The sequence below is a fragment of the Setaria italica genome, chromosome VII (assembly GCF_000263155.2).
Source record: "Setaria italica strain Yugu1 chromosome VII, Setaria_italica_v2.0, whole genome shotgun sequence".
In the NCBI taxonomy this organism is placed as follows: Eukaryota; Viridiplantae; Streptophyta; class Magnoliopsida; order Poales; family Poaceae; genus Setaria; species Setaria italica.
Window position 1 is genome coordinate 24,078,377 of NC_028456.1, and position 66,077 is coordinate 24,144,453.

General features: G+C 47.2%; 5 protein-coding genes, 1 long non-coding RNA gene and 1 pseudogene across 8 annotated transcripts; 6 read left to right on the plus strand and 1 right to left on the minus strand.

The window, feature by feature from the left end:
* Positions 1-11,719: 11,719 nt before the first annotated feature.
* On the plus strand, positions 11,720-15,965 carry LOC101780746 (hydroxycinnamoyltransferase 1). The gene is made up of 3 exons (XM_004976066.3): positions 11,720-11,959; positions 12,106-12,525; positions 14,708-15,965. Exons 2-3 carry the CDS (start codon positions 12,106-12,108, stop codon positions 15,605-15,607), a joined length of 1,320 nt encoding a protein of 439 aa, XP_004976123.1. The 5' UTR covers positions 11,720-11,959; the 3' UTR covers positions 15,608-15,965.
* Positions 15,966-16,977: 1,012 nt separating this feature from the next.
* On the minus strand, positions 16,978-17,901 carry LOC111257883. The gene is made up of 2 exons (XR_002678482.1): positions 17,503-17,901; positions 16,978-17,361 (listed from the first exon to the last, which is right to left on the minus strand). It is a non-coding gene; the product is annotated as an uncharacterized LOC111257883 (long non-coding RNA).
* Positions 17,902-19,186: 1,285 nt separating this feature from the next.
* LOC101766591 lies at positions 19,187-24,876 on the plus strand (annotated as a pseudogene).
* Positions 24,877-27,540: 2,664 nt separating this feature from the next.
* LOC101781545 (probable protein phosphatase 2C 42) lies at positions 27,541-32,793 on the plus strand. Its single transcript, XM_004976068.3, has 11 exons — positions 27,541-27,589; positions 29,424-29,550; positions 29,675-29,744; positions 29,951-30,056; positions 30,249-30,375; positions 30,456-30,578; positions 30,693-30,837; positions 30,925-31,001; positions 31,087-31,139; positions 31,712-31,766; positions 32,018-32,793. Exons 2-11 carry the CDS (start codon positions 29,440-29,442, stop codon positions 32,555-32,557), a joined length of 1,407 nt encoding a protein of 468 aa, XP_004976125.1. The 5' UTR covers positions 27,541-27,589; positions 29,424-29,439; the 3' UTR covers positions 32,558-32,793.
* A 1,375-nt stretch (positions 32,794-34,168) lies between these two features.
* Positions 34,169-36,203, plus strand: LOC101781149 (60S ribosomal protein L23A). 2 transcript variants are annotated; one of them, XM_004976067.4, is made up of 4 exons: positions 34,169-34,254; positions 34,954-34,993; positions 35,411-35,771; positions 35,860-36,203. In XM_004976067.4, the coding sequence occupies exons 2-4, from the start codon at positions 34,981-34,983 to the stop codon at positions 35,942-35,944; spliced, it is 459 nt and encodes a 152-aa protein (XP_004976124.1). In that variant the 5' UTR covers positions 34,169-34,254; positions 34,954-34,980; the 3' UTR covers positions 35,945-36,203. The 2 variants fall into 2 exon arrangements, with proteins under 2 accessions (XP_004976124.1, XP_012702637.1); XM_012847183.3 differs by having other exon boundaries at positions 34,187-34,249.
* Positions 36,204-37,671: 1,468 nt separating this feature from the next.
* LOC101781953 (magnesium transporter MRS2-C) lies at positions 37,672-41,249 on the plus strand. Of its 2 annotated transcripts, XM_004976069.2 has the most exons (5): positions 37,672-38,337; positions 39,046-39,174; positions 39,262-39,603; positions 39,688-39,735; positions 40,872-41,249. In XM_004976069.2, exons 1-5 carry the CDS (start codon positions 37,783-37,785, stop codon positions 41,100-41,102), a joined length of 1,305 nt encoding a protein of 434 aa, XP_004976126.1. In that variant the 5' UTR covers positions 37,672-37,782; the 3' UTR covers positions 41,103-41,249. The 2 variants fall into 2 exon arrangements, with proteins under 2 accessions (XP_004976126.1, XP_004976127.1); XM_004976070.2 differs by lacking the exon at positions 39,688-39,735.
* A 1,637-nt stretch (positions 41,250-42,886) lies between these two features.
* Positions 42,887-46,498, plus strand: LOC101782624 (probable GMP synthase [glutamine-hydrolyzing]). Its single transcript, XM_004976071.4, has 5 exons — positions 42,887-44,127; positions 45,098-45,155; positions 45,237-45,320; positions 45,413-45,554; positions 45,847-46,498. Exons 1-5 carry the CDS (start codon positions 43,644-43,646, stop codon positions 46,246-46,248), a joined length of 1,170 nt encoding a protein of 389 aa, XP_004976128.1. The 5' UTR covers positions 42,887-43,643; the 3' UTR covers positions 46,249-46,498.
* The last annotated feature ends 19,579 nt before the right edge of the window (positions 46,499-66,077 follow it).

Below are 66,077 nucleotides of genomic sequence, written 5' to 3' on the forward strand. Positions count from 1 at the left end.
GTGTTTTTTTGGCACTCGGCAAAGCTTTGCTAAATGCCCGACAAAAAACACTCGGCAAAGTTTGTTTGCCGAGAGATTTTTTACCATGTGCGGTGTGCCAAGTGTTTGCCGAGTGTTTTTAGGGTTTCGCACAGTGCCTGGGGCACTCGGCAAACATCCTGATTCCCGTAGTGGTGCACCACTGGTCCAATTCCTCCTCGAACATTTGCACTCACCAAAAAAAGCCGCAAACTTAACCCTTGTGGCTTGTGAGAGGCCACAAGCACTACCACGATGCTCTTGTACTGCATCGCATTGTCCATGGTTGCCGTTGGGCTTGCGGTATCAGAGGGGAACCCCAAATTCATATCATGTACTCTCTCATTTTTTCCATTTTATATTGTGTGTTCTATGATCTGATCATTATTTCTCCTACAAAATATCATCATGTGCTAAAGAACCAACATCATATGTAAATATTTGTGTGATTCTACTGATACAATTTTATACAGCAAACATGCATACAAATTGATAAATTATTGGTTAAAACTTACAATGTTTAACTTTCTCAAATTCTATGCACCCTCCTTTTCATCTATGTATTATGTGCATCTTGGTATTAATACATATTTTCCAGCTAACATATATTGTGTTAAAAAAAACCTTGTGCATCCTTTTTTCCCGAGATATCGTAGCATTGGAGATTTGTAAAAATGGTTTGGCATTCTTATACACTACTGGAAAACTAACCTTCTATTCAAGTTCTTTTGTCTAGGTTAACTTTAGATCTGAGACTAAAGTGCCTTAGTCCTGGATCAAAAAATGAGGCACTGAAGGCCGCCGGAGGAGGGCTTTAGTCCCGGTTGTAAAGACCAACCCGGACTAAAGTCCCCCCTTTAGTCTCGGTTATAACGGTTAAAAAATCTGGCATCGACGCCTACCAACCGGGACAAAAGGGGAGCTTTAATCCCAGTTCGAATTACCAACCGGGACAAAAGGGGCGCGGCCCCCTCTCTCTCCACCTTCCTTATCTTCTTCCTTCTAGGCAATGCTCTCCTCCTCTCCACCTTATCTTCTTCGGGGGTGTTTGGGAGGAGGAAGCTAAACTTTAGCCCTGTCACATCGGATGTTCGGATACTAATTAGGAGGACTAAACATAGGCTAATTACAAAACTAATTGCAGAACCCTTAGGCTAAATCGCGAGAAGAATCTATTAAGCCTAATTAATCCATCATTAGTGAATGGTTATTGTAGCACCACATTGTCAAATCATGGACTAATTAGGCTTAATAGATTCGTCTCGCGATTTAGCTTAGGGGTGGTGTAATTAGTTTTGTAATTAGTCTAGGTCTAATACTCCTAATTAATATCCAAACATTCGATGTGATGGGAGCTAAAATTTAGCCCCCTGCTCCCAAACACCCCCTTCCTTTCCTCATCCTCTCCTCCCTCTATGCGCCGCCGTCGCCCCCTCCCCCTCTGCTGCCCCTCCCCTTCCCCCTCTGCTCGCTCCTCACTGGTAGTGAGGAGTGGCAGCAAGGTGAGGGCAGGACGGTGGCGCGGCCGGGCAACGGGTGGCCGAGCGGCAGCGAGCGCGGACGAAGGCAGGCGGCGTGTGCGGCGCGGGGCGCGGGCGAAGGTGGGCGAGGGCAAAGCGGCAGCGGGCGGAGCAGAGGCGGGTGAGGGCGGGTGGGCAGCGCGGGTGGCTTTTTTTATTTCTTTGAAACTTTTTAGTTCCGGTTGGTAAGGGGGTCTTTAGTCTTGGGTGGATGACGCGGGACTGAAGGGCACCCCTTTTGTCTCGAATAGTTAGTCCCGGTTGGATTTTCGGAATTTATGGTTCTATCCAACCGGGACTGAAGGGTCGTTTTTCAGCAGTGACAGCTAACCTATATGTCCTTTTTTTTTTCCCGGTGCTCCAATTTCAACACAACGGAAAACCCATCGCGCAAGCTGGTACAAGGTAATTAAACGATACACGATGCTCTAATCAAACCAAGCTTAACGGGCGTGGTGGCGCGTGATCCTGACCGGCGTGCTCTGTGTTTGGTCGGCGTGCGTAGACGTCTGGTGCAGCGGACAGCCCCGTGCGGTTCGAGCACGCGCGCGGCATCGGCTCGGTGATCAGGAGCTGCAGGGGCGTGCCGTCGGCGGAGCGGTGCTGCGGGGCGTGCCGTCGGCGGAGCGGTGCTGCGGGGCGTTCAAGGCCTTCGCGTGCCCCTACAGCGACCTCCTCAACGACAACGCCGAGAACGGGTGCGCCAGCGACATGTTCTTCGAGATCAACGTACGCGGCAGGCTGCACCCGAGCCTCTTCTCCCAGCTGTGCGTCGAGGGTCCGCTGGCGCTCCAGTGCTGATCGCCGGCGCGCGTGCGTGTGCGCCGGCCACCTGCATGTATCTAAGCTAATTTTGCCTAGATGCCCGGCAGCTCTCGCTCCAGAGGCATTGATTTGCATGTATGCGGTTTCTGTATCGGAGTCGATGAGTCCGAATACGTAGCACGCGTGTGTTGTTCTTTGCCAATTCAAATGTGTGCCTTTGTGATTGGGGTCAGCTTGTGATGCTGGATTAATTCCTACCAGTGTCAGATACAGTACGTCTTATACTACTAGGAGTATATAGCTCCGTGTAACGTCGAAGCTCACGCGTGGCAGAACGAACACACCAACTTGACAGAAGAGATGCTAACCACAGTCGTGTGGCCGCCCGCAAGGTTACAAACTTGCAACTGCAACTCCACGCCTCGGCCAAGTCTGCGAACCACAGGATGCATGAGAGACTATGAGAGGAAACAAAAGCTAACAAAGGTACAAAAAGGCGGTCCAATTTCTCTGTCACGGCAATACCGCTACCAAGAAGATGTAGATGTTGCAGCTTGAGATGGCGCCGCGCATGATGCCATGCGCACGGGCCAAACGGTTCCTGAACTACTGCAGAGGAGGCTCATCATCTCGGCCACGCCCTTCTCCCGGCGGCGTACACCGATGCTGCCGCTGCCCTGGCCGACTGGTCGTCGTCTCACGCCGGCAGTTTAAGTGCCGTTTGACCCCGCAGCCTGCAAGTAGCGAGCAAGGCAGCGAGCCCGCGGCGCATGACGTCATCCCTGTCACACTCACACCAGTTGGTAAGCATGCAGCTCGTCCCAGCCTGGTCACCTCGTCCGTTTCCGTCTCTCGAGAGCGTACAAAGAACTTAGAGAAGTCGCCCGTCACGTACGCGCGCGAGCGCGTACAATTCCTGCTCCTCGGCTTGAAATGTCGCCGCCGTTGCGGCCCCGGGGCCGTCGGGTGACGCTGAGCTCGTTGAAACCCGCCCGAGACGCGCGGGCGATCGACAGGCACAGGCTTGACTATACTAAAAATGGGCGGACCGTGCAGCGCAGATGCCGTCACCGGCACAGTGTTAACACTTGAATTTGGCCGTGCGAATTGTGGACTATTCGTCTATTTCAAGCAGCAATAGTGAATGGGTGGTGTAAGGGAATAAAATGTCCATACTTGGTAAACGAGTCAACCACCACCAAAATGCAGTTGGCATGACCAGAAGTTGGTAACCCTTCTGTACAAAATCTAAGGAGATGATCTGCCAGGCCTCAGATGGAACAGGTAATGGTTGCAATTTACCAGGAAGTTTTGCTCTATCTGGTTTGGCCTTTTGACAAATGATGCAGGACTGAACAAATTGAAAAACTGCAGATTTCATACCTCTCCATGCAAATAATTTCTTCATTCTCATATATGTAACTGGAGCACCTGAATGACCTCCCAATGGACTAGAATGGCAAGTAGATATCAGTTTTTGCTGCAAGGTTGTGTTGTTGCCAATCCATAGTCTAGAATTGTATCTGAGCAGTCCATTGCACAAGGTGTAATAAGGCACAGCTTGAGGATCTATAGATAACTTGGCCACTCTCATCTTGTTGATAACCTTCAACCACCAATGAACTAGTTTTCTGGACAGTGCATCTGCCACCCGATTCTCAGTACCCTTTTTATACACCACCTTATATTGGAGATCGAGAAGCTTGGTAAAAACCTTCTGCTGCCAGGGAGTATGCAGTCTCTGCTCTGTCAGTTGGATCAGGCTTCGCTGATCAGTATAAATGATAAATTCAGCATATTGTAAGTACGACCTCCACTGTTGCACAGCCATAAGAATTGCCAAATACTCCTTCTCATATGTGGATAAACCTCTTGATTTAGGTCCCAAGCCCTTGCTAATAAATGCCAAAGGATGATTGTCCTGCAACAGCACTGCACCTACACCACATGCACTGGCATCAGTCTCAATGCAGAACACCTTGGAGAAGTCTGGAAGAGCTAATAATGGAGCTTGAGTCAATGCTGACTTAAGTGCTTGGAAGGACTTCTCATGATCACTGGTCCAAATGAACAATGTGTGTTTCTTCAGTAAATCTATCAATGGCTTACTGATGACCCCAAAATGTCTCACGAGTTTTCTGTAATAGCTTGCCAACCTAAGGAAACTCCTTAATTCTTTGGCTGTAGTAGGGGACGGCCAGCAATAGCCACTACCTTTTGAGGATCAGTTGCCACACCTTGCTCACTTATAGTATGGCCCAAGTAACTGATTTGTCTTTGAGCAAAAGAACACTTGGTCAATTTGATTTTCTACTGGTCTTTAGCCAACAGCACAAATACCAACCTGATGTGGATAATATGCTCCTCAAATGTCCTGCTGTATATAAGGATGTCGTCAAAAAAGACTAAGACAAATTTCCATAAATATGGTGCTAGTGTGGTATTCATTGCTGACTGAAAGGTACCAGGAGCTCTCGTCAGACCGAATGCCATCACTCTAAACTCAGAGTGGCCACAATAAGTTTGAAATGTTATATTCCTCCCTGGCTTCAATCTAATTTGATGAAATCCAGCTCTCAAGTCTAGTTTAGAAAACCAACTAGCAAGGGATAGTTCATCCAAAAACTCATCAATTACTGGACCAGATATTTGCCCTTGATTGTGATAGCATTCAGATACCTATAGTCCACACAAAGCCTCCATGTATTGTCCTTCTTCTTAACCAGCAGCACAGAAGATGAAAATGGACTAGAACAGGGTTGGATTAAACATGCTTTCAACATTTCTGCAATTTGTTTCTCAATTTCATCTTTAAGAGCTGGAGCATATCTGTAAGGTTGAATATTGACAGGAGCAGCACCATCTACTGGACGTATAGAGTGGTCACAAGATCTGGGAGGGGGCATGTCCACAGGTACCTCGAAAAGCGTATCAAATTCTTCAATGAGCTGTTGAATAGGTTCAGGTAGGGAGACCTCCACTATATCACCCACAGTGACTTCAACTTAACATACTTCAATAATTATCTCTTTAGGCAGTTCAGGACACACACCATACAGTAGGACAGTAGACCCTTGATATGGTATGGCTAGCCATCTGTTCTTCCAGTGAACTTTCATTGGACTATAGGTCTCCAACCAATCTAACCCCAGAATCATATCATATGATGACATAGGAATAGCCTTCAAGTCTGATTGGAATTCATACCCATTAATAGACCACAAAGCCTGTGAGAGCTGAGAAGAATACTGAATAATTCCACCATTGGCTACTTATACAGACAGGGGAGAAGCAATAGCAGACATGCCTTGTAACTTCAGAGCCAACTGGGAGCTAATGAATGTATGAGAGCTGCCAGAGTCCACCAATATCCTGATTTGTTGTCCTTGAATGGAACCCAACATACACATAGTTCTGGGAGCAGATGTGCCAGACACAGCAGCGACAGATAATGTAAGAAATAACTGTTCAGCAGGTTGGGCTTTGGGGTCCTCACCGGCGACATCATCAGACTGCATGTGGTATATTTCCAACACTTCTTGCATAGCATGGAGCTGAATCTTCTCTGCACAAGCATGGTTCCTAGACCATGGCTCTGCACATCTTTGACAAAGGTCTTGGGCATGGCGGTGTGCCTTTAGAGCTGCCCAGCGATCTCTGTACCACGACAATCAGAAGGCTGAACCATAGGATGCTTGTTCAACCTTGGAGTAGAAGGTAGCTGTACTGAAGAAGGCCCATCATTCTTATGAGGCAGAGTATAGTCAGCCTTTCCTTCACAGGAACGGACATCTCTTCCTGCAATTGAGCGAGAACAAAAGCAGTATCCAGGGAGGAAGGTTGCTAAATAAGAACAACAGCATGTAGATCCTCTCTAAGCCCATCAATGAATCTCATGGTATAATGCAGAGGATCTGGTTTGCTTTCATAAGCAGCCAACAAATTAACTAACCCAGCAAAATGGTCAACATAATCTTCCGTACTACTAGTTTGTGCTTGATGTGAAACAACTGTCTAACTAAGAGCTCATGCTGATTCCTACCAAATCGGTCTATCACCATAGCCGAAAAAGTAGACCAAGTATAGGTTTTAAGCTTTTCCTCTATTGACTGTAACCAGCGTGCAGAAGCAGTGTCAAAATGCATAGATGCTGCCATGATCCAACGGAAGGGTTCAACATTATAGAGCTCAAAGTCAGCTTCATAGTGACTCAACCAGAGTTTGGGATTCTCGCCTTCAAACTTAGGAAAGTTTAATTTAGGTAAACGTCCTGTCCTAGACCCTCCAGATTCCCCATAATTAGCAGATCTCCAACGATTTCCAGAGCTAGGCAAAGGAGGAACCGACAATTTAGGTTAGGGAGGGATGGGGAGGCGTAAGTGCAACTCCAAGAGTACTCCAAAAAATTCTTCCCCAAAACTATGTATTGGGGTTCTTTCAAAAAAAATTCCCCCAAAAACATATCAATCCACAGCAGATCGCTAATAAATAGCTCCCAATATTTTAAAACAGGCCACGTCATCGTATTGGACCCAACGGAAGGGACGCGTGAGCGTGCGGGAATCAGGATTGGGGGGAGGAATGCCAACGCTAAAATATACGCGGTGGTAGGCTGTTTTTTAGCGTTGCTGAAAAATTGGGGAAGGTTTGGGTGGACTGTTGGAGTTCGTTTTTTCTCCTTTTTCCCTAAAAAAAGTATTGGGGTAAGATTAGCAGTCTCTTGGAGCTGCTACGCACCCTTGACCGGGGGATGAACTACGATCGTAACAGACCCGAAGCTATCCTCCGGTGGAAGTTGTCGACGTGGTGCCCATGGTGCATGTCGGCTTCGCTCGGAGAAGATGGGCGCTCAGCAGCCGGGGGAGTAGTCGCCAGAAGGGGATGCCGTCCGCTCCCGGTGCTTGGAGAGCTTGCGTACCTCGAGATGGACGTCGTCGACTGTGCCATCCACCTTCGGCTTCCCGTCTTCAAAGGACACGGCGACGCGCTATAGCGCGTCGACCCGCGCGTCTTGCAACACCTTGAGGTTAGTGAATTTGCGCTCCCACTTCTTGTCGGACTCGAAGAAGTGCGAATCCCACTTGTTCTCCGATTCAGTGAAGCGTGTCTCCCACTTCGCTTCTAGATCGTCGAATCACTAGGTAAGGGTGTCGATGATGATTTTCGTCTCAGGGTTCATGGCTCCGTGGCAGCATTGGAATCTTGTATATTGGTCATGGGGAGGGATTGGATCCAGATCGATAGGTTCCCACAAATTGCCTAAGTGTGGATTGGAATCACGGGCTACTCAATTCGCACAAAGCGTACGAACTTAGGAATAACCCACCGGATCCGTTTGCTCAGGACAATCAATGGAGTTATGAACCAATTCGATCTGAATTCGCCCAAGGATCGACGAGCTCTGATACTAATTTGTTAGCAGCGGACTAGACACGGATACAGGAATTGGAGAAGGGTAGCAATTAGATTGGATCGGGAAGGAGAAAGAGATACAGGCAGAGGACAGCTTGGAATACAAGTTGATTCAGTCCATACACGATCCTCATCTCTCCTCTCCCATCTGCCTAATATAGCAGTAGCAACATTACATGGGCTCTGCCTCTTCTGTGCATGCAAGCACATTGACCCATTCTGGCCCAACGACCCTCGAGCTGTACTCGTTCGCGGCACATCCAACTGTCCCGACGAAGGTACTCCTGAGGAAGAGCTGCTAACATGTTAACACTTGAATCTGGCCGTGCGAATTGTGGACTATTCGTCTATTCCAAGCAGTTACGTTCGTGTATTGGGGTTTAGTTTCCTCCCAACTCCTAACTTTGACACTATGTAAAAAGAAGATTCCCCATCACATCAAACTTGCGGTACATGCATGGAGTACTAAATGTAGATAAAATTAAAAACTAATTGCACAGTTTTGTTGTACTTTGCGAGATGAATCTTTTGAGCCTAATTAGTCAATATTTGGACAATAATTCACAAATACAAACGAAACGCTACAGTTGCGCATTTATGGCAAAGTACCAATTTTGCCACTCCCAAATTGGGAAGTAAACAAGGCCCTAGATAGAGTCCACTATGCGCGCGCTTGACAGAGCAAGAAGGGTTGTGGCCCGTCCCCGTCGGTCACCGGTGACGTTCGTGTGACTGCACATCATGGACTAGTTTTTCCGACTCAGAGGTGTTTGGATGCGAGGTACTAAACTTTAGGAGGGGTCACATCGGATGTTCGGATGCTAATTAGGAGAATTAAACATGAGCTAATTATAAAACTAACTGCATAACCCCTATACTAATTCGCGAGATGAATCTATTAAGCCTAATTAATCCATCATTAGCAAATGGTTACTGTAGCACCACATTGTCAAATTATGGACTAATTAGGCTTAATAGATTCGTCTCACGAATTAGACTCCATCTGTGTAATTAGTTTTGTAATTAGACTATATTTAATACTCCTAATTAGTATCCAAACATTCGATGTGACAGGTACCTGTATCCAAACAGGCCCTCAGACAGCAAGAGTCGGGAACTGCATGCGCCTCCAGGCTCCGGTACGTGTGCCATCTGAAGTTCTGAAGGTGTGTTTGGTTGCATGTATCACATGATGCATGCATGGATAATCCTGGATGAGGTGGTTTAACCAATTTGCTTGTACCATATGATTCACTCTAATTAGTAAAATAATGTATTAAGTGGGATGACCTCATCCTGGATGAGTTGGTCCAATTCACCCAACCAAACAAAAGGATCATTATTATTTTGAATTATTTCATACATGAATTAAGGTAGTGTTTGGTTGGCTCAAATGTAACGTAATCTGATTACTGAAGGTAACGAATCCCATTACATATGTTTGGTTGCGGTGGTTTGTAATCAATTGACACTGTAATCGAATCCCTTACCTAAATAATATATATACAAGCTTGTTACCTTTCCTCCCCCACCGTAATCAGATATAGCACCCACACAGTAATCTGATTACGTTACCAAAGTGCAACCAAACAAAGAGGGCAATCACCTATTCCACCTCCAAATACACTGTAATCTGATTCCCTTTACGTTTACATTACCTTAGCACGAACCAAACACTATCTAAATGATACAACCAACCAAACACACCCTAAGTTCCCACCAGTTGATAATTCAATCGACGCCGTTTCCACAAGCAAGAATTCGATGCTTCAGTCCCGTCGTAAAAAAGTGTCATCGTGTCATATGGCAGTTAACTTTTCTGTAAACTCTACATAGAAATGTCAGCACGAAGGAAGCTCTATATCCCATCCGTTGGGTTTATTCGACAGTGAGCCAGGATTTAACTAGCAACTAGTACTCCGTACATATGATCTGCCAGAGTATGCTCTACTACACATGAAACATGATCGACTGCCTGCTACTAGTAGTCACGTTGCCGGGCCGGATTATGCACATGCACTCCACGGCGTCGAACGTGACCGCCACCAGGTGGCCGATCGTGACTCCCATCAATGCTCGCGGGGCATCCATCCCATCCAGGCTGTTTGGTTCGCCGTGGACGGACGCGCACGCAGTCTAAATGGGGGCGCAGCGTCGTCGTCTTCTCCGTGCCCGTGTGGCCGTGTGTACGCGCGCGCGCGCCCGTAGCCCCGTACGTGCTATCTGTCCACCACGTCGAGGCTACGCCAAAACAAGAAGCAACCGTATCGACCCGCCCTCTACAGCTGTCAGCTGTCACCGTGGGAGCAACAATTATTCGTCATGGTAGGCAAATTCAGATCAGAGTATAATAGCTGTTGGCTAATTGACCCGCCACTCCTCCGTCGTGTCTGTATTGTTTACTCATTCGCCACATGGGATTTCATAAAAAGTACTAGGCCAATGCTGACACGGAGGACGTGAGGAACAGGAACGCCGGATCAGAATGCAGCAACGATCAGACAAAAGGGAGAAACAGATTGCTTGGACGGAGAACTGGAGAAGGCAAAGCACGGACATTCTAGTTGAACTGTTGAAGCCAGTATTATACTGATGAAACCAGTTCTCTTTCATGGACTGGCTCTCTTTTTCTAAAGTTCCTTTGCTATGGGACAAGGGATCCACACTTGTCAGTGTTAATCACACCATGATCACGGTGAGTTGGTGACCTTGCCATCTTTAGCTGGACTTACACCTCCAGAACCTCACAAAGTGCGATCTGATTTTTATTCGACAGCTCCAAAGGGGGGAAAAAAAAGGAGATATGTGCCTTGTAACATAACATCTTTGTTGCGTAAGGTTGATAGGCAAGTTTAACAACAATTCTGGGGCGGCATCGCTTCTATCACGGGGGTAGGTAAATGAAGCTTCAGATTGTTCACTCCAGCTCTGTGTGCGTGCGTGTGTGTGACCGTGGGTGAGAGTGAAACGGTCAAACAAGGCCTTGGCCGTGTTTAGTTGGGGAATTTGGGAGGTGCCAAATTACTGTTACAGCACTGTAGCACACTGTAGCGTTTCGTTTGTATTTGTGAATTATTGTCCAAATATTGACTAATTAGGCTTAAAAGATTCGTCTCGCAAAGTACAACAAAACTGTGCAATTAGTTTTTAATTTCATCTACATTTAGTACTCCATGCATGTACCGCAAGTTTGATGTGATAGGGAATCTTCTTTTTGCATAGTGTCAAAGTTGGGAGTTGGGAGTAACTAAACATGGCCCTTGTTTCCCAATTTGGAAGTGGCAAAATTAACATTTTGTCATAAATGCACAACTGTAGCATTTCGTTTGTATTTGTGAATTATTGTCCAAACATTGACTAATTAGGCTCAAAAGATTCGTCTCGCAAAGTACAACAAAACTGTGCAATTAGTTTTTGATTTCGTCTACATTTAGTACCCCATGCATATACCGCAAGTTTGATGTGAGGAAATCTTCTTTTTACATAGCGTCAAAGAACTAAACAAGGCAAGTGTTCTCCTTCAGCCCTTCGATGATTAGGCTGTATACCAGCCGAGGTGAGGTACACATACAAACCTCAGTCCGATTAGTTTTCTTCTTCTTCATTCACCGGCCACGCACCGAAAGATGTCACTTGGATGAAATGAGATTAACCTGCTCTGTGGCTGAATGATTGCCGCCGAGAGAAAACGATGGTGGCGCAGCAGCGGCGGTCAAATGCAGCAACCACCACAAGTCACTGCCAGCGGGTGGCTGATGCTCGTGCAGGATTAACTTAACTAACACTGTTCTGCCAAAAAAAAAGATAATCTGCCAACGATAATCTGATGCACGGGTAACTGTGCAGAAGCCCCCAGAGTCCAGGAACAGGTGGGCTGGACCACGTCCACCCACACCTCCACTCCACGGTCCTTCTCCCTCCCTATAGCCTCCCGTCCCCGTCCCACCAACCGCCCACCCCACTAGTCGTCACACCACCTCCTCCGAAGCAACGCACAGCGCCGAATAGGACGAGGGGGAAGGGGAATATGGAAGAAGCAGAAGGCAAACCGAGCAAGTCAGAGGATCACCCCGCCTCCCCGGCTCCGAGATCTCCGCCTATAAAAGCCGCCCCACCCCCCACTCGCTCACCAGCTGCTCTCCACCAAGAGCTGCTGCTACCACCAAACCGTCGCTGGATTCGTCCAGAGCTTTGCCCGTTTCGGCGACCCCAGATCCGATCCACGGCGCCGCGTCTCCGCCGAGGTTGGTCGCCGTCCGGCTTCCTCTCTAACTCCTCAGTAGTATTTTTAGCTGCGATTGTTCGAATTCTGTTGTTGTTGTTGGGGGGGGGGGGGGGGGATTTGAGGTGGGTGCTTACGGAGCTGTTCGGCGGGATGGATGGAATGCAGATGGCGATCACGGTGAGGCGGTCGACGATGGTGCGCCCGGCGCGGGAGACGCCGCGGCAGCGGCTGTGGAATTCCAACCTCGACCTCGTCGTGCCGCGCTTCCACACGCCCAGCGTCTACTTCTACCGCCGCGGCGGCGGCCCCGAGGCGGAGGGATTCTTCGACGGCGAGCGGATGCGGCGCGCGCTGGCGGAGGCGCTCGTGCCGTTCTACCCGATGGCGGGGCGACTCGCGCGGGACGAGGACGGGAGGGTCGAGATCGACTGCAACGGCGAAGGGGTGCTTTTCGTCGAGGCTGACGCGCCCAACGCCGCCATCGACGACTACGGCGACTTCGCCCCTACCATGGAGCTCAAGCGCCTCATCCCGGCGGTCGATTACACCGACGACATCTCGGCCTTCCCGCTCCTCGTGCTCCAGGTGAGTTCAGTTACCAGTATCCAGTATCCTCACCTGGAAGTAGCGTACCATAGTGCCATACAAGCTCTGCACGGCATTTAATTTGGCTTACCTGTGTACATGATTGGATAGCTGGGTCCCTTTTTTGTCTGTTGATTTAATCCTCTGGGAATTCATATTGTGCACGCGGCACGCCTGTACCACTTTCCTAGTTTCATGCATGTTGTTGCTGTCTTGTTATTTTTAGTGGGGCCTCTGTTTTGGCTGGATTAGTATCCGTAGTCTGAAGCTTCGGTTAGAAATGCTTGGTGTCATCATCCGATTGTGCATCGGAATAAACTCTTGCTTCACCTTGACTGGCTCGAAAGCCAATTGTTAACAAATTGGTTTGTCATCAAGTGACTGTATTTTGTAAAATTTCCCCATCATTGCTGTACATCTTGTACTGTCTAAAATGATTGTCTGCATTCATTTTGTTGTTGCATCAATTCATTGCACACAATAACGGTCAAGCTTTTCAGTCATGAGAACATAGCCTTGCCAAATGTGGTAATTTCTCAGTAGAAGGGCACTTTACTAATTAGGCTTCATGCAATGTGTTAATCATATACCTTGTGCTTGTCCACTTCTCAAACTTTCCTGACCTTTAACCATTTTTAATCTGGAATTGCTTCCTTAACCAATAATCGACAACTACTTAACTAGCATGTGCAGAACCTTTCTGTTGACTTCAATATTTACCACTTCAATACTTCGACTATTCAATGCTTTTGTGCAGATAATATAGTATACTTTACATTAGTACTAGTTGATGTTGTTGGCTGACATCCAACTTTTCCAAAATAAAGGTTTTGAGTTCGCCCAGGACTCTGCTTATCTCACTAGAGCTAAAACCTTGTATTGTTCTTATACAATATGTTGGATCTTGTTGTATAATTTTATTATATTGAATACCTAATGCTGCCTTGCACAAATTAAGGTTTGTGGAAGTTATTCTACTACTAGCTTGTTGAGATGGATACAGAATAACATGTTAAACTGGAAGCATTAGTATGAGATATTACCAGTGGGAAGGGAGGAAGCTGTAAATGGGCATGTGTTTTTTGTACCATGTCTCACACCTGAAGCTAGCACAGCAGAGTTTATCTTTTTACATCAGCTTCTTGCCAAACTGTCATAAGGGGTCACCCTATGTTAGGTGAGCAGTATTACACCCTGGGGCAGGCAAGCTATATGCAGATACACAGTTGCAACTATATTATGTAATTGGCAATAGAAGAGTTCACAAATACAGTCAGATCACTCTGGAATTGCTTGCCAGACTTCATCATTTATAAATTTATAACCCATCATTAGTGTGAATCAGATATTTACAAATTCAAACCCATGCCACTGTGCAATGAGCTATTTCATGCACATGATGTTTTCATATTAGAGTGCTCTGCCATCTCGTGCTGCTGTTCCAGTTTTGGTGTTTTGAGTTGCATTGGTTGTCAGGTGACTCTTGTTTTTAGTGACCTCTCTGGATAGCTGATTCTCATGGACAAACTCGTACCAGCTCTATGCTTCTGGTTCACCAGTTGCTTGTTTTGATGCAAAATCCACAAATTATTGCCTTCACCAGACCTCAAGATGTATTTGGTCTTCTTTAGGCTCAGTGGGACAGTAAGCCGATGGATAAATTTACCTGTCTTGGAAATCACATGTGTGCCCATAACATTCTTTTCTAAATGCATTCATAAATACAAATCAATACTTATCCGGCTGCATTAGATATTTAGGTATCCCTATGCCTCGACTTCATGAAGTATGTTGGAGTTGAGATTGGTAGTGCTTGACAGTTTAGATTCATGTGCTTATGGCTACGATAAGAGTTTGTAAGCCATCCATTGTTTCAATTCTACCTACATAAGGGATGGCATGCAATTGGATTTCAGTTCAAATATACATCTGTATCTTGTGGACCCTTCTATTTAGGAAAAATGGTTAACATCTTCTTGTTTCATGGTTAGTTTCAAATCTGTATATTTGTGCCTACTAGTCAAAGCAACTTTGATTCATCCATGCACCTTTATATATGTTTTAAGAGTGGATTATTCAATCACCTGTTATTTGGTAGCTGCAGCTGGAAATATACAATTTGTTAAAAGGGAGCTATTAGCTATGAAATATTTAAAGATCCCCCTTTTCTTTTTTGCTCCAGGTGACTTACTTCAAATGTGGAGGCGTCTCCCTTGGTGTCGGTATGCAACACCACGTAGCAGATGGCATGTCTGGCTTGCACTTCATTAACTCATGGTCTGACCTCTGCCGTGGAGCTCAAATTTCTGTCATGCCCTTCATTGACCGCACTCTCCTTCGCGCCCGTGATCCACCAACTCCATCTTTCCAACATATCGAGTACCAGCCTGCCCCAGCTATGTTGTCCTCCACACCTCAGTCCCTCACTTCCATATCAAAGCCACCTGCCACCGCCGTAGACATTTTCAAGCTCACTCGCTCAGACCTTGGTCGGCTGCGCTCACAGCTTCCCACAGGTGAAGGTGCACCCCGGTTCAACACGTATGCAGTGCTAGCTGCGCATGTCTGGAAATGTGTCTCCCTTGCACGTGGCCTGACTCCTGAACAGCCCACCAAATTGTACTGTGCCACCGACGGGCGCCAACGGCTACAGCCCCCACTTCCAGATGGTTACTTCGGAAATGTCATCTTCACCGCCACACCACTTGCCGAGGCAGGCAAGGTGACCAGTGGGCTGGCAGAAGGAGCAGCAGTCATCCAAGGAGCACTAGATAGGATGGACAACGACTACTGCCGCTCAGCGCTGGACTACCTGGAGCTGCAGCCAGATTTGTCAGCACTGGTGCGTGGAGCACACACCTTCCGGTGCCCGAACCTAGGACTCACCAGCTGGGTGCGCCTGCCGATTCATGATGCCAACTTCGGTTGGGGCCGGCCTGTGTTCATGGGGCCAGGCGGCATTGCATATGAGGGTCTGGCGTTCGTCCTCCCTAGTGCCAATGGAGATGGTAGCCTGTCCATCGCCATCTCGTTGCAGGCTGAGCACATGGTGAAGTTCCGAAAGCTAATCTATGAGTTATAAATGGGATGCATTATACCTTTTGAAGGAGGATGTAATAGGGCTAGAGGCTAAAGGCTGTATCCAGTTCTCATATAAAATGCCTGAAGTTTCAAGTGAACCAAGTTGCTGCGCTTTCACCCTTCAAGATCAGTGTTCTTTTTTACCCTCGGCTGGGGATGTTTTGGGTAACTTCTACTTGTATGGACTAATATCAATAATAGAGAAAGGTTAGACATTTTTCTAAAGGGACATGGTGAAATCATTGTAACCAAGTGAACACACTCATATACCAGAGTACCAGATTATAGATGGGGTTTAATTGAAGTATTGAACATGAGCGTCAGTGGAAACGCCTCACAATCTTCTGTTTTACGCTTAAGGGAAGAAATGTTCTTGGTGGATGCAGGCCTTGGTACCCCCAAAATTTGTATGCAAGATGAGCTTACAGGACTGCCAATCAAGCGAGCCACCAGGTTTGAGAATAAGGTGGGATCCAAGAATGTAGTGGCTGGTGAATCACTGATCAAAAAGCGAATTTTTGAGAGATTCTTCATCGATCTGGTGGCCGGTGAATCACTGATCAAAGAGCGAGCAACCGCCAGGTTTAATGATTTTGTGGGATCCCTGGATGTAGCGGCTGGCGAACATTTGAAGATCCACAATTTCTACTTGTTCGTAGACCTAGCTCTGATTGAGCTGCAACCGGTGATGGTCTATCTGGTTGGCTGAGGTTTCATCAATTGGCAAATCTTGATCTATCATCCAGCGCGTGGTTCATAAATCATAACAGGTGCAGATCTTGGCAATCTTGAAAACGACCCCTAACCCGAAGCCTGGAAGAAGAAGAACCTCCAGGGCTCCAGGCACAGGAAGGAAGGCTGAAACGTTTGATCATGTACCATTGGTCCTTTGTTCTCGTTACAATGGGATTCATACTTCATTACGGTAATTTTGATAAAATTATGTTCAAAATTGCGAGAAAGGAGACGACACATGGATTAATCTATATTGTAGGGAGGAAGGCTGATTTTATCTTATTTTTAGGGATAGCGCCCTTTCTAGGCGTCTATATTGTAAGAATTACAAACGCCTGCTGGCGGCTCCAGGTACCACACATGCCTGCCTAGAGTTTCATATAGTGAGCTCCTAGCTAATACATGCGCGTCGAAATTTGCTTCTCTTCTCTCATGGATGAAGTCCGGACTGAAAGTCAGACGCCCTTGCCTTGATTACCTTAATGATGTGGCCATATGTGCCCATCGCCTCCTCGTGCATATGCTCCTGATCACATTTAAGCAGTCGCTTGCTAGTCTGAAAAACCTTCCCTGCATGCCAGGGCCCGTTATCCCTTCAAGTGTTATTGCTGAGGCAAAATTGACTGGTGGACACCGTTAAAAACTTAAAATGTGTCTTTTGCCACACACCACCTACAATTCTATGTAAATATGCTGCTGGAAACTATGGTTCATTTAATAACATTTTCTACTCGAACGGATCAAACACTTGTAAAAGACTAGTATACCCCTGTCCTCTTCGCCATCTTCTGGAGTGGTGCCGTAGCGCGCGGCCTCCTGGACTGAGCCCCGCCGGGATCGAGCGTCTTGGCTGCCTCGAGCTGACATCGTACGCGCGTGTCCAGGAGCGGGAGCCGCGTCCACCTCGAGCAAGCCCCGCGTCAGAAGCGGGCGTCGTGCATTCCTCCGCAGGCCTCTCCCGGCGGCTGCGGTAGTTCATCCCCGCGTCGGCCCCTCTCGACGGCTGGAGTAGCCCCCTCCCTGCGGCCAATCCAGGCGAAAAATAAGCTAGAAGCTGCAGCTGTCCGCCTCCCTTCCTTCCAATCAGAGCAAAGCAAGCACATGCAAGCACCAATCAGGGAGCTGCAAGCGACCTCCAGCTCCTTCACTTCCAAGCCCCACCTCCAAAATCAACACCAAACTAAATCCTTTGCAGAATCCATATTCAAATGGCAAGGCAAAGGAGCAGCTCTATCTCATGTCCACCGGCATCCGGCAAAGCAGATCGAGCTCCAAGCTCCAGTACGGTCACCCGTCCCGGCTCCCCAGAGCTGCTCGACTCCCCTCCGCCCATAAGGGAAGCGCTCCGGGAGGAGCCAATGCCAGAAGGGCCCTCGCGGGGAGGGGGCTGCATCGGGAGGGACCGCCGGCGGCGAATGCAGTTCGCTGTTCGCGAGGATGGAAGGGAGCGTGCGACGAATCAACGATTGGATAAGGCTGCGGCCGGTTCCGCGGGAGTAATTAGTCGGCAACGGGGGCAAACTTGTCCTTTCCGGTGGCTCTCCAATTAAATTGGATAAAATAATGCTGCAGTGTCTCTGGCAAATTTACACGGAATTGTAGTGTCTTCTAGCAAAGTCACGTTATTGGACTAAAGTTTCCATGTTACGTCGGATGTTTACATAATAAGAGTATTAAATATAAATATAGACTAATTACAATACCAATTATATAGATAGAGACTAATTCGCGAGACGAATCTATTAAGTCTAATTAGTCTATAATTTGATAATATGATGCTACAGTAAATATGTGCTAATTATGAATTAATTAGGCTTAATAGATTTGTCTCGAATTAGTCTCTATCTGTGTAATTAGTTTTATAATTAATTCATATTTAGTCCTTCTAATTAGTCTTCGAAGATTCGATATGACATGAACTAGATTTTAGCTCAAGGATCAAACACCCTCTAAATCACGTTATTTTAGTGGCTTGTGGTAAAAGACACATTTTATCGTTGTCCATGAGCAAATTTTGCCTTTGCTGAAGCTCCCAAGAACGAACCCGTCGAATCACGTGCAACGGCTGCGGCAGCCCCAATGCCCCAGTTTGACACTGCTGCGTGAAGATTAGAGGGTGTTTGGTTTAGTTCGTGTCACATCGGATATTTGATGCTAATTAGGAGGACTAAATATGAGCTAATTATAAAACTAATTGCAGAACCCCTAGGCTAAATCGGGAGACGAATCTATTAAGCTTAATTAATCCATCATTAGCGAATATTTACTGTAGCACCACATTGTCAAATCATGAACTAATTAGGCTTAATAGATTCGTCTCGCGATTTATCCTAGGTTGTGAAATTGGTTTTGTAATTAGCCTATGTTTAATACTTCTAATTAGTATCAAACATTTGATGTGACGGGAGCTAAATCTTCATGTGACCTGCAAGGAATCCACTTCAACATGGATTAATCTGATGCACCGGGCACTGCGCGCTGGGCCAGAGCCCAGTATTGGAGTTTAGTATGGCCCGGCGCCAGTGCGCCACGCCGACGGAGCGAACAAAAAGAAAAATACGGTACGAGTCTATATCCCCGGCTCCGAGCTTCCGCATACGTACGGCATACAATACGCCAAAAACGCCCCAATCCCACACTCTCGCCTACAGGCTACAGACACAGGCTTTCACCTAGCCATTTCCTGCATCCCAAAACATCTGCCTGATTTTTGCCGATCCCACCGCGTTCCGTTGAGGTTGGTCTGGTCCCCGTTCTGCTTCCGCTGGATCATAGTTTGATTTGCTGTTAATTTCTGGCATTTGGGAATTGCTTAGTGAGCTAGCTGTTTGGTGCGGGAATGCGGATGACGATCGCGGTGCGGCGGTCGACGATCGTGCGGCCGGCGTCTGTGGCTCTCCGACCTCGACCTCGTGATGCCGCGGACCCACACGCCCAGCGTCTACTTCTACCGCCGCGGCGGCGGCCCCGAGGCGGAGGGGTTCTTCGACGGCGAGCGGATGCGGCGCGAGCTGGCGGAGGCGCTCGTGCCGTTCTACCCGAGGGCGGGGCGCCTCGCGCGGGACGAGGATGGGAGGATCGAGATCGACTGCAGCCGGGAGGGGGTGCTCTTCGTCGAGGCCGACGCGCCCGACACCGCCGTCGACGACTACGGCGACTTCGCGCCCATTCGTCTTGCTTCAGGTGAGCTAATTAAGTTCAGTTCTTATATTACGCAATGCTAGTACAATCAGACCGTCGAAATCATTCGGAAGAAGTACTACCATAATGCTTTACAAGTTGACTAACGGCCTGTTCGCTTCAGCTTATTCAGCCGGCTTATCAGCCATCCAACAGTGTTTTCCTCTCACAACAAATCAGCCGTTTCAGCTTTTCAGCCGGCTTATAAGCTGAACCTCCTAAGATCTTTTGACTAAAAAGTAACTAAAAACTAGCCAAACAGCCTAATCAAAAGATGACTAAAAAGTTTTAGCATCCTTTAGCCCTCCCACTAAAGATTGTTTGAATACGAGGTGTAAACTTTAGCATATCACATCAGATGTTCGGATGTTAATTAGGAGAACTAAACATGAGCTAATTACAAAACTAAATGCACAGATAGAGTCTAATTCACCAGGCGAATCTATTAAGACTAATTAATCCATCATTAGCAAATGGTTACTGTAGCACCACATTATCAAATCATGTACTAATTAGGCTTAATAGATTCGTCTCACGAATTAGACTCTATCTATGCAATTAATTTTGTAGTCAGACTATATTTAATACTCCTAATTAGTATCAAATATCCGATGTGACAGGTACTTAGCAGGGTATCAAACACCCCCTGAGTTCCCACCCGTTACCCCTGCACCCTCCCTCGTGCCGCGACGCCCCAGGCTCCGCCGCCCTTGCCTGATGCTATCCTCGCCCGATGCTGTCGCCGCCACACTCGTCGGCGACGCCGTTCCGACCCGGGGTGGCCGTCCTCGTGGGGGACCGGAGGAACTTCGGCGTCGACCGCGCCGCGGTGGAGTCGCTCCTCGTGTTCCGGTACGGCGCCCTGCGTGGGCAGAAGGAAAGGCTCGAGTGCCACACTCCGCTCCTCGCCGCGTGCGCAGGAAGGAGCAGCAGTCGAGGGCCTCGATCTCCATGGAAGTGGTCGATTTGGACGGTTGGGATCTCGATCTTGCCGGTAGGAACTCGATTTTGGTTGCGGGGAACTTCAATTCGGCAACTGGAGCGGGACAAGGGCTGCTACGTGAGGAAGAAGAACCAGGGGCAAAATGGTATTCTTGTTACAGTATTTAGGGGGCGTTTGGTTCCCTTTGCTTATTTTTAGCATGTGTCACATCGAATGTTTAGATACTAATGAGGAGTATTAAACATAGACTATTTACAAAACCCATTACATAAGTGGAGGCTAAACGCCGAGACGAATCTATTAAGCCTAATTAATCCATCATTAGCAAATGTTTACTGTAGCAATACATTGTCAAATCATGGACTAATTAGGCTTAATAGATTCGTCTCGCCGTTTAGCCTCCACTTGTATAATGGGTTTTGTAAATAGTCTACGTTTAATACTTCTAATTAGTATCTAAACATTTGATGTGACGGGTGCTAAAAATAAGCAGGAGGAACCAAACCAGACCTTAATGATTTTAGTCACTTTTATTCAAGGAACCAAACACCACTTTAGTCCATAGACTAAAGTGAGAAGTCCATAGACTAAAGTGAGAACCAAACAGGGCCTAATTTGGGCTTACTTTTAATGTTTGGATTGGATAACTGGGTCCCTTGTTGGCTGTGGATTTGGTCCACTCAGAGTTCCTAGAGCTTAGCTTTGTGGTGGACTCCACTTTTGTGGTCATACCCGGGGTAGTTGATGTCTTGTTCTAGTGGGTGTGGTGATACTATTTTTGGCTGGATACCTGTAACGGTACACTTGATCAGAAGATTTAGCTAGGATTGGTTAAGAGTCGGTGGCATCATCATTCATATTGGTCAGTCCATGGAAATAGACTCTTGCTTCACCTTGATCAGGTAGAAGTGTATTGCTAATAAACTGATTTGTTGTCAAGCAATTGCTCTTTTATGCATTTAGAATCCACCATTTGTCTACTTTATCTTATACTGAGTTTTTATTTTTCTTTTGCTGAGGGTTACACTCTGTAAAATTAATGGCACTGTGTGTTTGGTTCTGTTAAAGTGTAATTAATTGTCAATGAGGTCACTGATGAAAATATAATCGTGCCAAACTTGAGTACTTACTAATTAGTAATTGCACATCATTCGATATGCTCATTTTACCGTTTCCTACTGTGGTTCTGAACATTGAGGTTGCTGTCATGGTGATCTTTTAGCATTTATAATTGAGAAGCTTGCCCCACCCAGCTGCTTTATTGAGCGCACTTGTAACCTGTTAGTCATCTTAATCCAGTTCATGACAATAATTGAAAACTAGCATGTGTGGACTTATCCTGGTGACAATAATATGTAGCACTTTAACTCATTAACATTGCACCCTTTTAGCTAGCAGTAACTGGCTGATTGCACAAATCATGCCATATACACATAGGGACAGTTTGGTCGTTACACGTCACCCTATTGGGGTTGACTGCTCAAGTTCTTAGCTCCAAAATGTCAGCATTTATCCAATGGTCTGGACGTGCACGGCATAAGCTTAATTGATAGTTTTTTTAAAGTAAAGCTTAATCGATAGTGATATTGACATTTAGCTTAATAGCTTTCCTGCCTGTCCCTGAATCGGATAATTTGCCATGTGGAACCATGTAAGCTATTCATTTGTTGCTTTGTGTTGACAGATACTTCATTTAGGTGTTCCGCTTTCATTTCTATTTCCCATGAAGCTGGTCCAAGTTTCTTATGTTCTGGAATAGAAGATTGAGTAGGCTGAATCACCACTGTTAGATCCAGAGTACTCAACTTCAAAAGATACCAATAAGGCTGTACAGTACAACATATAATGAAAAACAGTGCTTTTCAGATCAATTGGAGCATAAGCTTTATCCCAACAGTTGATTACCTTATTACGATGGCACATGCAGTTCACCTTGCTGTTATGAATTTCCACGATACCTGAAAAATACCAGTTTACTAGGTCCTCGTGTAGTGTGCTGAACTTGTGATTTCTTCACTCACTATTACGTTGCCACCCACATGCTGACACTCTTGTTTGTGATGTGGGCTTGAAATTTGTTGGTGTGGAAATTAGTCTCTAATTGGAGCATTCTCATGTGAAAATTTTCTGTAAAAGGCTTTATTTTTTAAGAATAATCTTTTATGTTTATGCATCCTTTTCCCTCATTTGTTGAGAAGTCCTCTCCATTTTTTAAATCTAGTCTTAAGGTACTAATGGTATATTGTTAACGTTATTATGTTCAATCAAAACATTTTCGTTCGCCCATTTAAAACCATTGTGGCAAAACTGGTTAGCCCAAACCTTTTAGCAGTTACATAGTGGCCCCTACAAAAAAGAAAAAGAAAGCCTTTTAGCCCAAACCTGAGGAGCATTTAGTATCGAGCAATATTGAAGCTTGCCTCTTCTCCCAATAGTTTTAGTTGGTGCTGTTTGCCTACCTCAAACTTTAAAAGAAAGAAGTTACTTGTTCTCACTAGAACGCTTTTATTTTGCTGGAGCTTTGTTGCAAGATTTCATTTTGTTGAATAGCTGCTCATTCTGCCATGCAAAAAGTATCGTTATTAGCAATTATGGACAATTTCGTACTACTAGATTAGTGAGATTGATAGAGAATAAACTATTGAAGGCATATTTCAGTGTGCCTTTGGGTATTAGATGGTCCAGTGTTGAGTCTCGTGCACCTGCAATTATTATTATTATTTTTTGGGGGTGGGGGTGGGGGCATATGATCTTTTTAAAATGAAAACAGTTTGGTATGAAGGGCAACCATGTAGTAAGATTACATCATGAGGTTACATACCCATATGCGTAATACACTCAGCTAATTCATGCACCTGCTGTTTTTGCAGTAGAATACTTTGACATCACGTTGGACAGCTGATCTGCTGATTATATTGTGCTGGACAAACTCATACTAAGTACCAACATCGACATTTCCAATCACCAGTTACTTGTTTTGATGAAACAGCAACTAAATGTTGTTTACCTCTAAATCCAATGAATTAAATTACCCTATTGTAAACCACATGTGCCCCCCATGCTACCACACTGAGGTCTAATATGCATGCATACAATATGATTTCAATTATTTGCCTCATTGTCCTCATGAAGTATGTCAGAGTTTAGATTGATAATGCTTCACAGTTAAAATATCGTTAGAACTTGCAAGTTAGGGTTCATGTGCAAATGTGCTTATGGCTAAGTCTACTTTGAAAATTGTGCTCAATCTCAATCTAAGAGTTGTTAATCTGGTCAAATTTCAGTTCCATGTGTTGAGTGGTGGTATGAAATTGTATTTCAGTTCAAAAATTATTATCAGTCTCGTTTTTGCATGGATAATTTCAGATTTCCAGGTTTGTCTGCTGCCTTTTAGTCAAGGCAACTTTCTAATGCAATCACGCGCTGTTGCATGTAGCTACCGGTTGCAATATGCATTACATTCTTCTTAGGAATAGACATTTATGAATGTTGATTCTCCTCTATTTTTGCTCCAGGTGACTTGCTTCAAGTGTGGAGGCGTCTCACTTGGTGTTGGCACCTATCACAACGTGGCAGATGGCATGTCCAGCTTGCACTTCATTGACTCGTGGTCTGATCTCTGCCGTGGAACTCAAATTTCTCTGATGCCCTTCATTGACCACACTCTTCTACGCGCCTGTGATCCACCGACTCCATCTTTCCAGCATGTTGAGTATCAGCCTCCCCCGGCCATGTTGTCCTCCACGCCTCATCCCCTTGCTCCCAAGTCAGTGCCACCTTCCCCTGCTGTGGGCATTTTCAAGCTCACTCTCGCAGACCTTACTAGGCTGCGCTCACAGCTTACTGCAGGTGAATGTGCACCGCGGTTCAGCACATATGTAAATTAGCTGCGCATGTCTGGCGGTGTGTCTCCCTTGCGTACGGCCTGCCTCCTGAACAGCCCACCAAGCTATTTTGTGCCACTGATGGGCGCCAACGGCTGCAGCAGTGCAGCCTCCACTTCCAGATGTCTTTGGCAATGTCATCTTCACTGCCACACCAATTGCTGAGGCAAGCAAGGTGACCAATGGGCTAGCAGATGGGGCAGCAGTCATCCAGGGAGCCCTCAACAGGATGGACAACGACTACTGCCGCTCGGTGCTGAACTACCTGGGGATGCAACCGGATTTATCGAAAATGTTACCTGGAGATCACATCTTCAAGTGCCCGAACCTGGGGTTCTCCAGCTGGACACGGCTGCCTATCCATGATGCTGACTTTGGTTGGGGGCGGCCTGTGTTCATGGGCCCAATTACATGCGAGGGTCTGGGTTTTGTTCTCCCAAGCGCAAATGGCGATGGAGCCTGTCCATCGTGATATCCTTGCAGGCTGAGCACATGGAGAAGTTCAGAAAGCTAATCTTCGAGTTTTAAACAGAAGGCGTTATTACTTGTTGAAGAAGGATTTTGGGCAAGAAAAGTTCCAGGCTGTACCCAGGTTCTCGCTGGTGGAATGGCTGAATCTTCAGAGTGAACCCAGTTTCTGTTGGTCTATAGGTCTTGTATAGTGAATTCATAGTTGGCCATTTTATTCCCTTGGTTGGGGGATATCTTGAAACATTTAATTGTACAAGTTACAAGTGATGGGTTCTTTCTATGTGGAGGATAAAACTTGCAGTGGAGAAACTTGGAGCCAGCTCCACATAATTGTACAAGCCCACAAGTCATGAGTTCTTGCCGCTCGCTGTTGTCGAAGCCAGGGGCTGAGCCAGCATAATTATTATTATTATTATTTGTAATTAACACCCAAAAATTTTGCAAGGAAGACGAGTATATCACACATCTTTAGAGTACATATTATTTTTTGTGCTCAATTTGCGATATTGCAACAACTATAGCAAGACCTTCCTAGTTCCTAGTGCCCATTCAGCACTCGCCAAATCCGACGCCCTCGTGACCCAAGTGTTGGTTGATGCCCGCAGCCCACCTCGTCTCTCGATCTCGCACGCTCACACTGTCATGATCCCTCTACATTTTGAGCTTGTTTTCATTGCGCAACTTGTACTGATATTTCGTTTTGTGTACAATATGGACATTCGACAATTCGTTAGAACCCCGCTCCTGTTTAAAATCCATCTGGACAAGTTGCATTTGAGTTTTGAAAATATTGTTGCGCGTTTTCTGTGTTATGCTTTTTGAAAAAAGAAACTGCTAGTGCTGAGAGGACATTTTCCTCAATAAATCACGCAAAGAATAAGATAAGACATCAACATGCGACTATTGACATTTTTTTCCGGCAGTTCAGGAATACCCAAGTGCTAATCCTAGCTTTTCGCAAAAAAAAAAAATGCTACTCCTAGCTCCGCCACTGGTCCACGACCGACGTGTGGGCCGCGACGGACGCCGAGGCAAGGCTGATACGCTCGGGGAGTTCGAAGCCTCAGAGCGCACAGCCCGAGGCCACGTGCCGGGGTGCGTCCCACTCCCACTCGCACCTCGCCGCCTCCGCCCCCCTCGCCTTTTCCCGTCTCGTTCCCTCCGCGATGAAGCAGCGGCGCCGCCGGGCTAGGGCTAGTCCCCACCCGTCGTTCCGCGACCGACGACGCAGCGCGGCCGCGGGCGAGCGTTTCTTGGAGTGCCGGCGCGCCTCGAGACCTCCGGCGCGCTGGGAATGCTGGGCCGCCGCCGCCGGAGCACGGGCTGGCTGGGCTCCGGCGCGGTCCGCGGCGCCCCGGAAGACCGCCACCGCGCGGCGGCTGCTGTCCGCGGCCCGCCATGCCGAGGGCGAGCGCCGGCCGGGCACCTGGCGCCGCCCGGCCCGCCATCTCGCGAGCGCCGCCGGGCGCCTCGACCCCGCAGCTGCTGCTGGTAGGCCGGTCGCCTTGGCCGTGTGCCAGACGCCGGCGCCGCGACGACCCCTGCAGCATTGCCCGCACGTGCGCGGCCATCGAGCCGGCGCCGCCAGCACCGGGCCGCGGCGCTCGTGTGGGCGTCCCCGTGCGCGCGCCGGCTGGTCGGCCGCTCGCCGCGGCGCACGCCGAGTGCCAGCCAACCTGCTCGCGGGCCCGTGCGCCACCGCAACTCCGCCTCGCGCACGCCGCATCCGCACCACACGTGCGGGGGAATCGGGGGCCGCCCCCAGGTACTACTCCTACTCCTACAGCAAATTCAGATCACCTCGAGAGATCGAATTTCTCTCGCTGATTATGCTAGATGTTTAATATTAATCCCCCAGTCACGCGTTAGCGTCTCGTAGCTTCCCAGTTTCCTATTCTGTTTATGCTTGTTATTTCACTAAGCATTTAAGCCACACCCTGATTTCTGTATTTCACTAGAGCCGTGCCAATTTGATGATCTCGAGTCTAGACACTGTTCTCACAATGCCATTCCTAATAATTTGATGCTACCAAGCTTAGATCTGCAACGAATTCGAAATCGACCTAGCAAATCTTCGCTTTTGTGGCACCAGATATTTTCCCCCTGGTTCTAGAATATTCCGCCCGAAAAATTAAACCAAAAGAAGATAATAGGGGTGGGGAATGTGCTACAGCTGTCGCGGTCAAAAAGCAGGCCGCTGTAAACACAACAGAATACTAGAGAGAAGTGGCCTCCAAGAAAGAAGCGTGTGACTGCGTGACGGTGTGGTACGGCACCCGTGTGGCCGTGTTCCGTTCGAAAATCTGGAATTCACCACGCTTTAATCCACCTTATCATATGATTAACCCACCTTATCATATGGTTAATCCACTTATCATATGATTGACCCGCGATCCCGATTAATTACTGATCCACATTTTCTGTAGGCTTGCCATTGATGGCTCTGGAATCTGGATTGATAGTTTCTAACCGCCTTCCTGATTGGGCAGGTCAAGACAAAGGCGGTAAAGGCAAATCACCGCGCGCGCGGCGTGATCTTGGCCGGGCGTGCCGCGTGCGCGACCCCGAGCCGAGCCTGTGCCCGAGCCCGACCCCGAGCCGAGCAAGCCGAGCCGATCCACCCGACGAAGCAAACGAGCCGGGGTGGAAAGCGTGGAGCGGGTGGCGCAGGGTATAAAGTGCTCCCCTCCCTTGCCTTGCATGGACGACGCCGCATTCTCTCCCTCCCTCCCTCTCTCCTCCCTCTCTCCTGCGAGGACCGCCAGGGAAGGTGAGATTGATCCCTACGCCTTCCTCCCCTTCTCTCCCAAAACCCCATCCTCCTGCTACTCCTTCCGAAACCCGTACGATTTCGTCTCCTCTTCTGCTCTCGCGCTGCGATTTGGTCTCGCTCCCGTGCGTGATGTACGCGGTGGTGTTTTGAATGTTGCTGCTGCCTCTCCTTGTCGTGGAGCGGATTTTCGTTCTCGACGTGCTGGCGCTTTTGGGTTTGCGAATCCTTGAGGAGATTTTGACCCGCGGATTTTGGTCTTGTTGTGAGTTGTTCCTCCGTGTTTTTGTTGCTTGTGGTGTTGCCGTTGCTGATTTTTGCTGTCGCGGTGGTTTTCGTGGTGGTGAAGGAGGTTGAGGGGGCTAGCGGGGACACCGGCGGCTCCATGGTGATCTCCGCTCGCTTCCCTCCTTGGAAGTTGGAACTACGCGTGCCGTCTCACCGTCGTCGATCTCTTGACGTCTCCCTTGTTGTTTTTGTGCGCTGATAATGTGGTTATGCAGTGTCGATGAGCACTTTCATTTGGGAGTTCTTCGTTCTCTGTGAGGCCCTTGGATCTCCAAAACATTTTTGCGCCGTCGTGCCCTCAGTTCGTACTTAGAGTTTCGCTTGTGTTGTTGCGTTCCGTGTTCGTTTTGCTGTTGCTTTTGGTAGTCGTTTATTCGGAGAGAAGGCGACAGGGGAGCGCTGCGACTCCATGGTGATCTCTGTTCGCCTTTCCTCGAAAATTATACCGTCTTCCTCTCGTCACTGGTTTCTTAGTTCTCTTGTAAGCCTGTCGTTCGTGTTACTGCTTATGTGCGTCAAAATTCAAAACTCGTGGATAAATCTGCTTGTGATCTCTCTTGCTTTTTTATTTTTATTTTTGAGGGAACTCTCTTGCTTTTTTTAATTGTTTTGGCATCTATTTATCGCCGTACGTTTGAGAGATCGCTGTTTCTTTATGTGGTTTTAGGGTTTTAGAATCGTGTGAAGTTGAACCTTTTTCTTGTCGTTTTTCCCTGCTGATCTTCTCGACAATACTGTGCGTGCGGCAGTCGTGGTCTCTGCCTGTCTCCTTTACCTGTTTCCTTGCTTTGTTCCCCTAAACACTTGTGCTAGATCTGTTAGATCTCCGTCTCTTGCAAGACTGTGGTGTGTGTTCTTATCTATTACTATAATTCTTGTCAAGGGTTCTGTGCAGTGGCACATCGCTAGCTCCTTGCTGTCAGAAATGTCTGCACTGCTATTCCTGTTGCTTGTCTTCTTCATTTAGATCGAGTGCCTGTACGACTAGTTTGTTATTGGGCAAGTTGAAGTACCAGTCATCGAAATTCGCGGAAGTTGAACATCTCCAGCCACGTCGAAATTTGCTATTGTGATTTGGGTTTGAAACTTTGTATGTTGTTATTGCAAAATCTCAGTTCACTTGCGGGTTAACTTTTTAGATAGATCCTAGGTGCAACTTTTGTTAATGCATCCTTGAAAACTGCCATTCCATCTTGTACAATTGTCCTGGAATGCACCTAAGGCCCTGTTCCCAAGCCTCAGTTACATCCTGCCATCATAGATTGTTTCTGTTGCTTCCTTGTTCATAGAAAATGTGGGGCCAAGAGAAGACGAGTTCCGCATAAAGCATTGCAAGCAATGAAGTATGTGTATCTATGGTTTCTTTATCCGAAGAAATCCTAATTTTGCATGCGGTGGACTGCCATTGCTAATGAATATTTCTGTTTGTATATCATCAGTGCTTTCTAGTACCTTTTTGATCTGCAATCTGATGTCAGTTTGTCCATTTCCTAAAATTTTCTTGATAGGATTTTTAGGATATTGTACTCACATTACTATGCCACAGGATATCAAGCTCCACTATGGCACTTAGTGTGCCTGTGACAGCAAAGACTACTGAGAGTGGTGAGAATGGAAGACTTGCTTATGCCGTGTCAGCTATGCAAGGATTTCGTGAAAATATGGAAGATTCTGTGAGTAACCTACCAGGCTCTTGTAGGGTCATTGAGAGCATAGTTATATGAAATATACATGATTGACTTGCTATTAGTTGTTGCTAAATGATGAAGCCTCATGTGTAGCCTTCTTGCTCTGCAGCACACAGCTGTTTTACAACTTGATGCTGCAACTGCCACATCATTCTTTGGTGTTTATGATGGCCATGGAGGTTCGATCTTTAACCCTAGTTCTGTTGAACAAGTTTTAAATGCATGATGCCAGCAGACAGCTGGATGTTTAGCAATATGAGTTCATTGCATTCTTTTGATATGTAGTCCTCTATGCATTCATGAGTCCTTTTGACTCGTTATTTTGTTTTTAGCAATATATACCATTTACCATGATACTTGAGAGTTATTTGACGTTCTGTTTCAGGACCTGCTGTTTCAAGGTATTGCGGGAAGCACTTACACGTTGAGCTTCGCAAACATCCACAATTTCATCGTTATCCCATTACTGCACTTGAGGAAACGTTCTTAAGGTTTGAAACTTTCTGTAGCTCACTAAATTCATGCATTACATATTTTGAGTTCACATAACTTAGCTCCTTTCATTACTATAGTGGATGGCAAAGGACTAATATTGCCACTTTCTTTGTTTATAGTTGATAGTTAAACTTGCTGCACATGCAAATAACAAATATGTGATTGTTGTTCCTACTTAACTGTTGCAGGATGGATGAGATGATGAGACGCAGAAAGGCAGGGAAGGAATTATCTGGGTATGGTGGTAATGAATATTGGGATGAATATAGAGAGGCCCTTCGTGGACGACGTTTTTGTCTACCATTCTGTGGGCAGGTGCAAACTCAGCTATTTTTTTCATAAAATCTGATCTATGAAAACATGTAATATTTACTTTGTCTTCAATGTTTTTTCAGAAGCTTCCCTATTCGGGGCCATTACAAGATGGATGTACAGCATGTGTGGTTCTCATTAGAGGCAACGAAATCATTGTGGGAAATGCTGGTGATTCTCGTTGTGTACTCTCAAGGAATGATCTGGTGCGCTGACTAATTCACTTGTGTTTATCTGATACCAAATCAGCATGATATTTTGTAACAATACATGTATTCTAATGGTGCCTAAATGCTCTGTTTGTTCTATTGTTTGCAAAGGCGGTTGATTTATCCACCGATTTTAAACCAAACCTTCCAGCCGAAAGACAGAGAATAGAAAATGCAGGACGTGCGGTAACCATAACTGAAGCAAGAGGAAATATCCCTCGTATTGATGAAGGAATTGCGGTCTCAAGAACACTCGGTATAGTTCTGCCTGACTTTTCTGGCCCGTTATTGGATTATACAATTGCTTTTGTTGTAATCAGTGTTTTACTTCCTTACATTTCAGGTGACCTGTCATACAAGAATGATGATAGTTTACCTGCCATAGAACAAGCAATTACTGCCTTACCTGAAGTTCGCACTGTAAGTGTTACTAAATTGTGTCATTAGAATGTGATTTTATCGAGGTGGGTATCATCTGATGGAAAATTTCCCCTTGTTTGTTTAGGAACATATAACTCATGATGCTCAGTTTCTTATTTTAGCATGTGATGGAATCTGGTAAGTTTTCAGCTAACACAGGTGCATTGTTCTATTATGGTTTGATTCAGTGTTCATGATTCCATGCAGAATACATCAAGTTGAAATGACAGTTATCTTCTACATTTTTGTTTCTTCAAAGTTCCTATGTAGAATAGTATTCAAATTGTCCACAAGGGATTTGTAGATTTTGGTTCAGTTAATTTGATTTACTTTGGACTGGGCCACTGCACCATTATGCATAAATTTGTATGATTTCTCAAAATGCTGTGGATTTAACTCCTTTCCAGTGTTTGTTGTGATGGGCCTACAGGGGTCAGTGTTGCAGCATGGTGCAATCTACCAATGCTCTGTGTGTTTTATGTTTCTCGAGTCCAGATATTTGTGCTAGTTTTCTGAAAATGATCACCAGATATTTGATTTATTTTGGAAGAACTTACTTGAAGAACTCTGGATAACATCAGTACTTAATGAAACATGCTGGTGAAGTTGTTGTGGCTTCTGGCCAACCTGAGTAGTATTCATTGATGTAATTAATTTTCTTTACGTTGTTTGCTCTAGATTCACACATCTCTTCATGTCCTTCTTTGTAGGGATTGCATGACAAGCCAGCAAGCAGTTGATTATGTGAGGATATACTTAGCTGCCGTGAGTATTATTCCCTCTCAGCGTGTTTGCTTTTTTTAAACAGTGATGCATAAGGAAAAGGGGAAATTTTGTTATCGCATTCTAAAACAGGTTTGGGTGCATGATGTGCTTATTTACTGATAGCAGTGTGCTTGGCCTTCTTATTTTAGCTACTGCCTGACTTTATGGGCATTTACAGCCTACTCTCAAATAGCATAGCGTGCTTTTTATCTTGTTCATCTGTTGTCGCCCTAACATATGTTGTGATCCAGAACGCAGGGCTGACGTTCATCTGCGAGTCCCTTCTTGATCACTGCGTAGCACTTCCTAGAGGGAGGGACAACATGACTGTCATGCTGGTTCGGTTCAAGACCCCAGGCGCCGGCCAAGCTAGCTCCAGCAACGTGCTGCCACCACCACCGCCACCACTGCCACCAGCAATCGTCCCACCTGCTGGCGGCCATGGTGATCAGGTGCCGCCAGAAGCAGCTGGCGGCCATGGTGATCAGATGCTGCCAGCTGCTGCCGCCGGCCATGGTGATCAGGTGCTGCCAGCTGCTGCCGCTGGCCATGGTGATCAGGTGCCACCAGCTGCTGCCGCCGAAGGTGAAGCTTCGTGCTTGCAGTCCCAAATGGTGCCACTGAGTATGAGAACCCAAAAGGAGCCCACTAGCACCAGTTCTGACCCGCCCACCCCCAACTGGGGTTCTGCAGCTGATGGCCTCCCGCCTCCGCCGGTCCGTATCCCAGGCGAATCCAGGACCAAAAGCTCCCAGAACTCAGCCGAGGGCTCCAAGAACTCGGAGCTTTGAGTTCGTTTTCAGGAAAAGATGAGCTTGATTACCCTGGATCGTTCATGTGGTGCATCTTATCCCCCACAAGAGTTTTGGATTCGTTTCATCAGGACAAGATGAACTTGATTTCTGTCTGCGATATTGTGATTTCCTATGAGAGTAGCTTGTCGTACTAGGTATACTGACGACGGAGGTTTTGGCCTGTGAGCTATATGTCTGGGTTAACACACCAATATTCTTTGTTTCCTACGGTCTGGAGGATGCTTAATGTCTAAATGGTTAATTCCTTCAGAACTTCTGTATGCATTCCTGTGTCTTTGATTTCTCATGCCTGGATTTTGAGCTTGCATAGTTGCATATGTATTTGGCAAGCACTGCCTTAAGAATGTTTATGTTCCAGTTCCACTTCCACGCACACCAGATTACGTACGTCTTACAGACATGGTCACTGCATATTTCTTGAAGTTTGTTTATGAAAGCTAGGCTGGAAAGCTGGGTGTGGGTGGGTATTCTGGATTTCTAATGCTTTATGGATCGCTGCACTGCGAAAGATTGCATAGCTCAAATTCAGAGATCAAATTAAGATGTCGCGCAATTACACTTTCTTCGCGAGCTCGGGGCAGCTTCTCTGGCCCGCGAAGCCGTTGCAAGCGCGGTGGCACGGTACCGGTCCGCTAGTCGCATCGAACAAACAGCCGCAAAAGCAATCAGAGTGGCAGTGGTAGTCGAGACCCGAGAACGATGAGGGCGGAGGCAAAGAGCCAACGTCGCTCCGGAGACCGGAGGCCATCGTTGACAACGACGTGCAGCGGTTCAGGGCGGGAACACGTCACACGTCCAATCCAAATCACAAAAGAGAGCCAACCAAAGAACAGATAAAAAAACCGAAATACTTTCATTCTCTGCGTCGCGCCCGCACCAACCAAACAGAAGGTCGTGCATCCAAGTTCGAGCCAACTGAGCCGCCGGTGCTACATATTTTGCCAATTCTTCTATAGTTGAAGCGACCGTACCCCCGCGCATGTATTAAACAGGACCAGAGTTACAGAAATTCGTTCACAGCACAGACAAGCACCACTGCTGTTCACCACACACGCACCGGATGGATCAAAAGTAGATCAGCCACAAGTTCACTGAAAACAACACCATCAGGCTACATTCAAGTTATGCAGATCACAATCCCACCCAGGCACCGAGCTGAAACCTACTCACCAGAACACAAAAGGCACTGAAAATCTGACCACAGGATCGAACGGCATCACCATGTTCTTTCAGCCCTCTGCCGCCGCGAAGACCAAAGCGATGTTAGATTCAAACGGGCCAGGCATGTCGAATGCATGGGGATCCCCGGCCGCCAGGGCGAGGAGGCCATACGGGATTCCGTGGTCGCCGGCGAGTTGGTGCGACGCGGAGGAGATCTCGATCGGATAGCAAGAGATGGGGATACGCCCTTTGCCAGAGTGCCCGCTGGCGCGTATCCGAACCGACGCGAACCTTTCTTCCGATTCAAATCTAAGTGGGCCAGCCCATATGAGGCCCATGCAACCAACGGCGGCGCACGACAGGGTTTTCCTGTCCAGCCCAACTAGGCCCACCTGTCCCATGGTAGTGAGTCACTCGGGTCCATTCTATAAAACCTCCGCCCGCGAGCTAGGGTTTCCTCCCAGCCGTCATCGCTTCGCGTCCGCCGCCGCCCCGCCGCCAGGAGAGGTAAGGTAAGCTACCCGCCGCCGCCGCCCTCCCCCCACCCCATCTCTATCCCGGTCCGGCTGACGTGCTCCGTGCTCTCCTTAGCCTTCCGAATCGGATGCATTTCTTTGTTGTGTAGCCGGCTCGGTCTTGGTTTGTTGAAGGAGCCGGATCTGTTCTGTACGCGCCTGTTATTCGGCGGTTTATTGCGCTGTTTCGTCAAGGTGTAGCTCGTTTGAGGAATTCTTTCGCCTTCCTTGTAGGTTTCTTGTCTCTGTTCGTGGCTGTGGTTAATCGTGAGAAGGTTCTATGGGGAGTCTCTTTGACCTTGGTACGCTTATCGTATCATGTGGTAATGATACGTAGGGGTGATGTTTATGTTTCCAATATGCTTTTCATGGTTGATTTGGGGCATGGTATAATTGCTTAGCTATGGCGTTTTTGGATTAATCGAGATCTAATATGTTGCTGCCTGGGCTGTGTGGTTAAGTAACTACATTTAGTGACAAACTGTGACTGGGTTGAGATTGAATTAGTACGTAGTTTGCAGCTGTTGGTGCTAATACTGCTATCCCGGGCTAATGCTAGACTAACAAGAACTGTTGTTGATGTAGTAGTTTTCATGTATAATAGCTTTTGCTAATGCTATCCCGGAATCTTGTATGGTTCCTGTATATTCCTTTGCATCTGCACCATCTGACATAATTATCTTGCTCTATGTGCAGTCCAGGAGGCAGTTCTGAGAAGCACAAATGGCTCCTAAAGGTACACAACTAATATTGCATATTTTTATGGGCCTCATTTTGATCAAGTCATGTGCTAGCCTTTAAATTTCTGTGGATTGGATGTTCTGCATTCCTTTGTATGTGTGTCTCCACTGTTGAATTGTATAAGGTCTTGCTTGGCACCTGTTTGTAATCCATGCCTTGACCAGGACATGCAAATCATTTCAAACGGGACAGTATAGAATAAGCGAACTGGAAATACTGCATTGTCATTTGCATACGGAAGAGACATCTAATGCTACCATATCCATGTGTTGTTTCCTGTTTGATCAGGACCTGTCTATTGTTGTGCATAATCACCACCTTCTACTCATGAATTATTTCTACTTGATAGGCTTACTCTACACTATGCATGGCCAATGAGCTAACTATTTATGTAATTGTGTGGCTTGATTAGCTGCTCCTGCTAAGAAGGGTGATGCCAAGGCCCAGGCCTTGAAGGTTGCCAAGGCTGTGAAGTCTGGTACAGTGAAGAAGAAGACCAAGAAGATCCGCACGTCTGTGACATTTCACCGCCCCAAGACCCTGAAGAAGGCTAGGGACCCGAAGTACCCAAGAGTCAGCGCTCCTGGAAGGAACAAGCTTGATCAGTACCAAATCCTGAAGTACCCTCTCACCACTGAATCAGCAATGAAGAAGATTGAAGATAACAACACTCTGGTCTTCATCGTGGACCTCAAGGCGGACAAGAAGAAGATCAAGGCTGCTGTCAAGAAGATGTATGACATTCAGGCAAAGAAGGTCAACACCCTGATCAGGTTAGCGCATTTGCTCCAGTGTTAATTGTTCACTTGTTTTGTATTGTCTATGTTGTGTTGCTAATCGATCAAACCTGTGTTGGTGTAGGCCTGATGGGAAGAAGAAGGCTTACGTGAAGCTGACACCGGACTACGATGCTCTTGATGTGGCCAACAAAATCGGCATCATCTAAGTTACTTGCTACTGTATTAGGCATCTGTGTCCTAGTTCTATGGGAAACGAGAGTTTTGTAGCTATTCCTTATCTTGGGCCGCAGTGGCTCTGTTACCATGTCTTGATGCACACTTATGAATTCGGTATCGTCCAAGTGACCGGTTGAGCTAATTTGAGCTTTGCACTTGCTTGTACTATCAGTTCCTTTATGAGCAGACCATTAGGTTTTCTTGCATCACCAGTGGTTTTGTATGTCATATTGGATATGTTGTTTGCAACTATGCCTTGCTCTGAGCTCTGAGCCTGACCATGACTGGATTCAGTTTCAGTTTGTGGGTGCGGATCAAATAGGTTTAACTGTAGCATGGCGTCAATCACAACTTTGTGTAATGCCTGCATCTGTTGCTCTACATGATGTGGTGAGCCATTGCCAAATAGACCATGGATGGTTGGTTTTTCTTGCTTTCAGTACTCTGTAGCTTCCCACTCGCAGCCAAATTTTGTGTGAACTTGCCAAGTCTTCATGCTTCCTTGAGAGGCTAAGCGAAGCGGTCACCTCGTTCAAGCAAATCCAAAGTAGCCGAGGGCATACTTGCACAACCCCCGTGCAAACTGCAGCAGACCGCCACCGGCGTCCTCGCCCGTCACCTCTTCGCGCTCGCTCCGCGCCCCCGACCGTGTCGGCGTCCAGTCGACGGTCACCGTCACGTCGTCGCACCTCCTCCCGTGCGCCGCCCGCGCCGCCAGCTCGCAGAACCGCGCCACGGCGCCCGCGCAGCCTGGCGGGAACCGCGCCCTCCCCACGACGCGCGCCACCGCGGCGGCACGCCTGCCCGGTCCCATGGTCAGGAACTTCGCGGCGCTCCCGGACTTGTTGGCCCTGAGCTCGCGGCCCCCGTGCTCGAGGACGGCGACGAGGTGGACGTGCAGCTGGTGCTCGTGGTGGTCTGCGACCAGCGTTCGCCGCCCCAGGGCGCGCAGGCGGATGGCGCCGCCGCAGGCGGAGGCCGTGAAGGCGAGGCTGTCCGCGGCGTCGTGGCGGATCACCAGGTCCTGTACTATGGGCTCCATCGTCGAGGGGTGCCGACTTGCCGAGTAGTAGGAGTAATACCGAAGCTGTGGCGGCTGTGCCGATGGAGCGTAGCGCAACGTGAAAAAGATTGTATGGCCCGTGAAGGATTTGCAAGACCAAGAACATACTTATGTGACCAGTGTTTCCCTGTCAGACCAAGACACGGAGATGTCGATGTCGATGTCGATTCCGAATCCGGTTTGACCTGATGCCCACGAGGCCACGATCACGAGCAAACACATTGATGTTACCTCGCAAATAATCTGTACTGCCTCTACTAATTTTACATATCTTCGAATCTTCACTGCATTTCCAGTTTCAATTTTTTCGATAGAGATTTCCAGTTACAAAAGATTTCGATGCTTTCCTTCTCGCAAAACAAAGAGGGAAGCACTTCCATTTGGGCTTTCCCCACAGATATGCTGGGCCGGGCCAGAGTCGGGTCTCCGATTTTTTCTGCAAAGGCTGATTATTTATTGTTGGTAGATCTGCTAAAAAAATATATAATGTTGGAAGGACAAAAAATTAGCGTACGGAAAACTAAAGTTAAATGGGGCGAATCGAACGGCAGCAGATGCGTCGCGTCTCATCCTGGCCAACCCGACCCCACCACGCAGCACCGATAACGCGGCGATGCAGCGAGCAACCTTAACCGGATTCTCCCCACCCCGGTGTCCGTGGAGATCCCATCCCATCCCTCCCTCCACATACATGCTCACATCCTCCATTGACACGTCACTACCATCACCCCAGCCCAGCCGCGGTCACCGCCCCCCGCCACCGCCATGGACCACGACCACCTCAAGGACCGTCTCCTCCTCCCGTCCTCCCGCGCCGCCGCCGCCGCCTCGGCGAACGGGCCCCACCACCGCCGCGCCGCGCCCGCGCCCGGCGCCGGAGGCGGGGCGGGCGGCGTGTCCATCGACGTCAACGGCCTGAAGCGGCGCGGTGGCGGGCGGCGCTCGTGGGTGCGCGTGGACGCGGCGACGGGCGCCGCGGAGGCGGTCGAGGTCGCCAAGCCGGCGCTGATGCGGCGCCTGGACCTGCCCGCGCGCGACCTCCGCCTCCTCGACCCGCTCTTCGTCTACCCGTCCGCCATCCTCGGCCGCGAGCGCGCCGTCGTCTGCAACCTCGAGCGGGTCCGCTGCATCATCACCGCCGACGAGGCGCTCGTCCTGCGCGAGCAGGACCCCGCGGGGGGCGCCGCGGCGGAGGAGGCCGTGCGGAGGTACGTCGACGAGCTGCAGCGGCGCCTCGTGGACCGCGCCGACGACCTGCCGTTCGAGTTCATCGCTCTGGAGGTCGCGCTCGAGGCCGCCTGCTCCTTCCTGGACTCGCAGGTACCACTCTTCGATTAGCAGCTTTTTTAGTTTTTTGGTTCGCCTAGTGGAGAACTTTCATTCGCGTTTCTTCCTTCGTGCCTCCACTTATGGCATTAGTTCGTCTAGTGATGTGTGCACATTGCACAGTGAGCTCTAATGATTTGGGTCCTCTACTACTCTCAGTGTATCCTAGGAGTGAGGTGATGACGGGTCTTTTGCCCACTTGGACCCTTGCATTTGGCAAAACAGTGTGCCATTACTTTGCTGTCATGTCTAGTTACTTCCCGTCCACATTGTTTGGTTGATGGTCTGAACTTAATTTTAACTTCCCTGAATCATAGCTGCCTGGATTACCAAGAATCAAATGAGGGTGTATATATTGCTATAACCAGAACTGTAATGATTAACCTCCCTTATTTTTTTTTATGATGAAGTAACTGAAGGTCTGAAGCTTGACAAACAGTATATATGATCCTCAGTTGCAGTTATTAGTTTCAGTATCTCTTGATCTACTGTTCATTTTTTTGCTCCCCAGTGTCTGAGATTGCTTGCTAGTTACTACCACCAATATTTCGGAAGAAACAAAACCATCTTCACATATTTTACAATCATTCAGCAAATCCAATACTTCGCTTTTCGACTTGTGGGCTTTCAGTTATGCCTCCTATTACAGATAATGATTTGGCATATCAGTGGAAAATTTAAAACTAATGCACACTTTGTCAGGCTATCGAATTAGAGGCTGAAGCTTACCCATTACTAGATGAGCTGACAGCAAAAATCAGCACCCTCAACTTGGAACGTGTCCGGCGCCTAAAGAGCAAGCTGGTTGCATTGACAAGGAGAGTCCAGAAGGTAAAAGGATGGTCATAGTTATGCTTTTGCTTGGTGCGATCGCTTGGCAGCTTTTTTCAATATTCCAATCCACTTTTTTCACTTAAGGTCAGAGATGAGATAGAGCAGCTCATGGACGATGACGGTGATATGGCTGAAATGTATCTCACTGAGAAGAAAATGAGGATGGAAGCATCCCTGTTAGATGATGAGGACCTTCAGGGAATTGGCAATAGTCATAATGGGTTCAGTGCATCTCTCTCAGCTCCAGTTTCACCTGTTTCAACACCCCCTGCATCCCGGAGGCTTGAGAAGGAATTCAGTTTCGCCAGAAGCAGGCACAGCAGCTTCAAGAGCTCAGATAGCAGTCAGTACAACATAGAAGAACTGGAAATGTTGTTGGAAGCCTACTTTGTTGTCATCGATTACACCCTCAGCAAGTTAACTTCGGTATAAATCCTGAATTGAGTTTATGTTAGCATTGTTTCTATTTGAAGCATCATAGTGGTTTTTGCTATTTGCACATTTTTGCAGCTGAAGGAGTATATTGATGATACAGAGGATTTTATCAGCATACAGCTGGTAATTTCACCCTCAGAATCAATTAATTCCCATTGTGTAGATTCAGGAATTTACTTATTGCTTCTCCAATGCTGCAAATTTTAAAGAAGTTGCCTATATGCTACTCCCAAACTAGAACTGTATGAAAGCATGTCAATGTTGTTCATCTCTGAATGGTTAGTTGGCATGGAAATATTGAATAGCATCACTAAACGAGGTTGAACCTCCTTTTTGTTTTTTTAGAATAGAATGATCAGTTAGCTTGGAAATGTTAGGCGCAGTACTTAGGGAGGTTGAATGCTCCTTTTTGTTTTTTAAAATGGCATGATAAGGTTAGCTTGGAAACTTCAGGCACACTAATTGGCTAGATTGAATGCTCTTTTGGATTTATGAGTATAACATGGCAACTTTAGGTGATATGATGTGAATTTTGAGTGTAAACTGGGGACAGTAGCCTGAGCTTCAGTTGAGCTGAAGCATTGTGCAAATGATTAATGTTGGCAAAGATGAGGCTTTAGGTACGCTATAGGCTGGCTCGTATATCAGATGCTTGCAGGAGGCTGCTGGAGCAAATATTAACTTACTGTGGCCTTCAATTGAATATCTTTCATGTTGCTCTTTTGTTTTTGCCATAGATTTCAGATGTCTGGCAAAAAAAAAAACTTTCGTTTTGACCAACTTATGAAGTACTCCGTAAGACAACCAGTAGCTACTGTTTTTGCAGTATACACTTATACATAGTGGCCACTAGGACTGACTCAGGCGATGGCATGATTGAGATACTAGTTTGATTGCAGAATCCAATTCCAATACAGTGAATTTTCTAATTAAGATGGGACAGGGAAATAATAACTCAAAATAACTTGCCTAGCTGAACATAGCATACAGAACACTAAGATTTCTTAATAAGCAGCGACAGTGACTGGTGATAGCCAACCTATTTCAACTCTTTCCTTCTACAGTATCTCTATAGTTTACAAAGATTCGATGATACGGTTTTGTAGTTGTTCAGATTGCAGTCAAGTTGCTGTGAGCGACAGATACATTTTCTCCTGGCCTATGCATTTTCTCCTGGCCTACTTCTGTACAACTTGTGCCCCCAATCCTGACGAAAAAGAGAGATGCTCACATGATCATCTCAAATGCTGATATTGCAGGATAACGTCCGGAACCAGCTGATCCAGTTCGAGCTGCTCCTGACCACCGCCACATTCGTGGTGGCCATCTTCGGCGTGGTCTCGGGAGTTTTCGGCATGAACTTTGAGGTCGCCCTGTTCAAGGTGCCCCACGCGTTCGAGTGGACCCTCGTCATAACAGGGGTCTGCGGCGCCGTCGTGTTCGGCTCCTTCCTCTGGTACTTCAGGAAGAGGAGGATTCTCCCCTTGTAGATGGAAAGCTCTCAGGCCAGGTGTTCCTTCTATTCTCTTTCTCCCTGCCGCCGCTGTGCCGAAGTGGCATCTTGCAGGTTGGTCACGGCAATTGTTGGACCTGGTTTGGTTCTCTTCCTTATTATTTTTAGCACCCGTCACATCGAAGTTTAGATACTAATTAGGAGTATTAAACGTAGACTATTTACAAAACCCATTACATAAGTGGAGGCTAAACGGCAACGGCAAGATGAATCTATTAAGCTTAATTAGTCCATGATTTGACAATGCATTGCTACAGTAAACATTTGCTAATGATGGATTAATTAGGCTTAATAGATTCGTCTCGCCGTTTAGCTTCCACTTATGTAATGGATTTCGTAAATAGTCTACGTTTAATATTTCTAATTAGTATCTAAACATTCGATGTGACACGTGCTAAAAATAAGCAGAAGCAAACACCCCCGCAGCGTCTCGAATGCGCGGTGATGGAGCGAGAGCCCCGCTGTCTGTACACGTGACCTTTTCTCCTTTCAAAGATTACGGGCTCTGATCGCGTAGCTTCACCCGTCCGCTGTACACCTTTTATTATTGCTGTTTGGTACATGTGACACTGTTCCACCGGAAAGAGGAAAAGATGACACAGATCTGTGCTGCTCTCTCTCAAGAAAGTACTCGCATTGCGGGTGTTGCTGTGGTAAGGGCTACACGAAGACGAAGCCTTGTGTTCCAGACTTCCAGTGGTGCCAGAGAGGCAGGTTGCCTTCACGTCAGGGAGAGGCACACATAGCACATTTCCATTGGTGCGTTTTGCCCGGGACCGGCACGTAGTGTTTCTGCGGCGATTGGTGAACGTCGTTTCTAATAATTCCTTCCCTGAGAAAGCGATGGCCTAGTGTTGATAGATACCTCTGTTCTGAGATTTGCTTACACGTGGGGAAAAAATGCCAACAGATAGGCCACAAAGAGGTGATTTGTGATTTTCCGCGATTATTCCCGGGGCAAACCGAGTTCTCCAGCTCCGTCCCTCTTGGTCCACAGCGTCAGAGGTGCCCTTGTTCGTGCAGGAACACCGGGTGCATCCACGCAGTCTTCCTGCAATCCTGCCTGATCCATCGGGTCAAACTGCACAGTAAAAACTCCGAGGTGGTCCAATGTGTGCTTGGCCCCTAGTTCAGACAGTATCCAGGTCTTTTACTCGAACGGTGAAACCTTGCCAATCTCTAGGCGGTGACATGGTACAATATTAGTGAGCCACAGTTTTCTAGAAGTACCTCTAAAATGTTGGAATTCGCGCAAGTACGGTGAAACCTTGCCAATCTTTTGTCTAGAAATCGCCTAACCACAAATGAGCTAAGCCAATTCCCCGTTTTCCCCGATACAGAGCCACTAATATACTCTTTTATTGATGTTATTAGATACTTCTAAGAGTATAAGCATAGCATTTTTCAGAGGTTTCACCAAAAGAATTACCAATGAAAAGCTTAAGCTTGGTTATTTTTGCCGTATGTAAATTTTCTTCACAACAACATAATGAATAAGCATAATCAAAGCACCAAAACAAACTTGACTGGGCTAGCATGGCTTGTAGTAGCTCCACGTCGACAAAACCGGCCAAGCACAGGTGTAGTTGGAAGTAAAATGGAGGTGAACATTTGCAACAAAAAAACGTTTTACATGCTGCTACCTCAAATTTTAGATGATATATATGGGGTGGTTCCTGCAATTTTCCATTAATTAAAGATGGCAAGAAACACAATCTCTGCACAAATCTCACTTACGATTTGAAAATAATTTGCTTGTGGGCAGCTGCGGCCAACAAACCTCCGCCTGCCCTGCCTCATTCCCCTCCAGATCTCGTTCCGCCCTCCCTGTCTTCTCACCAGAGTTCAAACCACAGCACGCACGCACGCTGCACGCACGAGACACCGAACCGAGGTCACCGAGAGCTAGCTCGCTGCTCGCCTGCTGCCCAAATCTACTGCCGACCACCACACCAGGCACCGAGCACCCTCCACCCACCCACCAATACCAGCGGCAGTAAATTCCGAGCAGCAGCTGCCGAGGCCCCCTCTCCTCGCCCCCCGCACCCGCACCCGTCTCCTCCTCCTAGGGTTTCCCCTCGCCTCGCCGGCGCGCCGTGTCCGCCTCGCCATTGCCGTGGGCGCTGGCGTGGGGCGTCCCGCCGCTCGGGGAGCTCCGAATCGAGCCTCGCCGGAGCTGTTCGTGCTGATTCCTGCGGGGTTTTGCGCCTCGGCCTCAGGGGAGCTTCGGGTGGGAAGGTTTTGACGCTTGCGGGGGTTTGGATCGAGGGCCCCGAGCTGTGCCTCCGCAATGCCGGGCTGGTCGGGCGGCGATTGCTAGGGTTTTCTGGGCGGATTTCGCGGGGAGAGCTCAGGTTTGCTTCGAGCGCGGGAGCTGCCTGCAATCCGCCGCTTGCCTTGGCAGGAATTCGGTGTTTCCCCAGCAATGCCTCGCCGATTTGAGCTCGCTCTGAAGCTCTGAAGGGCGAAGGGGTTGCCGGGTGGTTCGTGATTGTGAGGAGCCGGTGGCTCGGGCGCAATGTCCGGGGCTGGCGCGAGGGGGCGGCTGGCGCCGGCGTCCGGCGGCGGTGCGGACTCCGAGCCGCGGTCCGCGGGGAGCAGGACGCGCTCGGTGTCCGCTACTCGCGGGCGGAAGCCGTCGCCGAGGCCCGGGAGGGATGTGGCCGCGGCGGCTGCGGCAGCGGAGGAGAAGAAGCCCGCTGGCGTGCCCACATTGCTGCCCTCGCTCAGCGCGCCCGCCGGGATGCGCCGGCAGGAGCTGCTGCTGCGCTCGGGCCTGTCTCTTGACGCATCCTGCTCCTCGGACGCGTCCACCGACTCGTTCTGCAGCAGGGCGTCCACTGGGCGGATTGGGAGGCCGGCGTTTGGGGCGAAGAAGAAGAAGGCCCTCTCTCAGACCGATTACAAGGCTGTTTCCATGCTGGAAAGGGATGGTGGATTGGCTTCCCAGACTGATGCTGCTGGTGTGAAGAGGAGGTGCGCCTGGGTGACAGCAAATACTGGTAGGTGATTTTGCTTCTGCTTCCATTTTTTCAGCACTTCTTCACTCGGTAACCAACAATTAGTCTAGTGTAACAGCTTACAGTGCTGTAGTAGTTATTCTGTTGTAGGCAAAGAAGCTAAACTTTGGATATAGACTTCAGAATGCACAACTCCAGGCATATCTCTTATTAAGATAGAATCCGGAATGCTAGTAGACTTGGGCTTGCATAGTGAGAACTGGGAACCATATTAATTGTTTATGGTTGGGGCATTTTAATCTAAAGTTCTCCTATGATCATTGTACCAAGACCCCAAAATTGAAATGTTAAATAAATGCTGTTTCTATTTGGTTATGTTATGTTATTTAACAATGAACTAGTTCATTTGGGAGCAGAGATTTTCTATTACTTCTATGCAGGAAGAAACCTGCAATGCTGGGACTATCAGGAGACGGAGGATTGAGTTACAGTTACAGATTTTGTCATTTCGTGCTCTGTAGTTCTTATTTATTCTGAAATCAGGATGTTTACCTCAAAATATCCAGAATAGGATGTGATTATGTTATACACCAAGGTTCCTTTTTAATGCCATTTTGATCAGGGAAACCACTGAAAATGAGTCTGCTAATGAGGGTTACCAGTTTGGTCAATGTGCGGAATCATTTTCACTGGTTTGCCCAATTATAGACATGTTGAAGTTGAATTAGACAGGACTGGATTTCCTTACCAGGGTAGGTCCAACAATGTAGTCAGTGGTAACTTAATTTGTCACTTATTCATCCCTAAAAATGATAGTTCAATCTGAAATCAAGTTTACACCTTTGTTTGAATGCATATGAGATTAATGAGCACAATGTAGGATTGTTATTGGCCCTCATATATTTTCTGTTTGTGTTCATTGCCAGAGTAATGTAACTGCTATTTTTAGTCTCCTTCTATTATCTTCTGTGTGTTGAATATTTAGTTTAATTGTTATCACTTACAAATGCAGATCCCTGTTATGCTGCATTTCATGATGAAGAGTGGGGAGTTCCTGTACATGATGACAAGTATGCAGATATGCTTTTTTCCCCCCTTATTCTCATAACAGCATCGGTTATGCAATATTAAAATGCTTTGTATAATTGCAGGAAGTTGTTTGAGTTGCTAGTGCTGTCAGGTGCATTAGCTGAACTAACATGGCCAGCGATTCTGAACAAGAGAGCCATATTCAGGTATCTCTTTGCATTTCCTTATGTGCTATATCTTGTTCATGAACCTTAATACTGTGTTTGGCGGTCTTAGTAATCTTCAATATGCCTCACAGGGAAGTTTTCATGGATTTTGACCCAGTATTGGTCTCAAAATTAAGTGAGAAGAAAATTATTGCACCTGGAAGTCCCAGCAGTTCACTGTTATCTGAACAGAAACTGCGTGGTGTTATTGAAAATGCACGCCAAATACTCAAGGTTAGCACTTCGCACTCTTGAATAATTTGCTGGCGTGACAGCATATAGTCTGATGTCTAGATACTATTTGTGTTAAGGAATGATGATGTGGCATAGCTTGAAATATAATCACGTGTATTTAAATACATTTCTGAAACTTTGGAGTCCTCAAAATAATTGCTTTCATCATCTATGTTTTAGTGGCTCTTCATTTTGTGCACGCTCCTAGTGAGAAGCACCATATATGCCTTTTACTTAAAGTATTTCTTAGATAACACCTGTTCTTGTCTGAATTAAGTACTTATTCTGGCAGATTGTAGAGGAATTTGGATCATTTGATAAATACTGTTGGAGCTTCGTGAACCACAAACCTATATTGAGCCGATTCAGGTACCCTCGTCAAGTGCCTGTCAAAACATCAAAAGCAGATGCCATAAGCAAAGATCTGGTTCGGAGGGGTTTCCGCAGCGTCGGCCCAACAGTCGTGTATACCTTCATGCAAGTCTCTGGCATGACCAACGACCACCTCATCTCCTGCTACCGGTTTGCTGAATGCGCAGCGTCCCCTGCTAGTCCTGCTAAACTTACTGATGGAAGCGAAGCAAACTCAAGTGACAGCAACCATGCCCCAACGGAGCAGAAGATGAACGGGACCAATGGCCTGGCTGCGGATATTGAACTCTCCAGAACTATAGACGAGCTCAGCATTTCCTAGCAGTTAGGAGGAGGGGGGTGCGGGGTGCTGAGGTGAGGTGGTCTTAGCTTGTGTATTTTGTGTGCTGTAGTGTAGGTGTGATTCGACGCTCTTTTTCCATAGTTTACCACTCGTCAATGTAGGGTAGAACCATTGTAGCCTTGGGCGTGTCCAGACCATTGAACCGACAGCAGTGTCATGATGTATATTCTTTGTGATGCGAGTGCAACCTGTTTGCCAAAAATTTGCTTGAGCCGGCTTGTCGCTGTCAGCTATGCTGTTGTTCCTCTTGTCCACTTCTGAGAAGCGTTGTTGCTTATACCTGTATCTCACGAGCATGAAGTACCATATGCTTTTGTTCTCTATTCTAGTTCGTCCATACCTGCACATATAGGAATAAAAACCAGTTGTTACTTAAAACCGGTCTATGGACAGGAAGAAGTGGGACAGGGGTAGGTTGGCCCGTACGGAATCCAATGGAGCTGTGGAAACAACTACTAGCTCAGAGCCTAATAGTTCAAGCAGCAAGTTCAGAGATGCTGTGACAAAAGTGGTAGCTTCCGACAATCGACATGGAGGGTTGAGTAGGTGGTGGGGTGATTCGGACAGGATAATGTATCCAAATGAATAGTTGAAACGGCATGCTCAGAGTATATCTGAAAAGCTGAGAACCGCTGCATTTTTTGTTGGAAAGCACCCGGAATCGACAGCCAAGCAACTCCCTCTGAACTGGAAAACTCAGTTCGCTCCATGTCTCTGTGCCTCCCCGGAAACGTTCGGTTCCTGTGCCATTGCCGTCGTGCCTCCAAGAGGCCAGGAGCAAGAGGGATGGTGCCCGTTGCCGTTGCTGTCGCAGCCTCTTCTGCAGTTCTGCTTCTCGAGACTGGACCCGAGGTCCCGAGCTCACCAGGGTGGCTTGTTTCAGGGCTATGCCTGCCGCTGCACCACAGTACCACACCCTTGTTCTCCCATCCGCTTGGGAGTTGGGACTGGGGGGCGTGGAGCGCTCGGGAATCCTAGAGTTAAATTATACGTATCTATTTAGTTTATCATATTTCTTTTGTTTCTTAGAGTGCTTTCCCCCAATCAATATACGTATAGCTGCTGTTAGATATATATATAACATATAACAGGATCCAATTATGAACAACGAATATACATGTTATAAACAAGCTAATGCCATGCCTCGATCTAGAGATGCAACGAAGCCCATTTCGTTGGCCCATGGTCCATGGAGGAGGAAGCTCACGCCGGTCCCTACTCCGAAGATCTTGATCGCAAAAGGCTTCCTTCGTGCTTGCGAATATAAAAGCAATTTCTAATCGAGGCCAGGCGCTCCCATGTTCCAGTTACTATATCATACGCTTTTAAGGCAAATTCATCCTGTACGATAACCCTGCCGTTGTCTAAAACCATCAGCGGATATGGGCTGCTGAAACTAAGAGGCCCCGAACGAGATGTACACCGTATGGAGTATCGTTTTGTCCACATGCAGCGGTGGACGTCCATCAGGAACCAGAGATCCATCGAGCAATAATCTTGATCGTTATAAATGACTGTGACCAAGCAACCATCCAACCCGGCTAACCGAATGTTGTTCATGTTTTGCTCGTGTAAAATGCCCTTGTCTTTGGCGCTAACCATCACTGCCGGGAAACTTGACATTCGTCGTCTAATACTTTACTTTTTAACCCGATACTAACACTAGTACCGGATCTAACGGCTAGTTTCTCGTGAGCCCCCCGTGATCTCTTTTAGTACCGGTTGGGGGCTCCAATCGGTACTAAAGGTCACCCATTAGTACCGGAGCCTCCACCTGGTACAAATATGACTGAGGGTCTTTAGTACCGGGTGGAGGCTCCACCCAATACAAATATGACTGAGGGCCTTTAGTACCCGGTGGAGGCTCCACCCGGTACTAATAGCTGACATTTTGTACCGGTTAGAGCCCCCACTAACTTTCCTCCTATAAATCAGGTGTCTTCTTCCTCATGCCCGAGCCATTTCCTCCAGCTCGGGTTTCATCCATTCATGGTGAAATAGGGGAGGTGCTACCGGATTTTTAACTATTTCGTGGGAATTTTACTCATTCAAGTGTTCTAAAAGTTAGAAACTCTATCCTCCCTTGATACATGGTTAGTATACTAAGTTTTATGCTTTAGAGCTAGAGTAATTTGTGATTTTTAGAATAAGATACAATGGAGAAAATTTTCATTTATATGCATGTGTTATTTAGAGCTCATATTTGTGATTTTTAGAATAAGATACAACTTTTTGGATGCTATGTTTCATATTAGTCAACGAAATTGGTATGAGGTTAGACGTATTAGTCAAAGAAATTGGTACGAGGTTAGAGGAATAATTTCATAGTTTAGTCCTTTACAAATATGAGCTAAATAAATTATGGGGAAAGATTATAATTTGTTCATATTTTAGTCATTTGCAAATATGAGCAAGATAAATTGTGGTACATAGAGATAATAAGATGAAATAGAGGTATGTAATTAGTCATTTTTAGAATAAGATACAATGGATAAATTTTTCATTTATATGTTATGTTTGAGCTAAATAAATTGTGGCAAAAAAAATATAATGTGTTCATAGTTTAGTCAGTTGCAAATATGAGCTTAATAAATTGTGGTACATAGAGATGGCTACTGCGTGGCGATGGTGGGGACGATCTTCGTTCCTCTCGCAGCAAGAGGAAAACCATAATTGGCCCTCGTGATAACCCGAAGAAAATGAGCACATGGGAGAGAACAATGCTTCGTTATTTGGAAAGATGTCATGAAGATGCTGTTGCAGCGGGTCAGGAACCTCTTTTTGGTGGTCGTTATGCTCCACCGCCTGTCACGGGGGTTTCAGGTTCACTGAGTACTACCGTCACAGAAGGCACAAATAAACTACAGGATGAGGCTGGGTCAACGAAACCTTCGTCTTCACCACTTAAGAATGCTTAAAGTCCTCCTAGATATTGTTTGGGTCTAAAATTTAAATTTATGTATTTATATCTAAACTTTCATCAACATTTGAGTCTAATGAATTTTGTATCACGTTTGTTATATTTCATGTATAATTTTATGGATGATCAGAATATCTTTGGTTTGGTAATACTTTGTAGATGGATTGGCAATGGATGTACAACATGGACAAACGATCTATGGAGTACATTAATGGCTTGCGTGGCTGGCAGAGTCCAACAAGCCACCGTCTGATTTCATTTATTGTCCATGCCGAATTTGCAAAAATGAGAAGTATTACTCATCTAGAAAAAGTATTCACGCCCACATATACGGTTCGGTATTCATGCCTAACTATTTTGTTTAGACCAAGCATGGGGAAAGAGGAGTTATGATGAAAGATGATGATGAAGAAGAAGATGATAACTACATTCTTGACTGGACTCATGGAGCTGCCTATGCAGATGCTGCAATGGGCGAGGCTAGAGAAAAGATGGTTGCAGAAGGTCCTACCAATGATCTAGGTCAGGTGTTGTGAGATGCAAAGGAATACTGCGAGAATATGAAGTCAAAGAAGTTCGAGCGTATATTAGATGATCATAAAAAATTATTGTACCCAGATTGCAAATAGGGGTACAAAAAGTTGGATACCATACTGGAAAATGCTGCAATGGAAGGCAAAAAATGGAGTTTCTGAACACGGTTTTGATGAGTTAATGAAAATTATAAAGAACGTGCTTCCCGAGGGGAACGAATTGCCGTCCTCAACATACGAAGCGAAAAAGGTTATTTGCCCTCTAGGTTTGGAGGTACAGAAGATACATGCAGGTCCTAATGACTGTATCCTCTATCACGGTGAGAAATACGAGAAATTGGAGGCTTGTCCTGTGAGCGAAGCGCTGCGTTATAAGAGTAGGCGAGATGACTCTGGTGATGTTGAGGGGTAGGTCAGCAAGAAGAAAGTTCCTGCGAAGGTAATTTGGTATTTCCCTTAGTACCACGTTTGAAGCGTTTGTTCAAAAATAAGGCACATGCAAAATTGATGCGTTGGCAAAAAAAAAAGTAAGCAAAATGAAATGATCAGACACCTGTTGACGCAAAATCTGGACCTCAAGCTTTGCGTTGAACAACACGAAGGATCTGGGATATCTGCTTAACTCCTGTGCATGCTCCAAATTGGCTCGCAAATGGTGCAAGGTGTGCTAGTCAATTTGACCTAAAAATTGACAAAGTAAACATTAAATTTCTGGGCCGATCGGCAGCGAAACCTTTCGAACTCATGGGTAAACGTTCTTGGAATAAACACCATGATAGATAGATATTTAATATAAGGATGTGGTGTAAATAAAATATTAATGGCATGTGATATCGACTATGTCAGCCGACAGGCTAAGATAAACTATTGTAACACAACAAGCATAAAAGGGAGCCCTTGTCAACTACATACTTATCAGATAAGCTAACGGATCTAGCCAATGTCTTGATAAATATATTGAACTCAGACAAGATAACACGAATAAGAGGGCATGGCCTCAATCCACTAACTTAAAAGATTAGAACGTAACAACAAGGACCCGCCGATGCTGACCATAAACCAGCCAGATAGAATAACATATCTTAATTAATATCTTGATAAGTGTATTGAACTTAGACAAGGCAACACGAATGGAGGCCGACAACGATCAAGGGGCCAGTAAGCATGCAGCTGGGGAAAGCGCCTTCAGTACCGGATCCAAACCTCCCTTTAGTACCGGTTGTGCAACCGGTATTGCTAAGTCAGTACTAAAGCGGTCCTTTAGTACCTGTTCAAATGGGTACTTTAGTACCTATTGGCTGCCACGTCGCGCGTGGCCAAGGCTAATTTAGTACGGTTGGTCTCCGCAACTGGTACTAAATTCTTTTTTCTTTTGTTTCATTTCTTATTTTTTTATATTTCTTTATTATATATTAGTATTCGTATTTGTTTTCTAAGATACGATCATCAGGCTTAACACCGCTGGAGTCCTTCATGAGATCCATATTTGCCAAGAAGTAGACGATCCCATTAACGACTACGTTGTATCCGATATCGACCGTACGTTAAATGGAGGGTGCGGTCTCACCCTCCACCTCCGTCCATCCCCTATGCAGAGCGCTGTGACGACATCGGCCTAGCTAGGTTCAATTGGATACAAAGCACCTTGAACTCTCCGGTCGAGGGAACATAGTCGAGCGTAGACAAGCCTGATCCCATACGATCCGTGCTCTTACGGTTGACGCCGACGGTATAGATTTCCAAATAGGCTAGGCCCACCGGGTAGCCCGAGGCCCAGCACTAAAAAGCACGGCACGAGCATGGGCTCGGCACGAGGTGAATAGTGCCTGGGCCGGCCCGGCACGATGACAGTGCTAGGCCTGGGCCGTATCCCAGGCATGTTGGGCCAACACGGGCTCGACATGATTAATGGGACGGCTCGATGCTGACCCGACACCCCCGCGCCCCTCGCCTCCTGACCGTTGATCGCCGGCATCCCCTTGCCTCCCGACCGTTGGATCAAGCCATTGGAGAGGGGCGTATATAACCTCGCCGGCCGCCCTCCCCCCCCCCCGACCGCAAACCCTAGCGACATTTCCCTCCCCTGGCTGCCGCTGTCGACTCTCGCCTCTGGCTCTCCGCTCTCTCACGCGCCTCGCCACCTCTGGCTCTCCGCCTCTGCTCTCTCACCTCTGCCCCTCTCGTCTCATCCCTCTCGGGCGACCGGAGGTCAGCGTCGGTCGCCTCCCGGCGCCCCTGGCCCCCCTCGCCTCTCGACCGTTGTCTGTTGGTGTTCTTCTATTGATTCGTTGGTGTGTCGTCTTCTTCCCCCAACCCCGCGGCCCCACCTCCTCTCGCTCCTCCCTGGCTTCGGTGTTCGGATCTATTGTTAGTTCACCTTGTTGTGCGCTCTGGTGCTCCAGATTTGTTGGTAAGCCGTTGCATTGTTGTCTTCTTCCCCCACCCCTCGCCCACTCCTCTGTCTTGTTGCCTCCTCTCGCTCCTCCCTGGCTCTGGTTCTCCGGATTCGTTGTTCGTTGACCTTGCCGTGCGCTCTGGTGCTCTGGATTCGTTGGTAAGCCATTGCGTTGTTGTCTGGTAGTGTTCTTCTACTGATTTGTTCTTGTTTTGTGTTTGCAGGTTGATCCATTGAGGGACCAGAGCGTCGGTGATGGACGGCGGCGACAATTTCTAGGTGCACACCATCAACGACGAGATTCGGATGATGGGCTAGCGAGGTGATGACGAGAGTGACATGGAGGCAGAGTGGGACGAGCTCTTCGGTGGCAGCGCTCTCGATCCAATCAACATAGCTGATGCTGAAGCACCACCTGCTGGTCAAGAAGCACCTGATGCTCCTGATCTAGACATGGTGAGCAGCGGCACCAAGAGGACCCATTCCACCACCTCTGAGTGCTGGAAGGACTTTGAAAAGATCTTCAAGGACATCAATGGGAAGAAGGTAAGGGTCTCTGCCAAGTGTAATCATTGTGGCATTATATATGCTGCTAGATCTTCCATTGGCACTGGCCATCTCAACAGGCATGTTGAGAAATGCCCAAAGATGAGGGCTAAGGTTCGTAGTTCCCCGTCTTTAATCCAATTCAACCCTGACGGTTCTGTCCGTTAATGGGATTACTCTGCTGAGGTAGCTCGTACTCAACTATGTCATTTGATTGGATCTATGTTTCGGTGCATCTGCTGCTTTTGAAGAATATATTAAACTTCCTCATAATCCTAAGTTTTCTGCTGTCTCTACGCAATCAACCACTAGAGATATGTGCAAGCACTTTACTGATTGTCATGCTAAGCTTATTGAATCATTTGTTGCTGTTTCATCTGTGTCTATCACTTCTGATATCTGATCTGGTAGTGCTAAGAAAAATTACCTTAGTGTGGTTGCTCATGATGTTAATGCTGATTGGCAATTAGAGAAGAGGTTAATTAGTTTAAGGCTCATTGATGAATCTCACTCTGGCCAGAACATTTCTGACCGTGTGACTAATGTGCTAGAGGAGTATGATTTGATTTCAAAGGTGTTTTCTGTTACTTTGGATAATGCATCTGCTAATTCTACTGCTATGGAGAAACTTAGTCCTAAATTAGCTTCTTATGTTGGATCATTGTTCTTACATCAGCGTTGTGCTTGTCATATCATCAATCTCATGATTAAATCTGCCTTGAATCTCGTTGAGCCATATCTAGATGCATTTAGATCTGCAATATCTTTCATCAATGCTTCTAACCAGCGCATTGCTGCATTTAAGAGATTTTTTTTTTGCTGTGAATGTTTGTCCTAGAAAGTTTGGTTTGGACATGGATGTCAAGTGGAACTCCACTTACCTCATGCTCAAGCATTTGCTCCCTTACAAACAAGCATTTAATATTTTCATTGAGACTAACTATCCCAGGGGTGAAAAAGATCCTTTACTGTTGACAGAAGAACATTGGACTGTTGCATAGAGTGTGCTATCCTTCTTTGAACTCTTTCATTACTGTTGCACTATCTGGTGTTTATTATCCTACCTCTCCACTTATGTTGCATCAGCTCATCTTGATTGCTAAGCATCTTAAACATTATGAAAATGATAAATTGCTTAGGCATGTGGTCCTTCCTACGAAAGATTACTATCTTAAGTACTGGAGAGACATTTCTATGCTTTATTCTGTTGCATTCATATTGGATCCTAGAACTAAATTGAAAGGTTTTCAAAATGTGCTCAGGTTGTTATCTAACCTTACTGGTCTTATTTCACTGATGTTAGAGCTGAACTATCCACTGCATTTAAACTGTATGATGACAAGTTTGATGCAGTAAAATTGCAAAAGCCTCCACCTCCATCCACTTCTGGTAAGAAAACTAGTGCTTGGGATGATATTTTTTCCACAGGTTCAGATTCTGGTGTATCTGCTTTTGGAATTCATGATGTCTCGGCACTAGCACGCTATTGCCTACCGTGCCACCGTGCCGGCCCGGCAAAAAAAAAGGATTGTCGTGCCGGATTTAGGCTGACTGTTCGGTACGACGGCACAACACAGCACGCTACGGAATAGGTGTCAGATAGGGCCAGGCTATTTCGTGCCAGGGCCGGGCGGCCCATTTGGAAATCTATAGCCGACGGGCACGTCGCTGGGCAAGACGGCGCTGGCGCCGGTGGCCGTGTTGAGCACGCGCACGCGGGCTTTCTTCCCGTGCCTGGATAATGATGAGACGCAGGCCGTGTCTAGCTGCCAGCTCAGGAGCAGGTGCGCCGTCCTCCCTGACACGTATCCGCTTGACCACGCCGCCGGACAGGTCCATGATGCGGATCTCGCCGCTGCGATTGTGGAGGCCGGCGACGAGCGGGCGGCGGGACGCGTGGGCCGCGGCGAAGTGCGGCTCGGAGGTGAGCGACCGCCAGGAACGGCAGACCAGGCGGAGGCGGCAGAGCGCGTCGGCCGGGACGCGGAGCAGGACCTCGCACAGGAGATCCGTGGGCAGCACGCCGTCGTCGTCGTTGGCGACCGCGAGCGGTCTGCCTCGCTTGTTTCCTGCGGGCGCCGACGCCATTTCGGATAGGAAAAACTGGCCGGCGCAGGTGCTTCCTACCTAGCCCTCGTCGATATTTTCAAGTAGAAAGTCGAAACGGTTTATTATAAGAAGATCGATCGAAGTCGTCGAAGTCGAATTGGACTAGAATTTGCTGTGTGTAGTGGAATTCCTCCTTGGAGTTGCCGTGACTTCGGCCCCAGCTCCGTGGGCTGCGCCTTGTAGTTGGTGTTGCTGCTTGCCGATCCTTTGGGCCGGGGAACTGGGCCGTGGCTCAGTGACGTCACCCCGCAGAGAGTGTGCAGTCCAACCAACCCACTACCGCGCACGGCTTCGGCAGGTCGCAAAACATTACATTCGTCAAGCAGTCCAACCAACTATACACGGCTTTGGCAGGTTGCAAAACATTTCATTTGTAGGCTTCTTCACATTTCCGACATTTTCGTAAACATCTCAAGGTAGCGGGAAACCACATCGTAGTTTCGAAATTTTCAGTACAATGATCCATTTATCAGTACGTGAATGAACTTCAGTGACTTTATTACCAATTGACAGTTGCAGGAGTTAAAATTGTTTCCAACACCCATCAGCAACAGAATCACAACAACAAAAAAGTCAAAAAAGGATGAATGCATGATGGCAGTGGAGGGCAAACGATCAGCAGTCTCTTCCCTTTCAGAGCAAAGGACAATAATCCACGATGTACAGGCAGCCGACATATGATCTCAAGCAAAGAATATGCATACATATATATATTCAACTATTAGTTTAGCTGGTTAATGCGAGGAATCCAACCATGCATTTGTCTCAATCTGATGTACATATTTCCTTCATAAACCCTCTTATAATGTACCAGATAATATCATGGTTCCTATAGCAAACTGTTGCTTTCTATAACCTAACAACTGATACAGAACCCTATCTTTTTTTTCCTTTTTAAACAAAAACTTAATACACGTGTAGAGCCCTTGTTTGGTTATCATTTAACTGTCAGAACTCAATATCTACACTTGTATATCATGTTGAGGAATATTGGTAAAAATAAAAAATTAAAACACCAAATTATTTATTAATTGGAGTGTGAAGCTAAACCATTGCTTTTTCTAACTTAATAATTGATCAACACGGCAAAGTTTCTAGTCCCCTCGAAGGCTCACCTTCAAATTCAGTGCATGTATATGTATTCGATATCGCCATCATGCATGTCTAGTACTCTTTTTTTGAGGAAGCACATGAATGTTTTATGTTTAGTACTAGTTAACGTTTCCTTATGGTGCCATAAACATGACCCATGATATCAGTACCCTTCAGCTGCTGCTGCTACTACCATACTATTATTACTACTACTAATATTTACTTATCATCCTGTGTTAGTCATGCTGCTGCTACTCATCCCTCCATATCAGTGATTCTTGGTAGGTTTCAATGCTAGCTTACATTGCTTGGGATTAAAAGGCTTTATCGTTATTATTGTGCAATCAACATAATATAATTAGCTTAGGGGGTCAGCACACCGTGATCAATTGTTCAAATGAAGAATTCATGGAATACATGTAGAGTTTAATCACAGTATCAGAACATAGTATTCTTGCAGGTTCAGCATTATTGCAGTATGGTACATTTCAAATCCCTGCATATACATATGATGTATCGATTCACTAACCATCAGGAACCAATACTGAATCAAGCAAATAACAAGGTTCCAAACTTTCTCCAGAGATGCCAACCACCTATGTCAATGGTCAATCATTGTATCTCTCATAAAATGATCAAATATGATCCACCTTACGTCTCATCTGTCCCGTTATTTTAACCTTATTTATTATTTATTTGTTGAATAAACTACTCAGCAATCTAATGTGTGCAGCACTTTAGCTTCAAGGCATGAATTAACTTATCAACACGCATAAGCAACTGTAGGCAGACTAATATATGTTTAAAAAAAAGAGATAGTCGATACGCTTTTATACTCACTTTAATTTGTCTAGGGATGTAGTGCATGATCCTGAAGTTAACTAACTGCATAATTCATGTCAGTTTCAAAATGATAAAACCAAAATGAAATAAATTATACATTTTTCTTGATCATATATATAATTTACCCTCAACTCCATATTAACAACATATACCTGATCAATGACTCGCAAAATCCAGAACATTCCTTGATCGAAATACATTCCAAACATTTTGTGGTCTAAACAGATGAAGAAATAGAAAGTACTAAATTTACACTATATGTATGTCCATTCTTTTGTCATACATGTATACCTCCACCATCTACAATGTATAGTAGGTATCTTATGACTATATTAATGTTTGCAATGTATTATACTATTATTGATATAAGTTACCTAAGTACTTTATCTGATACAAATATAAGTTGCTTGCAGTGTCGACAATGTCTACACAAGGTGAAATTTGACAAGCAATATCTGTGAAACAATATTGAATTTAAGACCAACAAATTAGAGATTATATGTAAGAAGTTTTCATGATGGATCTACAACCAATAGTCTTACATTGTCATGTATTTAATTCTATAAATATTGATGGTCAAAGATTGTAAAAAATGATGAAAAAAAAATCCTAAAATGACTTACATTTACAATTGCCATTACCAATAAAATTAGATATGCTTAGTCTAACCAGCAATATGGAGTATTATTCAAACTTGAAAAAAGATCCTCTTTCTTGAGTGTCTTTATTCATATACATGATCACTGGTGGAGAACTGCGCTTTAGTCCCGGTTGGAGAGACATATAGGTCTCGAAAATCCAACCAAGACTAATCATTCGGGACTAAGGGTCCCATCTTTAGTCCCGGGTATTTCACCCGGGACTAACCCTAAACCTTAAATCCGGGTAACACCAACTGGGACTAAAAAGGTTAAAAAAATAAAAAAAATTGGGCCGCGCAGCCCCAGCCGCTCGTGCCACCCACCACCGCACTCTTGCTACAGGTTGCACACCGCTCCATGGCCTTGGCCATGGCCCCTGGCACCCCGCCAACCCCTAGCAAGCCGGCGCGGGAGGCGGTCCTGGTCTCCGCGTGCCCCACCGACCCATGCGCTCCCGCACCAGCCGCACGGCCCCGGCCGCTCGTCGTGGGGAGCCGCACCCCCGCTGGCCGGACGGCATGCCGCGATGAGCCGCGCCCCCGCTGGAGGCCAGGCCGCGCGCCGCTCCATGGCCTTTGCCACGGCCGCCGGCACCCCACCAACCCTAGCAGACCGGCCGCGGGAGGCAGTCCCGGCCGTCATGTGCCCCGCCCGCGCTAGCTCGCCCCGCCGGCCACCTACCCATCTGCGCCGGCCGTCGGGAGCCGCACTAGCTCACCCGCCGAAGGCCAGCCCGCGCCGCTCATGCCGCCCGTCGCTCTGCCTGGAAGAAAGGGAGAGGAGGAGAGAAGACAAGGAAGAAGAGAAAGAGCGCTGCCTGCGCGAGATAAGGGAGAAAGGGAGAAGAGGAGAGAAGATAAGGTGGAGAAAGGGGCGCCGCGTGAAAATATTTAGTCCCGGTTGGAGGATCTAACCTTGACTAAAAGGGGACTAAAGTTCTCTCGGTTTGAACCACCAACCGGGATTTAAAGAGCTCCGAGAGATTATAAAATTTAGATCCGGAACTAAAAATACTGGATGGAAGGTCTATTCTCTACTTGTGGTGGCTGTATGCGATCGCTAGAGATTGGCTAGGGGCGCATGCATGCCACACTGATGTGAGAACTAACATGTAGGCTCCAGTCTAGTTCCATCCTTAATCACATGACAGACTAGCTGACAGGCATCGATTGGGATTCCTCGTCACCTCAAGACCATCTTATAACTGTTCAGTTATATTTTTTAGATAAAGGAAGTTTTGTTGCTCAGTTGCACACAGGCACATAGCCATAGGTCAACTAAACATAAGATTGTAGTGAACAAAACTAGGTGACAGAACTAATGGGAACTGGCTAGATAATGCAAGTGGTTAACATGCTTATGAAAAAAAAAAGTACTGCCATGATCATTCATACGGTAGACCAAGACTACCGGCCAAACTAGAAAGATTCACCAGACTAGCAACCCTTACATGGAAGATCAATGCATGCGTCAATTTTTATTTGAAGTATGTTTATTTATAAATATGTGAGTAATGGAGGATGATGAACTGAGTAAGTACAGGGTCACATGCATTCGTAAAGAAGGTATATAGTCATTTTTGGAACTTAAGAATGCTCTCTTATTCCTGAGAATATCTTACACATGTCATTTTATTGTTTACAGGAATAGGATCTCTACTTGAAACTTTATATACAGACATTAACCGTTATAGCCCCAAAAGAACATAGAAAAACAGCCGTGGCAAGAAGGTTAGCAGTTCTAAAGTAGAAATCAGACTCTATTATATTGTAAAGAAAGCATGCAATATTGCAGCCTAGGTATAGTAGTTGGACGTTCTATATATGGTTGTCCAGTAAAATAAAAATTAGGAGCAACTTGCCCATCTTTTTTATGGAAAGACATTGCATGCAGTTGCATCGATCTCACGCCTTTCAAACGCATGTGCAAAGTTGCAATTTCTTAGGTTAACAGAATTGTCATTTTGTGTGCGAAGAACCAATATTCTTGTACTGATGAGAACTTTGTAGGATCGAACTTAAAATTCCCAAGCTTGCCTATGCCACTAAATGTTTCTAAACCAACATGTTATTTTTACCAGCTTGACTGCTTGCACGTACGTTGAAACATCCTACGAAAATTCCATGCTTCAGCATACTGTACCTTTAATATAAATTACGGTGAGACAGTACAACATGTATTTGGCCTATGTATGACCTGAAAAGCATTATTCTTTTAATTAGAAATGAGAGGATATTCTGCTAAATCCTATACCCCAAGTCCCCAACTAATTCTACCCGCAATGCACAGTAAATCCCCTTAACTAAATTGAGCAAACTTTTTGGAACTATTTGTTTCATAATCTATAATCTCTTATTGGCCATCAAATAGGATTTATGTACTTAATTTGCACAACAAGAAATTCAGAAATATATCGTGAGTCTCCCTAAGGACACATCAAGTCAAACTTGCTGCATGTGCGGCCAGGAACTTGAGTACGAGCTCCGTGAATAGAACAGTAGCTAGCTATATCTCAACAGTATCCTACATATCTGGTGCCACTAGGGGACAATGTATCGTTGCACCATTACTCCTACTTTGAATACCAGCGACGTGACTATTCGAGGTGTAAATTCTCAAGAACAGAAAAGGACGGCAGCACAAGAGATAACTGACCGATCGGGATGATAAGATGTGGAAACGGCAGCGACAGATCTGCCAACCGCGACAACGTACTGTGCCCTTCCTCCACCCCCGAAATTCCATGCATTTTTCTTGCCCGTCCTCTCGCCAGTCGCTAGCGTCTCCTGTTCTGTCTTGCTCAGCTCATCATCTCATCTGCTCCACACTGTGCTGCTTGTGAATCGCTCTCGAGCTTAACAGTGCCTGCCCCTGAAAACCAAAGAGGAAACCAAGAACGAGACAGAAGAGGAACAAGCTGACTGGCCTGTGAGTAGGAGTAAATAGATCTGGTCAAAAAAACCATGGAGGGATCACGGTCTCTCGGATCCATGCGTCCGGCCGGTAGATTCCATGGACGATGCTGCTGCCATGTCCCGGGTTCCAAGATCCATCAATGGCACAGTAAACACTATGTATTTCCTTCCCAAGAAAGGAGTAAAAAATTGTGGTGGTACTTCCCCTAATGGTATAGGCCTCCTCGGAAAAGATGAACGGAGGAGCCTCGTACGAGGCCGAGGAAGCAAGGAGGGAAAAGACACGAGCAAGTACAGGCAGCAGCAGAACCCCCCGGTTCCATCAATCATCAAATCAAACAGTGCCATGAATGTAAAACGACGACCCGATAGATCGAACAAATCCAAACTCCAAAGTCGAGATCAAAATTCTCTTGCGAAAGAAGATGAAAAACACAACCCAAAGATGAGAACCTGATCCCGCGTCCAGGGCCACGGAGGCAAGCTGGAGGCCGAGGGCTAGCTAGGGCGTGGCGGGAGGGGCGGCGCCGGCCGGCGGTGCGTGAGCGAGAGCCGCGCCCATGAGGGGTGCCAGCGGATGACAGAAAGAGTAGTGAGCACGCGGCCGCGACGGCACATCCGCGCCGGTGCCATCACGCCCGGCCGTGTGCTCACTCTCTTCTGTCACCGCGCGCGCCGCCCGCGCCGCCGGACCGGGCAGCGGACCTCCCGCCCGCCCCGCCGCTCGTCACTCCCATGACACCCCCGACCGCCGGCCTGGCTGGTCCACGGCCGAACTGGGACGGCGAGAAAGACGCGAAAGCCTGGGGGTGTTTTGGCCGCTAATCTGGCGACTGGCGAGGAGGAGCGCGTACCGGCCGTGCCCGATTTATAGCGGGGAGGTGGGCCAGGCCAGGCGTGGCAGGCAGGCTGGCTGGACGCTCTCGCTCCAGCTGATCAAGAGCTGAGGGGCTTTAGGGTTCGCGCTGGTGGTGTGCGCCGCGTGCCGCGCGCGGCGGCTGCTGCGAGCCGACGAGAGGCGGGATCGGAGCTTGGCAACGGCGAGGGGTGGCGGCTCGATCGATCGGCCGGCCGGCATCGCTGGCCGGCTAGCTAGGCTGGCGGCCGGTTACCCTTGCCTCTGCGCGGCCGGGGGAATTGGTGCGCGCGCGGGGTGGGGTTGCTCCAGGAGATAAGGGTATTAAAATGGAGGGCCAGTAGGGGCTTGACACGGAGCACATGCCCTTGCCTGTGACCCCACGCTGCCAGTAGCTTTTTTTTCCTCCCTGCCGCGCCGCTAAATTCAGAAAGGGAACGAGATCACGCCCGCATTATTACTCCACAATTCAGGGGGTACGTGGCCACTTGTAGTCCGGACAGTTAAAAAGGTGATCCGGCTTAATGGGACACGCTGAAACTGACTGGTAAAACTTTTCCAGCCAACAAAATTTGACCCGTAAAGTTAACCTCCAAGTTTCTTGGCAAGTTGTTCACTACTGCTGCTAGTACTAGTGCTTTGCAGTGCAAATCTAAACAAAGATCACGAGTTACCTTTCGATAAAAACAGCATGAGTTACTACATGGGGGAGTGGCGCAAAGAATCAGGGGGTCCACCACTGGGTAGACTAGTACTCCTGCGACGGGTGCTGTGGAAATCTGCGACGCTGGGTAGCCTTGCCCCTGCAGCGAGCGATATGATATGACAGTACGACGTGGGGCGCGGCCTGGTCCGCCGGTGGTCGATCGGCGCCGGCACCGAGGCCGGGGTGAGCCAGCTGATCCGCGGCATGCCTCCCCCGTGGATTTCTTTTTCTGGGGCGTGCCTGCGACCGCTGCGAGTCCCGAAGCATGCATGCACACCCTGTGGCCTGCGCGCCTTTGCTAACCGTTCCGCTGAGACCAAGATATGCTACGCCGGAGCGCTACGACCATAGGCCTGGTACCAGGCTACCAGCACAGAATTTGTACACCGGTGGTGGTGGTCCACGGTACGGGTACCACTGCAGGGGGTCCCGTTTGGAACGAAAAATAGTTTAGCGTCATGGGGTTTTGGAGAGAGAATAACGATCTTTATAGAAATTGGCAAAAGTTCATGTCCTTTCCAGATGGATCAAGACCAGCTGGACCTACGCGAAGGGTGGTGACGGTCGGAGTATATAAATCCAAATTCAATTGGAGTTTCTTACTTAGCCAGATTCGGTGGATTTTTTAGAAGAAAAGAATAAGCATCCCCTAAATTTTGGTAAACGTTCCCCTCATTTACAAATGGATTAAGAGCGTTATTCAAGGTGTGCCAGCGGAGAACTAGGTGAAACATGAGAAGGGACATTCATAGGAAACAAGTGATTTAGCATGTATTTATAACCATGCTGAAGCCCTGTGCTTGAGAGTTGAGAAGGTGCGTACTCATCTATATATGTGGTTTGATGACAAAACATGAGAAAATGGACATTCATCAGAAGCAAGTGTTAGCAAGTATTTATGACCAGGTAGGGACCTTGCCTTTAAAAAAATAGCAGGAGCAGGGCCCTACTGAATAAATTAAATATTGAAATTTAAGATGAAGTGTAGGAATTAATTTTAAAAATTAAACTGATGATTTCCTTCTGAACCTAAGATAAAAAGTGTTTCGAAAGCAAAGCATTATTTTCAACTCTTATATAGGTCCAGAATAGATAGTCTATCTTCCTCTTTTAGCAAGCGACCTTTTTTGAGGTTTCTTTGCATTCATATCTAATGCATGCCAAAGACAATGTTTCCTGAAGTGATCAATCATCTCAAGATGGTAACTGGCACTTTCTTTGTGCATACTAGCAAATTTGTAAAAGAAGAAATTATTGACTTTATCATAATTAGTTTTCCTGCTCCGGAGAGCAAATTAGATTTGAAGTTACTAGCATACAGTTTTCACATCTTTGGACTAGTGGCGGGAACTGTTGAACTGAAGGTTTGCTTGCTCTGGCGTACATGCAAATAGGTAAAAGTCAATTATTTTCGTTATAGATCGGAAAATTCCTTATAGTGATAACAACTTGAATTCAAACTTTAAGGTTAACACTTTCTAAAAATCAACCTGCATTTAACCGCTTTAGAGTTAGATATTGAATGCACAAAATAGATAAAATATGCTTTTGTAAGCTATAGCTACAGTTGTGAAGCTTGGGTTGACTTTGAGAAACTCTTAACCGGCCTACTTGTTTTGCTTGCTAACATTCGTTACATGACAAATGTCAGTTTTCCTCCCACCGATACTCCATCTGAATCATTCTTTTAAGAGCTCTTATAAGTGGTTAAGGCTTATAGGAAGGAGTAAAGGCAATAATGGAGCTATATAGAAGTTTTCTATTTATAGAACTAACGAAGTTGAACTTGGCACCCCCTAAACCTCATAGATTATGGGTCGACTCCATGCCACCCGGCTCCTGTGATGAATTATGGCATGCATGGCTTCTAGCGAGTACTCCTACAAGATTACCCTATATTGGCTATATATACGCATGGCACCCATCCTCTTGGACTGTGGAAGCAGAGAACAAATGCCACGTCCGGAGGTGTGGGACAACAATGGAAGCCAGGAAAAGAAAATGCCATGCGAACATGTTTGACTGCCGACTTGCCGAGAAATTAAAAAGAAATGCACGGAATTTTCTTTCCAGAGGGGGGCAGGAGCACAGCCAATCTCCGCGCTAGCAGAATTCCGTTTCGCCTCATACTCCTCTGCTCTAATTTACTCCCAATAGCTAGGTCGCGGATCGACGCGCTTCCCTCTCGCTCGCCAGAGCATCATCTCGCATGCGTGCGTGAGTTCGTCTATCCCCTCTCGGCCGCACGAGCATGGTCGCATTTGTTAAATTCAGCAAGCTAGCACTAGCACGCATGCTGCTTTAGTTCTTGTGGTCCTATTCGCTCGCGTGCCGCGCCGAAGCTATGTGTGTCTGTACCAAGCCCCTCCTATATCAAAATTCAAAGGTAAAAGCCACTAGGTAAAGATCGATGCTGGAGCAGTACTACACGGGCAAATAAAATCGGTCATCAACAATGCTTGTGGTCCCTTGAATATTTGAGCATTTTGGCACACACGCATCCATGCCTAGCTACCGACGATGCCAAGCAGCGCGATGGGCCGATGGGCCCGGGCGCCGACAGGTGTAAGGTGTTTGCATCGGTCGATCAGCTGAGCGCGAAGGCCGGCCGGCAAGCGAATAGGATGGGCGCCACGGCCCCCGGTCGCCCGCCCCCCGGCCTCGGCCTCGGCGGATCGGGGCGCGGCGGCCGTGCACGCGCGCGCACGGCGCCCCAGCGTACCCGCCCGCCCGCCGCGCGAGCGGGTGTGGGGTTGGCGCGCTCGTACTGCGCTGTAGTGGCGTGGTGGAGCCGTGGTACTTGCCGTTGTCAATTATGGCTTAGGCCACATGACGACGCGATCGGGGCCGGGCGTCCGGCCCTGCCTAGTTGTACAGGCTAGAGGCTAGCGGGCGTGTACCTGCAGGTGCGTACAGGGGCAAGTCACGTCCGCGTCTCGCGCGGCGGATCTACCCGCTCGGCTCGTGCGGTCGCGATGGGTTGGTTGGATCTCCGAAGTGGAAACTGGGAGGTGCGTAGTTTTGGTAAGGTCTCAGATTCAGGCTACACGCGTTTGACGAGCATGGGTTAGCCGTTCTGTTCTTAGCAATTCTGAGCTTTCTGTTTTTTTTTTTTTCTTTTGTGAATTTTGTGTCAAGATTCTGAACTTCTTTTTTTTTAGTGGGGGATTCTGAACTTCTCCAACAGCATATGTAAAACTGTGACCTAAAATCAGTTTTAGTTACAGGAAAGAGAGAAATTTAGACACTTCAAAGTTAGCCTCTCCAACAACATAGGTAAATCTGGAGACTATAATCCTTTCAAGGACTAATCTGCAAATAAAATCTTTTTTCAAGGGCCAATCTATAACTTGACTATCTTCTTATCCCTTCACCTCCTCATCCCGCCGCTGGCCTACTTCTCGCGCCGCCACTCGCCTCGCGCCCGCCGGCCGCCGCTCGCGCCACGCCGCGTCGCTCCACTCCTCTTCTCCCTCGCCCCCTGCTCCACTCACCCCGCCGCCTTCTCCTCCCTCCCCGCGTCCTTTCGCCGCCGCTCCACCCGCGCGCGGCCCGTAGCTGCTCCGCGCGCACCTCCGCCGCCGTCCTCTACTCCCGGCCCGCGCCCGGCGTCCCCTGGTGCCCTTCCTCGCCCCGGCGCTGTGCGGGAGCTCCAGGGGGTCCTCGCCGCGCGGGGCCCCGGTTTCTCGCTCGCGCAGCTCCTCGTCGGGGGCGTCGACGAGGTCCGCCGCCTGCACGAGTCCGACGACGGGGGCTTCCGGTTTGTGCCCTACTACGCCAGCGACGGCTCCCGCAAGGTACGCTTCACCAATTGCTGTTCTTGAGCCGGTCCTCATCTTCTCCTGCACCTCACCTTCATCCTCACCGTCGATTCGAGGCCGGCGGCGCGCACAAAGGGTTGGGCTGGTTCAGTGGATGTGAATCGAGGACGGGGACGGCAAGAGCATGGGGACGGTGGAACCGAGCATGGGGGTTCTTGAATCGAGCTCGGGGTGGATTTCCATGGCGGCAGTGGTGGCCGGAGGCGAGGAGGACGCCAGCGACGCAGGGGCGGAGGGGACAGAAGCGGCACGGAAAGCTCCGACCAGGAGCGGTTGGCCTTCCCGCCAGAGAGGAGAGAATATAGCAAACTGGGAATATAGCAAACTGGGAGTTGGGCACGTATATTGAGAGAGAAATTTAGATCATAGTTAAAAAAAATAGTAATAGCATATATATATATATATATATATATATATATATATATATATGC

Bases quoted from the DNA above. Each gene is read 5' to 3' on its own strand.
- LOC101780746 (XM_004976066.3), top strand. From the start codon at position 12,106: ATGGCGATCACGGTGAGGCGGTCGACGATGGTGCGCCCGGCGCGGGAG. The intron at 12,526-14,707 runs GTGAGTTCAGTT...TTTTTGCTCCAG, and splicing joins TCCCGCTCCTCGTGCTCCAG to GTGACTTACTTCAAATGTGG.
- LOC101781545 (XM_004976068.3), top strand. From the start codon at position 29,440: ATGGCACTTAGTGTGCCTGTGACAGCAAAGACTACTGAGAGTGGTGAG. The intron at 29,551-29,674 runs GTGAGTAACCTA...CTTGCTCTGCAG, and splicing joins GTGAAAATATGGAAGATTCT to CACACAGCTGTTTTACAACT. The intron at 31,002-31,086 runs GTAAGTGTTACT...TTGTTTGTTTAG, and splicing joins CCTTACCTGAAGTTCGCACT to GAACATATAACTCATGATGC.
- LOC101781149 (XM_004976067.4), top strand. The intron at 35,772-35,859 runs GTTAGCGCATTT...GTGTTGGTGTAG, and splicing joins AAGGTCAACACCCTGATCAG to GCCTGATGGGAAGAAGAAGG.
- LOC101781953 (XM_004976069.2), top strand. From the start codon at position 37,783: ATGGACCACGACCACCTCAAGGACCGTCTCCTCCTCCCGTCCTCCCGC. The intron at 39,604-39,687 runs GTATAAATCCTG...ACATTTTTGCAG, and splicing joins CCCTCAGCAAGTTAACTTCG to CTGAAGGAGTATATTGATGA. The intron at 39,736-40,871 runs GTAATTTCACCC...CTGATATTGCAG, and splicing joins ATTTTATCAGCATACAGCTG to GATAACGTCCGGAACCAGCT.
- LOC101782624 (XM_004976071.4), top strand. From the start codon at position 43,644: ATGTCCGGGGCTGGCGCGAGGGGGCGGCTGGCGCCGGCGTCCGGCGGC. The intron at 44,128-45,097 runs GTAGGTGATTTT...TTACAAATGCAG, and splicing joins CTGGGTGACAGCAAATACTG to ATCCCTGTTATGCTGCATTT. The intron at 45,555-45,846 runs GTTAGCACTTCG...TTATTCTGGCAG, and splicing joins ATGCACGCCAAATACTCAAG to ATTGTAGAGGAATTTGGATC.